Source organism: Harpia harpyja, chromosome 5 (genome assembly GCF_026419915.1).
Source record: "Harpia harpyja isolate bHarHar1 chromosome 5, bHarHar1 primary haplotype, whole genome shotgun sequence".
NCBI classification, from domain to species: Eukaryota; Metazoa; Chordata; class Aves; order Accipitriformes; family Accipitridae; genus Harpia; species Harpia harpyja.
Window position 1 is genome coordinate 2,701,152 of NC_068944.1, and position 72,089 is coordinate 2,773,240.

The following is a 72,089-nucleotide window of genomic DNA, read 5'->3' on the forward strand; positions in this document are numbered from 1 at the left end:
AAGAGATCAGGGTGATAGTCCAATTTAGGAGGAAGAAATTCACATACAAAAGACAAAGACAACCCTTTTTTTGCAAACTAATTTTTTTTTTAAAGAAGAAATTATTTGTGTCTGAAGCTACTAAGGAGACTTTTGGCTATTAAATGCAATGCTGAGGAAGGTACCTGACTGCACAGTAAACACATTGAAATAGTTCAAGAGATGTGATAAATGTAATTTTATTATGACTCTGATTTATCACAAAGATAGCATCACACCATATACAACAGTATTGATGTCCTCTCAACAGATAAGTGTTCAGCTGCCAAATTACCTGATGGGTTGTATTTGCATACACATTGTAGTAACTGACAGTATAAACCTCTGTATCTACACATCTCACACTCTTGCCCTCCATCGCAATCGGACGCTGGCTTAGTCCAGCAAGACACCCTGTTGTCTTCTCCTGCACACCTATTATCCTGCACTTTTGCTGCCACATCAGACATGCTCTTCTCCAGCTCCAGGAATAAGCTTTCACACACAAACACCACTGCACCTCCCTTCACGTTCCCAGCATCATTCATCCACCGCCAGGTAACTAAACAGTTAAATTTCGACTGTTAATTTTGTAGTTGTCCAGTCTCACAGGAACTCTCAGCAGCTCACTAGACCAAAGAGAATCTCTCTCCAGTAAGACAATTCAAAAGTAATCATTTCATGAAGCTTATTTTCCTTTTCTCAAAGTACACACTTGGATGCTTCTAGCTCTGCTTGAAACAATGCTACTATCTCCTTAGAAACCTGATGAAGAGCACTCCACCTCTGGCACTACAGCAGATACACACACGTTGGCTACCCCATGGTCTGCACAAGGAAGGCTGCTGCTTTTATTCTTTCAGGAACCTTAAATCTTCAGCATTTGCTTTCCACACATCCCAAGCACTGAAACAATATGTACACCATTAAGTAATATTCTTGACCTGTCTCTCCAGTCCATTTTGGAGAAAAAAAAAAAAAAAAGAAAAGAAAGATAAAGCAGCAATTGCTGTTTCCACTGCAAGTGCAGAAAGAATAGATCACGTATCCTAGACACTAAAATGACCACTGGTCCAGGGCTGAGTTCTGTTTGGTTTCTGTCTTATAAGGGAAAATGTGGGGGGAAACTTCCAATTGTTGAATGGAAAGACAGAAGATTTATCATGTAACTGTGTAGGAGTTTCAGCACTGAGACACTTGGTAGTGATCATGGCAGTGATGAATCAGTGGGTAGAAATGTGAGTGAGAGACAAAAATTCATGATAAATTCTTCTGTCAAGGCAGTTGTTAGAATTAATAATCATAGACAATCTTTGTTAAGCATTCATGCTCTAGATAGCTGTAAAATAAAAAAAAAACCAACCAACCAACAAACCCACCAAAAAACTATGTTCCCCTATTTTTTTTTTAAATATTTCAGCAGCCATTTTAGATTTGTATATCTCCAGAAGAAAACTAGGAAGGGAATTTCCTAGGCCTGGCATGTTTACTACATAGAATATTTAACAGAGCTTCAATGACAGAATAGTTTTTTTATTAAATTGACTTCCTAGCTGTCCCTCAATCCCTTTCTTTCTTCCAGGACACAAGATCTTGTAAATGGCAGCTTTTAATCCAATATGGTCCATGTTTTCAATTGAAATTACTACGTAATACATACACCATAATGTCACAGCTTCTTTGTGCCCTTAACAGAAGATTTGTGAATTGCATGGCCCAGCTGTATAATAAAAGAACATTTGTGTATTTTAAATGGCATTTTAACAGATTTTTGCAGCATCAGCTGCCATTTTCTCCCCTCTGCTTCTCAGTGTTCTTCCACTACCGCTCTCCAGCACAGAATCCAAATGAAGCAACAGCCTCCTCTCATTCTGAATCTCACCCTACAACATACACACTGCCTCTGATTTTCAGCAGACCACCTAGTTTTGCTTAGAAAACTACGCACAAATTTAATCTAGTTCAGTTAGTGTTTTTATTGCTTAAAAGCAACTGTATAATGCATTCAAGATAAAAAGCACCATCTTTATGAACCAATTCAGTCTTCTCATAATGTAACAGTGTGCTACTACAGACATTCTTATGAGTAAAGCTGCAAAGTAGTACTTAAATAAATAATTTCCAGAAGGCTGTACCACAAACTTAATACCGTGGGGACATTTGTTTGTTCTGACTGAGCATGAACTGTGAACCTTTGAGTTGCAATGGCACATAAGGAAAAAAAATTAAACTTTTAATCCTATAGCCCAAACTAACCGGAGTTAATAGTCTGGGAAGCATCCTGTCTCTAATTAACATGAAAATAGATATCTTACCTGATTTTTGATCCTCTAGGTGCATCTCAAATTTAATATATTTCAGTTGAACCCTTTTCCTTTACCCTTCAGACCCATGTTCTTGTGAGTTAATTTCTTTTGTATTTTCAATGCTAGACAAGAAATCACTGCAGTTAGTTTTAAATAAGGCTGCATAAAAGAAAAGATAAATGGTTCTAGACAGCCATACTGCTTTGTGAAGTACTGAACTGTGCTATGGGTTGACATATCCTTAAAGCTGCTGCTAAATCACAAAGACTCAGAAGTCAGAACAGATTATTGAAATGTTCTTAAATGGTTCTTTGACACCATTTTTACTTGAGCCATTAGGATATACTGCAGCATAAGGAGATATTCAGAAGTGGTTTTTGACATGAAATACATTACTGCTTGTCAGAGTATGCAATGGAGATCATAGTATGTATAGACTTTCCATATATTACATGATAGGTAATGGCTTCTTTGGAAGCATTTTATGATGTACTACATTAACCTATAAAGTAAAATATGGCTATGTGCATTTTTAAAGTTATTACATACTTCATTAATAAATTATTAAATACTTTGAACTATTGAGATGATGACATGCGTAGCTTTCTATCTAATTTTATAATAATAAGGTACATATTTTCTTTATTTTCCTGATTAAGTAACCCCAAAGTATCTGAAAAATATTATTGTTTATTCATTACAGTCCTCTGGTATTAGCTATTCCTGAATTTTCAGTAACCCCTTGTCATGGTTTAACCCCAGCCGGCAACTAAGCACTACGCAGCTGCTCGCTCACTCCCCCCAGGGTGGGATGGGAGAGAAAATCGGATGAGTAAAAGTGAGAAAACTTGTGGGGTGAAATAAAGTCAGTTTACTAAGTAAAGCAAAAGCCGCGCACACAAGCAAAGCACAACAAGGAATTCACTCACCACTTCCCATGGGCAGGCAGGTGTTCAGCCATCTCCAGGAAAGCAGGGCTCCATCACGGTGACTAACGGTGACTTGGGAAGGCAAACGCCATCACTCCCAATGCCCCCCCTTCCTTCTTCTTCCCCCAGCTTTTATTTGCTGAGCATGATGTCCTATGGTCTGGGATATCCCCTGGGTCAGTTGGGGTCAGCTGTCCCGGCTGTGTCCCCTCCTGACTCCTTGTGCCCCCCCAGCCTGCTCGCTGGTGGGGTGGGGGGAGAAGCAGAACAGCCCTTGGCTCGGTGTAAGCACTGCTTAGCGGTAACCAAAACATCCCTGTGTTATCAACATTTTTTTCAGCACAAATCCAAACCATAGCCCCATAGTAGCTACTATGAAGAAAATTAGTTCTACCCCAGCCAAAACCAGCACACCACTCTATATTTTACTTTGTGACCTGTGCACATCTACTTGCTGTTTTACAGTTTACTAAAGTCATTACTATTTAAGTCAGCCCTGGTCCATATCTTCACATTCAATGCCCTGACCCACTGCAACACTTCAGAAGAATCCCATTTTCCTTCCTGATTACCAGTTGCCGTGAGAACAAGCACTGTGTTCTCATTTCTTGGGGGTGGGGTGTAGATCATTTCCTAACCTGACAAGAGGAGACAGGCCACTATACATACCTGCTCCTTTCTTCCTTGGATTCCATCAAAAGCAGAAGCCTGCAGAGGTTAAAATACAAACCAGGCTTCTGCTTAGTCATTTAAGCCACATTGACAGAACTGAGACACATATATGCAATCATAGAATCTACAACCATAAAATCTACAAGTAGGAGAAAGCTTTCTCCTGCAGCCATACTCAATCCTTAGAGCCTTCAGAGAGTTTTGAAGACTAATCTGGTGATAGCTAGGTCCTTTCAAGGCACTTCTAAATAGCATTAATTGAAATCTGAGCCATTAAAATTATTAATTTTAAAAGGTGGAATTTTTTTTTCTCTTTAGCTATAGCTCTTCTAAACACAGGAAAGTTCATTTCCTTGAACTTGATGCTTGCCAAGCTTTTTTTATTAAAAGAAATTTATATACAGTTCACGTTCTTTTAATAAGTTGTTGGATGAACATACCTAGGACTTCTGTTTCTGCTAAAGTTATACTATAATTCCTTTTAAATTACATGATACATGTTCAATATCTTTTTAATAGAGACCAACTAAATATCACAGCTTCATTTCTTTAGCTTGCACTGGTATGATCTCTACTCAGTAAACATCTTTTCTTCAGGCTAAGTTAAAAATGTAAAGTAGAAATTGGCTGCAGTTGACAGATGTCATAGGATATGGAGGGAAAGAACTGAAAGAAACCAACAAGAAATAGCAATTGCTCATATACCTCCTCAAACCATCAATTGACCTAAGGCTATACAGGAATTGTCCCTGGCTGTACCCTTACAGGACTGTGAGAAAGGAGAAATACTGTTTGTGCCCATTTACTTAGAGAAAATGCAGAATTTTAGAATGATTCCACAAAACATTCCACAGCTTACCACAACAACCCCACCTGCCTTCAATATAATATAGCAACTGCTCAAGCACACAACATATAACTGTATAAACTTGTCTTACTGCCTTTTAACTTAGGCAAAAAACCCCCACAACCACACCACCACCCTGATAAAGAGCACAGCACCATAACTTAATATTATGCCACAGAAAAAGAACAACTAAATTCCCAATATCCCCTTGGAAAAACAAACAAACCAACCAACCAACCAAACAAAGAAAAAAACCCTTTTATACAATTCTGGTTTTTACTTCATGAAGGAACACAACCACTATGATTTTCTTTCTCTCACAGTGGTTCAAAAGGAGTTGAATGCAGGAGAGAGGTTACATCCTTTCTAAATTGGAATTAAAATTAATTAAATTTTTAACTTGGAATTATATTTCCTGACTACTCCCTACACTTGTGTAGGACTGTAAATTCTATCTGTTTCAAGCAGATGATGATAGTACCTCACTGACATCAATGCTGTCACTGACTGTCACCCTGCCCTGTATACAGAAGGAAGAGCAAAGTGGAAGTATAAAGTACTTTCAGCTGCTTGGCTGCAAGATCATATGCCTTGCAACACAAACCACTCACAGATATCCCTGGTTATGTCCAAATTATCTAGAGCTGATTGGCCTTCCAATGCAGAAGCTCATTAATCAAATGTTTTCTCTTAAACAGAAAGGGTAGCCACTGATATTTGCCTACTTTTTCCTTATTGAAACCATTAGCAGGATCTTTTTCCCCTACCTACAGAATAACTTCCATAAAGTTTGTGGGAATATAATATTTCAGGTTTCTCTTTCTATAGCTGAAATTGGCCACTGGATACCAACAAACATGAACATAGACCAAATGGAGGGCTGATGATACAATTATAACACACCATTGCTTTAGAAAACAAGCTAAATCTCCTTCACCTTAATCCTTTTTCCCTGGAAAACTACTGGGAAAAAAACAACTATTGCCAACTATGACTAAATATTTTTTTATTATTATTATTAAACTGCATTTCGCACAGCTATAGAAAAAAAAAACCACCAAAAAACCCCCTCCACAAATTTCCCTTTCACAAATATGCAGTATCATAACTACAGACACTATCTCTGATTATCCACCTTTATAACCTTATGTATATGGAAAAAATATGCTTCCACTTAGTATATGTAATATACCTACATAAGTTCCCAAGTTTAGAAACACATTATAATTAGTGAGAGAAGGATAGAGCTGTAACTGACAAAGTCCACTTTTTAAGTGATCATAAATATAGGTAAAAATCTTATTTTGGTATTGCCCCCATAGTGCAGTTGAGGATATTTACTTAACAGCAAATGAGAATGGAACTTATCACTTTTAATCTTAGCAGAAATTTAATTTATGAGGATGAAATGCTAATAACAACTCATTGACTTCAAACACGTGGTAGACCCAAGCAAGTCTATTTAAATCCTGTTTTGGCAGAGATTTTTTTTGATGCTAAACACCCATTAAACACCAATAGGATTAGAGCATTTTACACTTTGCAACTCCTTTGAAAATACCAACCGTTCTCACAGTACATAACGTGTGATGTACTACAGGCAGTGTAAATTTAAGATTTTATTATTTCAAATGGTGAGTTAATGGGAATCAAATGGGCAAATATACTTCAAAGGAAACTTTTAGTTTACTTCACTCCTAAGAAGAAAGGAGAAGTATCTTATACAGAGGATGAATTAATCCTGAGTACAACGTGTGAAGGAACTTCACTGAAGAACGTGGTGTTGAAAACGAATTTCCAGAGGAGAACAAGGATCGATTGAGTCACTTGCCTAAGCACTTGCTGTGCCTTCAAGTATTCCAGATACCCTCCAGGCAAATAGCACAATCCTCAGCTGTTATTCCAGAAGGACACACATCTTCTGCCAGCCCTGAGGGAACATTTCAAATCATCTGCTGTGAGTACACAGGGGAAGGAGCTGCTGCCATTGACTGGCATCTTTGACAGAAGTCAGCTGGGACAAGAGCCTGAGCCAAGAGAAGTGAGCAAAGAGGGACAGCTGGAGGCTGCGGTCACATGGGGGTGGAGGGCTGGAAAAAAGCTCTTGTTCCACCTACAGATCTGCAAATTCAGAATAAGTTCAGTGCCCTGGCCGCTGGTGAGGACACACAAAACCTGTCAGGGAATTTATCAGAGCTGACTGAGCCCAAATCTTTTGTCTACACAAAAGGGAAGACACAAGTAATAGTTACTGGAGACTCCTTCCTGTGGGTAGTGAGGCACCAGTCTGGTGGCTTGACCCAAGCTGGTATCTCAGGTTTGTTGCTTGGTGTGGTGGGTTGACCCTGGCTGGACACCAGGTGCCCACCAAAGCCACTCTATCACTGCCCTTCTCAGCTGGGCAGGGGAGAGAAAATAGAACGAAAGGCTCGTGGGTCGAGATAAGGACAGGGAGAGATAACTCACCAATTACCATCATGGGTAAAACAGACTGGACTTGGGGAAAATTAAATTAATTATTGCCAATCAAATCAGAGTGGGCTAATGAGAAATAAAAACTAAGTCTTATAAACACCTTCCCCTCACTCCTCCCTTCTTCCCTGAGCTTAACTTTACTCCTGATTTTCTCTACCTCCTCCCTGCCAGCAGTGCAGGGGTATGGGGAATGGGGGTTGGGGTCAGTTCATCACATGTTTTCTCTGCCGCTTCATCCTCCTCAGGGGCAGGACTCATCACTCTTCCCCATTCCAGCGTGGGTCCCTTCCCCGGGCTGCAGTCCTTCAGGCATAGACTGCTCCAGCGTGGGTCTCCCGCAGGGTCACAAGTCCTGCCAAAAAACCTGCTCCAGCGCTGGCTTTCCACGGGGTCACAGCCTCCTTTGGGCATCCCCCTGCTCCGGCATGGGGTCCTCTCTCCCCGGGCTGCAGGTGGAGATCTACTCCCCCATGGACCTCCCTGGGCTGCAGGGGACACAGCCTGCCTCACCGTGGTCTTCCCCACGGGCTGCTGGGGAATCTCTGCTCCGGCACCTGGAGCATCTCCTCCTCCTTCTTCACTGACCTGGGGGTCTGCAGGGCTGTTGCTCTCATATATTCTCACTCCTCTCTCTGGCTGCTGTTGTTGCACAGCAGTTTTTTCCCCTTCTTAAATCTGTTCTCCCAGAGGCACTACCACCGTCGCTGATGGGCTCAGCTTTGGCCAGCAGTGGGTCCGTCTTAGAGCCGGCTGGCATTGGCTCTATCTGACATAGGGGAAGCTTCTGGCATCTTCTCACAGAAGCCATCGCTGTAGCTCCCCCAATACCAAAACCTTGCCACGCTAACCCAATACACCTGGCCAGAGCTAAGGTCCAGGATGCTCCAGAGTCCCTGGAGACTGGGCTGTGCACAGCCTTGAGCAACCTCATCTAATTAGACCTGCTCTGAGCAGAGGGTTGGACTTCTGGAGGGTCTTTCCAACCTCCATGATTCTAAATGAATAATGATGGGCACTGGCCCTGCACCCCAAAATTGGCCAGCTTCCCCTACTGGTTATTAAAGGGATCTCAGAAGACTTGCTCAGATGCTTTTATTGTGGATACCTAGCATAAGTTTAAATGAATCCCAACCTCAATTTCTATTTTGCTACTGTTTGAAACCCATAGTGTGTTGGTTTTGGCTGGGGTAGAGTTAATTTCCTTCACAGAAGCTACTATGGGGCTATGTTTTGGATTTGTGCTGGAAACAGTGTTGATAGCACAGGGATGTTTTGGTTACCACTGAGCAGTGCTTACACCGAGCAAAGGGCTTCTCTGCTTCTCCAGCGAGCAGGCTGGGGGGACACAAGAAGTTGGGAGGGGACACAGCTGGGACAGCTGACCCCAACTGACCCAAGGGATATCCCAGACCATAGGACGTCATGGTCAGCAAATAAAAGCTGGGGGAAGAAGAAGGAAGGGGGGAGTGTTTGGAGGTGTTTGTCTTTGCAAGTAATTGTTAAGAGTGCTGGCGCATTGCTTTCCTGGAGATGGCTGGACACCTGCCTGCTGATGGGAAGTGGTGAGTGAATTCCTTGTTGTGCTTTGCTTGTGTGTGTGGCTTTTGCTTTACAGTTACATAACTAATTACTCTTAAAGCAAAACACCTTTGTGTTAAAACCCTCACTGGAATGCTTAAATTCTCATTCTGTGCACTTGTCTCTTAATACTTACTCACTTGAATAAAATCGCTGCTTCAGTTAACTTTTTTGAGTTAGAGACTTATTACTGTGCTGGAATTCTTTAGTAGTATTATGGTTACTTTCTGTAATATCCCTCACAATACCCTTTTGAGATATTTGAGATTGGTACTATTCCTCTAAGGTGCTATAAGTACAGAATAACAAAAAGAGAAACATCAGAAGAACAACATAAGACAAACAGAAGCTGGGGTGACTTTGTATTTTTCCTAAAAGCAAAATAAAAAGCTCTTGAGAATTGAACTGACATTTACAGGAACATCCTTTTTAGCAGTATTACCTCTGAGTAAAACTGTCCAACCTCCTATTACAAAAATCAGCTTTCACTTGCATACTACGGCTGCCTTTCAACCATATAGCATTATAATAACTCATGCTGGGTATCTGCCTCAGACTAAATTTGCTTAATTTTTTTTCTTAATTTCTATCAAAAAAAAATTAAGATCCTAAAATGACTGGCTTAAAGGGCGATACTGTTGATGACTATGTAAAGTAGAAGAATTCCATGCCTAATTCCTGTTTTATCACTGAAACTAGTAAGAATTTAGGTGTTTGTTCCTCACAGGAATCTAAGATCTGGTTCTACGTGATGTAAAATCTCAAGGCCTAATGAAAGTCCCTAGAGTAACCACTTACAAAAATGAAGCTAAGGAAAACAAAACCTGTTCCACTGTAGTAAAAAATTTGCTAGAGGACAAGAGACTACATCTGAGATGTGTTTCTCCAACTTGTAAGTATAAGCCTAAATCTTGTACAAAAGTTTTTTGTACAAGATGTGAAGAGCACTCTTTATTTTGGCAAAGAAATTAATGCTAAGATTTTCTTCTCAGCATTTCTTACCACCCAGCTATCCAGACTGCTCACGGTCTACCACCCCAGAGCCCACAAGTGTGCTCCAAACCAGGATCACAAGATGAAGTCAAGTTTCCTTACAAAATCCATTCACAGGTGGGGCCTGGTTGCATGTGGGCACTGCAAGGAAGTGACCCTGTCACCACACTTTCTCTACAAGCCAGCAGCAGAAAAAAGGGAAGAGAGCAGAAAAGAGACACTGATAGACAAGTGTGACAAAAAGAGTAAGACAACTGGGAAGTAGGAGTGAATTAAAGACTGAATCAGGAGACGCAATCTAAAAATCAAGAGGTTGAACTGAGATAGATGAAAGAGACAAAGGTGAGCGTGAAGAACTGGAGAAGAGGGCTCACCAGTGATGTTGAAACACAGAGCCAGGAAAGAGATGAGCTGCCTCCATGGAAACTGCAGGCAATAACCTCTAGAGATTAGCTACACAGCAAGGCCAGACCAACTGGACAAGGAGTCCAGAGTTAAGTGGAACAGGCTTTTTACAGAGAATATAAAGTACTACAAATTGTGAGACTGGGCCCATCAGTAAGTGAGAACAAGAGGATCCAGACAAGGAAAAAGCTGGGAAAAGGAACCTGAGCAGGTAGAAAGAATTAGGCTATCCAGAAAAAAGATGGTGGAGCCTTTTGCCAAGAAATCCCATTTTAAAGATGTCTAGTAGCGATGCATTCTTCTTTTACTGGGTGCCTATCTTTTATTTATGGAGGAGTATCTACTATTAAGTGTTCTGAAGAACAATATGCTCATCACTTCGGATTGGTCACTCATAATTACTGCACACTTTAATCCCCAAATGTCTCACAAATTGGTTACACAAAATATTTGTATATATTTATGTTTAGTATCTCTGAGCTTCAATTCACACTCTAAGAACTGGTTTAAAACACGGCACATCTCAGACTAACAGAACTATTAAATCACTAAGACTGGTGAAAATGTTATTGTGAGGCATAATACCCCACCCCCAATTACTGATTCTTTATTCAAAGTGGTGTTTGAATAGCAGGAAAACTGAAGAAAAAACACTGTTGAACAGCTGCTCAACTAAGTGAGCTCCTTATATCCTATGTATGGTATCAGGCAGGTGGCCTGTAGAAAAAAATACTCCATAGCCATATAATTAAAACCTTTTTAATATTGTACAATGGATTTAAAAGAGCACATTAAGGTTGCACGAGCACTTAATTTTGCGTGTTCTAAAGCTTTGAATGCAGCTTTAACAATAGTTTTTATATATTATATATGTGCAGAAGACATAAAAAAAGATGTTCCATTTCATTTCGTTTAGACCTGAGTCACTCCAGCTCTGGGCAAGGGTTCTATGCATGATGCTTCCTCTTATTCTACTTAAGCTAGAAGATTTTCATGAAATATTTGCTTTTCATCTGAGTGAAATACATTTTCAAATTCTCTAACATTCTCCAGTCAAAAAATTTGCTTTTACAGGCAAACAAAGAAACTAAGCTCCTTCTTGAAACTGTTCAGCATCTGTTATTTTCCTATTAGGATACAGACCCAAACCTTCACTACTGAGATCACCAGAAACTGTCTTTTGTTTTTCAGAATTATTTATTCTCACCTATTTGTTGTAATGCTGACATTGTCTTTTTCTTCAACTAGCTTTCTCTCTTTCTCATGCTGAATTCCACTCTCTCTGGGTATTTATGGATAGCAGCATTATTCTTCTGAACCTTCATTTGGACAGATTCAATAAGCCAGGTTCCTCTAGACCTGTCATAAAGCAGCCCCTCCATTCTAAAATCCTTATCCCTCATACCCATTGTTCAACCTTTTTCCTGTCTGAATAAACGTCTTTCAAACATAGGTCTTGAGAATTGTAACAGTAAATACAAATATTATATTCCTGCTTTGCAGTGGCACAGCTTCAATGAGAAGAAGCAGCAATGTGCTCCCCCAGGACAGCAGATTTTAACTTTTTGTGGAGGATAGCATCTTGAGTCTGCAGGTTTCTCACAGTACAAGTGCTTTAGCCTCACCACAGATCCCCTTCTGCCCAGCTCTGCCCCCTGCCAGCTTCTCCATAAAGACCTAGGCAAAAGAATAAACAGTTTTGAAAGAAGGTGGCTACTACTATGCTTCATCTAGCACTCTGTGTCCCAGGCCCCATACTATTTGTATGAGACAGATTTGTTCTAAGATCATGGGCCAGATCAGGCCCATCAATGGTCTGAGATAAAAAAAAAAGAAAAAAAAAAGAAAAAAAAGACAAACAAAAAACCCCTATGTACTAAGGAGTCAGACCTCAGGAGAACTTCCAAGAGCTCCTCCTGCTTCTGCATCTGCTCAGAAGCAGGACTCTGAGCATCCAGACGGCATTACCATCAAATAGAGAGGAGCTCAACGAGCAGAGCTTGAGCAAGCATTTCTGAAGTGCAGTTTTGGCACTTCAATTCTGCCTGCCCTGAGTGATTGAGTTCCTTGTTAGTTGGAGATGAATTCTGTATTTTTTCATGTTGCATCTCAAAGGCGTGGATATAGAATTTGGGCCCTGCAAGCAGAGCACATATGTGCTTTTCAGCTTTGGGTAATTACTTAGGCTGTTGGATAGCTATGCTTGTTTACAGAATGTTATAAACTAGGCTTTGTACTATTGTCAGGGGAATTCAGTACCTGCCAATCTACAATCTTTTCTAAGCATCTGAAGTGGGTTTGGGGTTTGTTTTGGTTTTTTTCTTTTTGGATTGGACAAATACAGATATTAATCTATTGGAAAACTAATCTGTTATGAGAAAGAGTCTAAAACTTGATTTGGTTTTTACAAACCTAGGTGCTTGACAAACCAAATGACAGTTCTGGAACCAGGAGCAAAAATACTGTTATCAGCCAGGTGGAAAAAATGTGTCAGAGACTGTCTTCCACAGGTTATTGGCTAGAAACTATCTAAACTATCTGGTCTGACCTCTCTGTTAAAGAGAAAAACACATACCAGCAGCAAAAGCATTAGATATAACCTTCAGGGCCACTATAAACATACACCTATATACAGACAGACAGAGATACACATGGTTTTCTAACATCCTGCCAAAACATTCAAAGATGAGCTTGAATCACCATATTCACCAGCTCACAACAGAGGGCAACAGATGATTTTTAAGACCTCTACTCAAATACTGTGCATGAAGGAATGTGGGCCAGATTATCTTTTATGTACCAACTGCTTTCATTCTCTTCAGCGATGCAAAAGCAGCTGCAAAATCAGTCTGATTAACTGGTTAGCCATCTTTACAGCTGCTCTGTGACACTAAGGTGCTGTAAAGCAGCTGGAATTTGCTGAAAGTGAATGGGGCTTTGTATTTCCAGGAGTCACAACCAAGTTAATCAGTGACAGGTGATGTGTTTCCTTAAAAAAGAAAGAAATTAAAAAAAAAGGAAAAACAAAATATAAATTGACAACAACAATCTAAGTAGTTGTAACAAGATCCCTCTTTTCAAAAGGTATGTTTTAAATTAAAAAAAAAAGGGGAAAAAAGGACAGTTAACAAAAAAGTTTTGTTTAATTCTGACACTTGTAGTCCTCCAAGCTAATGAAAAATATTTCCACCCATGACTATAATCAGGGCTGACAAATAAATAAAAGTAAGTAAACTTGCAGGATTCTATGCTAATTTCAAAAAGAGTGATATGCAGAAATGTGTGGACTTAGGAAAATGTAATTACACCAATCCTTCATTAGGATGATGAATTCACTGGTATAAAGGACGTGACAATCAAGCAATATTTATTCTCTTTTTGACTGTTTCAACAATTTACAGACAGTGCTTATAGAAACTGAGGGTTAAAAACCTTGCAATATTCCACCCACAGACAAATGCTACATGTTTTTCTGATGCTAGGAAATCGTTTGGTTAGTCATTCTCTTTGTATATGTATGCACATCTTCTGGTGCATGTATAAGAATATCAAATATATAATGGATTCATTAGCAAGATTTTGACCCAGACCTAACAATCACAATTTAATGCATTTGTTTTACCCTAACAACTTAGGACCCTGCTATCAGATATGGATTCCTGTGTATTAGACACTACAAAAGTAGGCAACAAAGGGAAAGGGTGGCTGTGTATCAGCTTGACAAAGTTTGACATTGGCAAGACAGAGAAGAAGCCACTAAATTGTGGAGCACTTGGGAACATTTCACTAGAGCAGAAAAATACACAATACAATGCACAGGATAAACAGCCTAGGTATTTGGTGTCAATTATTGCCATAAACTTGTATATCCTTTATCTGTTCACATATCAAGCATTGCTGTGTGGTACTCAGAAAAAAGGCTGATTCATCTGGAGCTCCCCAAGCTTGTTCATATCATCAAGATACTAGAAAAAATTTTGACTGATGAAGGACCTTCACCTTCTAGGTAGACCTCATCGAATAAACATGCTGAAAAATGATGCAAAATAGATTCCTTAAGTACCTTCAAGATGTATGGAAACACAAGAAAGACAGAATTATACAGTTTCTTCGTGTCATCTTTATCACAGTAGATAATTTTAACTAGCCTAGTAAGGTATTCTTCCGTTAGTCCCTTAAGCAAATTACTTTGTACTACGTTGCAGACAGAGATGCCAATTGGTAAGAACATCCATGTAGTACAACATCACAGATTATGATATATCAGCTGTCTGCAGCAAGAAGAAATCATTGCATAGTGATTAGAAAACAGAATAATGACCCTGTTCATGATGGCACCTCAGTCAGAAGGGATGACAACCATTAGTTGCTGTGCTGCTACAGGACATTTGGCAGTAATGACAGAAGGGAACACCAGTAAGAGATCAGCTGCATGAATGAGTGGTTGTGTCAGTGCTTGATTTATTTTTTTTAAACAGTCTTGCACGGCAGCACAGGAATGCCCAAAGAAACAAGTGTCAGGAGGAAGGGGTGGTAGATAAGAAACCCAGAAACAAAATGAAGCACAGTCTTGAAGAGATTCATCAAGCTAGATATACAAAGGTCTCAAAGATGGAAAGGTCATTGAAGTGCAGAAGACTAAAGCTGGCAAGGAAGAAGTGCACTAACAGTTTACAGGAGAGTCTCTGCCTTTTTTGAAGACAAAAGAAATCACTGCCAAACATCTGGCAGCTGATGTTAAACTTTACCCCCTCACTGGCTAATAACACATGGGTTTCTCCATTAGGGAACTGGTCACAAAAGACATAGCTGTCTTGGCAGCGTTCAAGTTTAAAGTAGACATGTCCATGAAATTAGCTCAAAAACAGAATAACCTGGAAAAAGGGACAATAGAAAGAATAAACAGATAAATTAAGTCTGCAAGGCTGAGGACTCAAGCATACTGGTTGCTCCTGGTTGCAATATTTTCTCACAGAAGTATATACTGGGGATTTAAACTGTTTCTAAGTGACCCTGGCCTGGAGATGCTGTTTGTTTCCCAAACACAGCTGGACTGAAGAGACACGACCTTTTCACCCTTGAGGCAAATAAAGCAGCTGAAATTTTTGTTTGGTTGGTTTTGGTTTTTGTTTGGTTTGTTTTTCTTTTGCATTCCACATAATAAAAAACTACAAACTGCTCCCTTTCCAGAAATACTTTGGATTTTATTACACTCAGCCTACATGGTTCTTTTGAGACTGTGACTGACTGTTTTTAAACTTCCTGTATCTGTGTAGTGTTTCTCTACTTTTTTTTCTTCTTTTTTTTTTTTCATTTTCATCTCCAAGGCACTCCCTTATTATTACCCAACAAAGTCTAGTATTTCTGTTTAAAAGCAGTTTCTGACCAGATCCATGCTGGCTGATGGTATACTTCATGTGACTCTTCTGTAAATAAGTGGGCCAGGTGAAAAGATTAACAAAGTAATTTGGCAGACATTTGTTATGATTTGACAGGTATTGTGAAGAGTGCAAACAAGTCTGCTGGCTTAGAAGTACATAATGACAATATATCACACTGAAAACCAAACAAAGACCCCCAACCTACTAAATATATTTACTGGTTGTTCTAGGAAGTCTACATGGACAGGTCAGGCTTTCACTAATTTTGTGACTGAGGATTATTCATTTTCTTATAATTACCTGAGGACTGTATGTAGAGTGAATTGGTTTTTGAGTAATTGCTCTGGGAGGAGAAAACAATCATGGTTAGAATGGAGAGATACTTCTTACATATCTTTTACACTGGTCCCGTCATTTATCTGTAGTACAGTACCTACAGTCACTTAATTCACAATCTGTACTACCTGAGCTATACATGAGGCTATGAAGACTTACTGATCAGGAAGAGCATCACTAGTATTCAGCATAACTGTTTGTTCAGAAAGGTTTAAATAAAACATAATGTTCATTTAAACAGAATGCTAAGGCACTGGCAAATCCAAAGCATGGAAATACCACTTAATTTTTAATCACTGATTGCTAAGTTTCATTTATGCCTGAGTGGCCATTGACTTAATTACAATATGATAAACTCATAAGTAGTCCTTGTTCAGAAAAGGCATTGGGACGTGCCCTCAAGAATGTGTTGCTAAACATAAGACTGCTTAGCCTATGAAGCCTCAGCAGAAAAGCCATTAATTTGTGAAAATGGGGCTCAGTTTGCAATTATTTTCTGTCTTTCTTGATAAAGGTGACTTCCTTGAGACTCCTCTATCTTCATAATGTGCCTCAATCCAGTCATTATAATAATGCATTTCCAAATTGAAAGGATGTTGAATTCTCAACTAAGCTTCTGCATTTGTAATTGAATACATTATGATCCACTGACTTAAGAGCATCTTGGTAGGATGCTGTGTAGATGAACTATGAAAAGGGAAACTCTACTAATGGATGAAGCATGCTTTAGATTTAATCATTTGTGAGTGTGTTGTAAGTTTGGGAAAAAACGGCTCATTTGGTTTTTTGTGCTCAGCTTATAATGTAATGTGTTTGTGTAGACATTTAAAACTGAAATTCTTCTGCATTCCCTTGAAAGGAGAAGAGGATGGGTCTTGTAAAGAATGTCACAATGTAATCTCTAGCTGTTTTCCTATTGAAATATATGAATTTAAAATAGTCTGAATTATATTGCTAAACATACACTTGAAGATTATTTGAAGACACTGTTTTGGCTGCAGCAAACTTGCTAATCTAGTTTTAAAGACTAGTAGAAACATATTTCTAGCTTCAGGAGGTACCTTCACACTGCTTATGCAAACCAGAGTCAGCTACAATCAGATTTTCAACCAACTCTCTTTCTGCTTAGTCTCAGAGCATTCAAAACCTACTGAGCCCAGTTCACCCTGGAACAAAACAAGGAGATGGATTTTCTATCATCTGCAACATATAAAGAAAATTTTGTGAAGCACAAGTAATGAGAAACGGCATTAGGCCATTTCAGTGGCGCATAACATGATTGCACTTGAGTAAGAGACAACATGGGTAGCACATGGCTGGCACATGTAAAACATAAAAAGGAGTCAGCTGGTCTGTAAGTGTGAGTTAAAAGCAAGACTAGGCTTTGTAACCCACCAGCAAACTGATATGATGACAGATAAAAAGTCAGGAAAGCTGAACTTCTCTTTTAGTGCCTGAAAAAATTGATTCTGTAACTTTATTGTTTGCTAGCAGTAGGCCATTATTGTCTTTTTCTCTTTTCCATTCTGCCCAAGGGAACTTGAGTGATAACTAAGTATTGAGTCAAATTCACGGCTGATGAAACTAAGGACCAGCATGACAAGGCAGAGCTTGGAAGGAAATCCTACAAAAAAAATATTTAAGTTACAAAGTCAAAGCACTCCAAACTTCATAAAAGAAGTCCATGATAAATCTTAAGTAAGTGTTCCTTTTTTCCAGTGACAGGTGACAGAAAGGAAGGACTCCTGAGGAACAACAGCATCGTCCAGGCCCCTTCCCCGGGCTGTCCCAGCAGAACTATCAGCCCCAGTCCAAGCGTGAAACCCATCCCATGAGTCACGGGGAGCAGCTGTCAAGTCACCTTTTGGACTAAGGGGAGTTGCTGCTAGGGGTAGGACATATTACGGGGTGCAGGGCAAAAGCAGTTTGGGATCGCGCACGACTTATGCGATATTTAGGGGAGGAACCGAAGACAGAACAAGGGAGGGGGCTAGGTGATTAGTGAAGAAAAAAGAGTGGGGAAATACAGAATTAAGGGGATGAAAAGGGCTGGTCGCATGTAGATGGTTGGCTGGTCAGTACACTTGGCTGGCCATACCCTTCGTGTGACCAGCACAGTCTGTCTTGTCTTCTTACTAAATTCCTTTCTAACTCTTTCCCGGTGCTGCGTGCACGTGTGTGTGCGTATGGGGTGGGAGTGCAGCAACTGAGGTCAGACCACGGTTGGGAGGGCCTCTACGGTGCTAGCGACTGGAGCGAGTGTGGGTTTATATTTAACCTATGGATATTTAACCTAGCATTTCTGGCAGCTTCTCCATTCTCTTCTTCCCCATCACATCCACGGTCTCAGAAAATCTGATTGAACAGTACACCACAGGTTCTTTTATATCACCTGTACCCGAAGGCAAGATTAATCATACCAAGGTCATTTCTGACAAACGGTGATGTAGCATGTTCTTTGAAACTTCTGATAAAAGATACTGCAATCTTTAAATAATCTATTTGAACACTTAATAATCTCTGACATTTCCCTGAACGCCTAACTTAAGTTCTCTTGTTGCAATTATTTTTGTCCTAAAGATTTGGAGAACTGATTACTGCCTTTGTCTTTAAAAATTCTTTAACTGTTTGAAGACTACCATCATATCTCCTCTGGATTCTTTTCTGCAGTTAAGATATTCCCTGTTCTTTACCATTTCCCCCACCAGCTGCATTTTCTAGACTTCTGACTACTCATCCTCTGAGATATATCCATTTGGCTGTTTCCCAAAATGTGATGACCAAAATGGGATTGAGTACTCCTTGAGTCTTACAATATCAGGTAGAGGAAAACTCTTTCTTGCAACTGACAAACAATATTCTTATTCATTCATCCTTGTATAATCTCTCTTTTTTTTTTTTTTTTGATGATAGTATGACAGTGCTGAGCATTATGCAGCTTGTGACTCATGAAAGCACTGGATGCAGCTGATTATTCCTTTCTAAGTTGAGAGTTACATTTAACACTGAATACATTTTAACCTTTCAGTGTGGAAGGCATCAGTCTGCTTCCATGAAAGAAGTGAAGCCTCTAAGGTCATGCTCCCTGTAAGTATGAGTTCACAGGTCCCTAGTAATTTCATTTACTGACCATCATGAAGCAAATTTCACAGAACGATAAAAATTGTAAAGGTGTTTATGTTCTTACAAGTGTGATGCAAGTATGTAGCCAAGTAGAAAAAAAAGAAGGTAGAAATAATATAATTGCTGAAAATATTTTAGCATGATCTCTCATGGTATTTGACATCAGTGAATCTACCCACACCAGACATGCCACCTTCCCAACCAAAATGCTCAACTGCAGAACTGCTTCAATGTTTTGAACAGCCAGACAAAATACATGAAAAAACAGATCCAGCTAGTTCTGGTACCCACTGATTTAATATTTACTTGCAAGGTTATGATTCTAATAATTTTGGTTTTCGTATGTTGTTCTTTGTTGACACTGGCATGAATTGCTGTCAAAGATATGATTTCTCCATCTGGCTGGGATGGAGTTAATTGTCTTCATAAGTTTTCTTGCTTTTGCTCTTCCTATTCTCTCCCCCGTCCCACTGAGAGCTTAGCTGCCAACCAGGGTTATCCCACAGCACTACTATATTCATGAATCTTAAATGCTGCCTGAAGAACTTTATTTTTAAGATCTCAGGAACAATGAATTGATTTTTGGTACCTGTCATAATGCAAATATTTCTGTTGCCAATCACATCTCTTTAACTTACATAAATTTGAATTTTATTCATGTGTTATCTCTTGCTACTGTGCCTTTACTTCAAAGGCTATTTAAGCTCTCCTCAACAGACCGATTTTATAAAGTTTATTCTATGTTGGAAAGTTCTGTGGGGTTCTATGCCATGTATAAGGAACACTATATAAATTTAATCCACAGATTATGCAAAATCAATGTTTGTATCATTAAGCTGAATTTGTAAATAAAGAACTTTAATAGGAATGTGAAATATATTGGGAGTTGAAAACATACAGGTGAATAAGGACATAAATATTTAGAGTTGGCTGCTGTATGTATGGTATTTTGTTAAGAAAGAAGGAATGTAAATGTTAATCTTTGCACCATTACTTCATCCCCTCCTTTAAAGAAACAAAAACCCTGAGAATCTTAAGAAAACCATTATCCAGAATGCTGGAAAATAATAAAGAAAAAGAGAATATCTTGCAAATATTGAACTGTTATTTATGAAGAAGTTTCCCCCCCCCCCCCCCCAATGGTGTATTGTTATGAGCTTACTCTTTAAAATAGAGAATCCTGTTCCAAAAGAAGTACTAATGCCTAGCGCATTCCTGATATGAGCTAATGCAAAGTAGAGGACTTCTCTTAACTGTTTCTTGGGATGAATCCTTTCCAAGGTTAAAACTGCATTACACAGAAAACCAGTAACAAAATATTGCAAGTATGATGTAGAAATATCAGCTGCTGGGAAATGAGATCTTTCTGTGTCAGGAATAATGCCCTTGGTAAGACAGAAGAGGGTAAAACAATTGCATTGAAATTATTTGTTGACTGATTTTGCCCTATGTTATTAAAAAAAAAGACCCTATGCAACACAATGTTACTGATACCAAATAGAAATAAAAGCGTGAGGCCAAAAAATATTTGGGGGTTATTTGGTTATTTAACCATTTTATTTTCCTTCCCAGTATTACCAAAATGAACACAGTGATTTTGAGAGAACAGTGAGATGCAATGATTAAGGGCTGCCTACATTATGATACTATTAGTACAAGGACCAATTCAAAAGAAACTTCTTAAAACTGCTCCATTGTACGTCAGAATATGAAAAGAATTTCTTCCTTCTCTAACTTGTGTTCACTGATACACCTTTAATATCTTCTTTTTTCCCCTAAGAAGTCCCCTATTAAAATACAGCTCTTCAGGTTTTGTGACAAAAAAGTCAACATGTGTCTCAACAATTAATTTGAAATATACCACTAGCAGTTAACTCAGAGTGCTGGTGTGTCAGCTAACATCACATTTAGTGCCATGGACAATAAGATTTTTATAGTCCTGTAGCAACACTTTTTTTTTTCCATTTAAGTACCTTTTGAATTAAACTCTCTTCCATTTTCTTCATGCTTTTCACTCACTGAAATACTTGGCAATTCTGTTTTTAAAACCTCTGTCCTTACACTATTGTAAAGCACTAGTGTTTCCCTGGTTTCCTCTGGCATATAATATAAAGAAATAACTCTGATACATGGCACTCTGTAAAAGCCCATTCACCTACTGAAAGTCTTTCCCATTTGGCAGTTAGTCCTTAAAAACTACATCATAATATGAACTTAACTATATATTAAGTGATACAGTGGGTGATTTTTAGGTACCTACATTCTTCATTCATCTAGTCTGCAGCATCAGGTGCACAGAATCCAAGGCAGGGATGCTGCTCTCAGAGACACCCAACACCTCCCTATTTATTCAGGAGTCAGAGCCTTTTCTTTAGCAATCACATTTAAAACTATTCCTTCTCACATGACAGTATCTAAAACGCACATAATCCAGTCCCAGAAAAACCGGTTGGTTTGGTCCAGTCTTCCTCATTCACGCTGAATGCCTAGTGCTTTCTGCTGGTAAGAAGACGTGTATATCCAGTGGACACACTGGTATTACATATTTAAACAGATTTAGGCCTTCTGAATCTAGTCCTTTCCACACAGTTGCGCAGCTTCAGAAAGGAAAAGTGCCCTTTGCCCAGCTTAATAACCAGGTTGTTCGGCTTTTTTCTAACAAGTAGGAAACGTAAGTTTAAAGTCTTGCTGCTGAAGCATAAAAATAAATAAGGATTTCTGTAAATACTTAAGTTTAGATGTAGAGGCATGATCTTTTTTGAACAAGTGTGATTTAACAAGTTTGGGAATCCATGCAAACATATGGGAAAGCTTACATGCTAATAAGCAGTATTTTGTACATCAGTACTATCAGTTTATACTAGTGTGTGGTGTAGTGTAGCGTAGTCTAGCAATAGAATCAAATGTTCATTCTCTAGGAAAATATTAAACTTAAGAAAGAAAAAAGGCATATATTGACAAATTCTGTATTGTTGTTTACAGGTAGCAGATGCTATTTTTTTCTGATACCTGGGGCAAATTAATCATACAGTGATGGTCTCTCACCTGTTTAGTTACAGGGGACTAACAGCTGTACTCACTGATGTAGCTAATGAAGGAAATGAGGAGGAAGAAAGATTATGGTCTCAACTTTATCTGGACCACTCACGGAAATACGCAGAAAAATATTGTTGAAATTACTTATGGTCACGGCATTTACATAACTTTGACACATTTAATTAATTATAAAAGATTTAGTTTGGATTCCAGAATTTTAGCATGTGGAGCAAAGTCAGCAGAGCCACTTACTATAGGACAAGACTAAACTATATTTTCAGGAGAGCTTTGAATGGCACCAAAATTGGAATGACACAAGTAGATAAGCATACACAGAAAATACATGCAAACAGGCATGCCCTAGTCATGTGCAAAAATGGTTTCTCAACAAAAAGAAAGTTAATACCTTCTATTTCTCTGCCAGTTCCCACTTCAAGATTTCAAATTATAATCAAGTACTTATCTTTACAACACCTGGCACAGGCCTGGTAAATAAAGTATTTTATTCCATTTTTCAGGCTACGTGAAATGAGGGGCTTGTATAGGCAGAGAGTAGAAGGCAGCAAATGCTAAATATTCACATGAGTAAAAACTATCTTGTTGAAAAACCAGAAGCAGAAGGGTTGAAGATTTTAAGAATTAGCTCCTCTATTAATTAGTACTTTTTTCTTTTTTTTTTTTTATTTCAGTTGAAGCATCTAGTATGGCACCCTCAAAACCAAACAAATAGATGAACAAATAGATGTCTAGTGTAAGAAAGCCGTTTAGGATCTGCCTATAGTCAATGGAAAAGAATACTTTCAGAGAGTAAATCATCCCATCCCAAGAGTTTGAGAGGTGATACCTCTTCCAAGGCAACTCATCCTAAGTGACACTGACCAGTGACTGTCCAGGGCACTTGAACTGAAAGATTAAACTACGTTCCTAACTTTTAGGTATTTGAAGGTGGGTAAAATATCCAGCTCTGAGGTTCTGTGGAAAAAGTTATCTATGGCAATTAGGAGAGTGACTAGCTGCTGTCAGTCAAGGTTTCTAGCTCAGGCTTTCTAATAAGCATTTCTGATACGCAATCCATCTTTGGATGCATGAGTGATCGTTTAAAGGTGCTTATTTTTTTCTGTTAACTAATGGGCGTGCCTAGACAATTAGCTTAAAGTAAATGCCACCTTTGGGTGGCTAGATGCAGGTGAAAGGAACTCAATTTCAAGTGATCTTAGGACAATAAATCCTTTAAAACTCATGGCTGTGTAATTACCAGAGGAGCTAAATTTCATAATGTTCTCATTTCATCATGTTGATTTTGAGTATCAGCACCATTCTTTGCATTATTTCTCTCTTGTTGAACATAATAGGAGGTAGATACTGGCTGAATCTGTCATTTTGTAGGCATTATTATTTTGGTTTTTCTTCCAAACATGAAGTACCTTCTGGTTACTGCTGGGTGTGTGCATGTGGATACTAGTGATACAAAACACTCCTTCTTCTAGGCCATAGCAGAAAACTTAATAATTTTGCTCATACAGGCAGTGAAATTTCAAAAGCAGAGGACCTCTGGTCACGGTAAAGACACTCCAAGAGGTGATATCTCCAGTGGAGGTATCAGTGGAGGTCAAGATGTTGCTATTACCATTGATGACCAGCAAGAGAAGACAGACCTGACAGAGTTTTAAAAAAATCTTATTACCTTGTACTGAAAAATACTGTGCTTATATTTGCCTTATTACAAAAGTATTTTATTATATGCCTGTTGGAAATATGTGCTGAAAGTAAAAATGTGCTTAAGAACACTTCAGAATAAGAATGCTTTTAAAATGAGGAATGTGGCATCTTTTCTACATGTAAGTGAAATTTGCAAAATTTGGCTGCGAAGTTTAAAGGTGAGGAGTACAGGAAAGATGCATAAGGGGGACTAAGGGCAAGACTTAAGCATCTAATAAAGCAAGAACATGAAATATATGTTGTCACATCACCTCTTCACATGCATGTTTTTCCATTTACATCAACGGGAATTGCTCATGTTTTATATAGACAGAAAAGTTTAATGTAAATAATCCCATGAAAGCAAAGCAATTAAAAGTTTTGCTTGAAATAAAACTCCAGCTTTAACACACTCCATTGTGTATAGGTTTAACAGCACAGATGGTATACTACTTTAAATCCTTCTTTTCTGGTGTCATCTACAATAGTTAATTGAATTAAGTTTGTTGTTTTGTTTTGTTTTTTAATAGAGGGGAGGGAAGAAAGAATCCATGTGTGTTTGTCTCTTTAATGAAGTAAACTGTTTTCAGGACAAGTTTCATAGATAATGTTTTTGGTAATTGAAAAAGGCAGCTGTCATGATTATACTGACACTTTGATTCAGAGACACTAGGTAGACATTTATGGCAATTATGTTGTGCGTATTATCTTGGCACATTATATTTATGCTGTTGTTTACAGTCTATTACTCCACAGCTCATTGGTTTACCAAAAAGAAATAACAAAATCTTTTCCAGTTTTGCAAAGAACTTAAACTCTAAAGGTATTAGTCATCTACAGTTACTCCCAGAAGTTGAAGCAAGGCCTGATTTTTATTTTTAAAATATCTATGTTGAGTTTCTTGTGGGTTTCATTATGATGGAATTTGATATGGATTATGTTATAGTTCCACATCTGTGAAACAATGAGAAACTCTCTTATTTGTAATCAGATCCTGCTTACTCCCTGGCCTTACTCTGATCCTGGGTCAAAGAGGTCAGAATCTTGCTATATTTTTTATGTAATAATTGATGCTTCATAAGTGTAAGAGACATCTTGAAGTATTTGAAGACAGTTTTATCATCTCACTAAATAATGAAAAATCTTATTGACCATAAATTATTGATAGAGGCAGCTTCCCATACTATTCCCTTCTTTTCAAAATGAATTTTGAAGCTTATTGCCGATATTTTGCTTCAGGGATTTTCAGGGAGGTCATTTAAGGAGTTTAATACACATATATGATGTGAGTATACTTAACTACATTCTAAAACAGAAAAAAACCCCCAAGAAAACATACGGCTGTTACAGCTGAACCTCTGTTATTTTATTTCTAGCTTTCTCCAGCAGATTTTCCAGTTCTTTTTACTTGATCCTAAAAGGTATTGATTATTTCATAGAAAAGTATAATTTTTTGATATTTTCAGGGGAATTTCTTAACACATGCAAGATTTCTGGATATTTACTATCATGAAATCTGCAAATATTTGGTGTTTCTTCAATACTAACAGAGAAATCCTTATATTTTTGTGAAGTTCCAAGCTGCATTTTTGCTAGAAAACACTTACTGTCAAACTTCTCCTGGAAAAAAAAGGAAATTAAGCCTACACATGTAGTTGACCTAGCACATAAAATTGCAAGTAAATGAAACATTTCTGGTTTCATGGGCTTCAGGAGCAGCTTTTGGCTTTTCTTTAAGATTTACTTGAAGATTTTCATATATGTGTTTTTAACCAAAGCTATGGCTTTGGGAAAAAAAAAATCACAATATTGTTAAAATACTGAAATATTGAAAGTAATTTTCTACACCTTTTTATTTTTGGAAAGCAGTAGACATAATAAAACTATATCTTCAGGTAATCTTTTAATATTGCTGATCCAGTTTTCCTTGCCTGTAAAATGGAACAAGCGTTATTTAATTATGTATTTTGCTTTCTATTCAGATGCCTCTAAGGCAATTACCTTTGGCCCTGAACCTGAAAATGCTTCTTCTTATGGGTAACCCCTAAGTTTAAGACAATCACCTTCACAGCATATTCTTAGATAATGTTAGTATTTCTCAAATATTTAGTAACATTGATCTGACTCTTCAGAGGTTTTTGAGGATTTCTGGGTATATTATTTGTGTAACACTAAACTATCCTGGCCAACCAGTGGTGCTCTGCCCATAAAGGTCATGGTTTAAGAATTCTGCATAGATAAGGCAGTAATTTTTATCATACAAAAAATTTAACAGTATACAAAATACAGCTCACTGTGTCATGGTTTAACCCCAGCCGGCAACTAAGCCCTACGCAGCCACTTGCTCACTCCCCCCAGGGTGGGATGGAGGAGAGAATAGGAAGATTAAAAGTGAGAAAATTCATGGGCTGAGATAAAGACAGTTTAATAGGTAAAGCAGAAGCTGCGTGCACAAGCAAAGCAAACCAAGGAATTCATTCCCCAATTCCCACGGGCAGGCACATGTTCAGCCATCTCCAGGAAAGCAGGGCTCCATCACGGTGACTTGGGAAGACAAACGCCATCACTCCCAATACCCCCCCCCCCCCCCCCCCTTCCTCCTTCTTCTTCCCCCAGCTTTTATTTGCTGAGCATGATGTCCTATGGTCTGGGATATCCCTTGGGTCAGTCGGGGTCAGCTGTCCCGGCTGTGTCCCCTCCCGACTCCTTGTGCCCCCCCAGCCTGCTCGCTGGTGGGGTGGGGGGAGAAGCAGAACAGCCCTTGGCTCGGTGTAAGCACTGCTCAGCGGTAACCAAAACATCCCTGTGTTATCAACACTGTTTTCAGCACAAATCCAAAACAAAGCCCCATAGTAGCTGCTATGAAGAAAATTAACTCTATCCCAGCCAAAACAGCACACACAGGAACAAAAAAAAATTACAGAGAAACAGAACCTAAATCAAAGGCTCTGTCAGTATTTGCTAATAAGCATGCTCCAAGTATCAGCAGAAACTCAGAGGAATTCCTTGTACATTTCTCAGAGGGAATTGTGGCTCTGATTCCATTACTATGAAAATATTTTTTCCTACTTAACAGTCCTCCCGCAATACTTGCATGAGTAAATTGTTAAAATCATGCTTATTTCCGTGTGGTGGTCTATTGTATTTTTAATTGAATCCAGATTTAAAAATAAATAACAAACACTATCTCTATTCTTGTTCATGCAATAAACAATTCCAACTATAGCATTCTTACCGGAACACTAATATTACGTTTGGAATATGAGGCCCTTCTTTGGTGGTTCTCTGTCTAAAACATTGGGAAAATAGACATAGTTCATTTCTATTTTGTGTAAGATTTATCTCTAATTTAAGACTGCATAACCATCTGGAGGTTAGAAATGGGTAACTTCAGTACAGTAAATAGAATTTGTATCATCCAAAGCCTCTTTCTGTTTCTGGAAATCCTTTGCTTCTTATCTCTTGGATGTTGTAAACTGCATGTGTTTTTATAGTTTCTCATAACAGCTCTCCTAAGTTTTCTTTTATATTGGAAATGTTTTCTTTTCCCTTAGGACTGGTAATGGTAGACACTTCATGAAAAATGAAATTATCATAAAAGTTCTAGCCCACTTTCCTACATCTAAGAGTGCCTGTTTGCTTCCTTATTCTAAAGGCAGAAAAATTTTTAGATCAAGACACAAACTTGTTAGTCAAACTCAGCTTTTGTGCAGTTGCTTATTAGTAGAAATGGGGTAATCTTAACAGTAAGCATCAGCTTTAATGAAGAAAAATAATATTAAAAATTCCAGCAATATTATTACTTCAATTTTTCTGAAATCAAACATCGATAGAACTTCAGTTTCTAAGCAGAATTATAATTTTTTAAAAATCTATAAACACAAAGCAACACTCCAGCTAAAAATGATTTTACAAGCAGTATTAGACCAACACTTAAGTCTTTAAAACTTACAGTGTGCTGCTTTCCTAGGGTTTTTACTGATAAAGTTTTCTTCAGGCCACTTTGTAGACACCAGAATCGAATTAGAACTCTGTGAAAAGTTTAAGCCCTTAAAAAAAAAAAAAAAAAAAAAAGTTTTGTGGTGTTCAAAGTTCACTATATGAGAGCTGAGATTTGAATAGTAAGCTAATTCCAGTAGATAGCAAATGCAGTGTGTAGAGAAGCTAGCCGTAGGGATTGTCTTTATTGTGCTATTGGCATTCAAAGTCATGTAAACAATTACCTATTTCAGCTGAATGTCATCTAACATATGGATCTAATAGCTTTATGCCCATTTTAAATCTAATCAGTCTTCAACTTGGCTGTCATTAGGTGTGAAAAAAGCAGGTTTAAAGCAAAATAAAATAATTCAGGTCTGAAAGGACATTTAAGGAAAAACGTAAGCCTTAACTTGTGATATTTGCTAGAGAAAGACAAGGTTTCCTGGCTCCATTATCAGTGCTTCTTAAGGGCCATCACACATTCCTCTAAAGACAGAGTTTAATTTCTAAACCCAGCAGGTTTATAAGGGTGCTGTTACAGCTGGAGGATTTCACTTCAACGGCAACATGCCCTGTTTTTCCTTCCCCAGCCACACTCAGTTAATATTCTGGTGCAAAGCTGCGAGCTGGATGGAGGCAAAGGAGTCTGAGAAACAGTGGCCAAGATAAAATGTACTGGGTTCACAGGCAAACTGAAGACTTCCAGACTAATACAAACATAGCCAGACAGACGAACTACAAATCTGTGTTGAACCTTGCTTTTTTCAATCAGGAACAAATAACTTTCCTTATGTGACCTTTTTTCTTTATTTAACAGTATGAATTTTAAATTTTATTCACGACTCTGATCATGATCAGAGAGGGTTCTGTAACATAGCATAGAGAATTCTAACTAGCAGTTTCTAAACCTAATGAATACTAACAACCAAGTGTTTAAAAGAGCCTGATTAATGTCCTGGGAGAAGCACGGAAGGTGTATTGGCTTTAGAAAATGAGAGGCTATATTTTTCTTAGTAAGTATTAACTTTCCCAGCTGTAATCAGTGAGTAGTCTCAGTGAAGCTGCTTAATTTTAAAGGAAGTTCTATTTGTAAAGCTGAACTGCCAAGCAGAGCTGCAGAGGGACTGAAAAGATCCCAAACTCATGTTACAGAAAATAAGTAAAAGTACATTCTGGTATGCTTGTGAAATTAAAACTTTGTCTTCGTCTTGAGTTTTTCATAATAGTTGTCTGAAAAAATTGCTCTTTCACCCATAAGTGTTCAGAGAGCCTAATTCCCTTCCATCAGAATTATGGCAGAACCTTTGCTGACTTTATGGACACCAGGATCTAGTTCAGAGCTAAAAACAATGGTCATGGGAAGAAAAGGTAGTAATGGTTGTCTTTTTCCCATTCACCTTATGGTTGGAGAACTCTTCCAGGATGAAACTTGATTCAGTTCTCTCCTCTGTCTGAAAATATTTAAGCCGATTTTTCTCACCTTCCAGAAGAATATCCCCACCCTTTCCTTACTTTCAGAAGTAATTCAGTTCAGCAAAAACAAGTTTGATGTGTGTAGGGGCAGAGGTGGAGTAAAACTGAAGAAGGAGATTTACTTCTGTGAACTGGTCCCAGATGTATGGAATTTGCCGCCTTGAAGATTTCTCTATACGGCCTATAGTTCTTACACAAACTATGCCACCAGTAATTATGGACACCCAGACTAACAAGATCCTGGCTGATCCATTTTCCTACAGGTAAACCTTTACTGACACTTTCAAAAGTACCTATAAGTTTTCAGGTGATGATTTCTCCTGGAGCTTCCATAGCTCAAGACACTTCTGCTACCAGAAAAACTCATGTAAGGAACCTATGGAAGCATGCAATTCCCTTCCTGACGACCTCCCTACACTCACAGGTGGCTCTGATCAAAGCGTGATTCCATAGCCCAGTGCCACAGGTTGCAGCAGAACTGTACTCCACAACTTGGACAAAAATTGTTTAATATAAAAAAAATAACACTTTTGTAGACTGCAGTAGTGGTCTTCCCTCTGCCAGCTATATGTCCAATGCTACTAAGGTTGGCACATTTGAATGTCTCCACTTGTACATGGCAAAACCCACATCATTTGTGCCCTGAGTGGCCTGATCACTGACTTACAGATAGAAATCGAATTTTTTTTGCCATGCATTCAAACATACATGAATCCACCTTCTCCCGCAGCTTATGACTATTTTTTTTATTTTGGGGAGACACATATTGAGAAACAGTAGAGTTTAGAAAGGAATTTTGTCAGGATCAAAACATAGTCCTGCATGTGACTGGAAAATAACTTGAATACATAGAAAGCTTTAAATGCTGGGACATCCACATGCCCTGCAATATCAGAGCAGCTAAAGGGTTACAGAAATGTAACCAAGTAAACAGCCTAATTTCACAGTTGCTTTGTGACAAGCCTCAAACCACCTGCACTTCTTAAAGCTGAAATTTTACATACGATTTTGCATCGGCTGAGCCAAGCCACACTGATGTGTGATCAGCCGAAGAGACAGCGACCAACATTTGTACCTCTTAAGAACCTATCTGATAAAAAAAATTTACAAGATTCTGACATAAGACTTTGAATCTTGTCACGTATCATTTTAAACACCCTTTTGAACACCATTTACAATTTAAAAAAATCAATTTTTTGCTTAGACCAGAGAAGAGGAAAAAAACAAGTAAATCGTATTATCAAGATTTGTATGGCCTAAACATAGCGTATATGTTTCCATTCAGCATTTTTTTATCTTGAAACAAAAAGCAGATGTTGTTTTTTTATTGGACATACCAAACTGCATGTCACCCTGTGCAGAAACAGATGCAAGTTAGATTCATAAGAAATGTCTTTAGAGATGCGTTTCCAATGGGATGTGGGATTCATCAAATTTTCCAGATATCCTGGATCTTTTCAGTGGTTAGGGCAATTCTCAAGGTTATGCTTTATCCTGATTCCTGAGGTCATTTACATACTGCTTCCACTCTGAAAGCAAATCAATGGTACCTATCTCAATCCATCCTCCTATCAACAAAAAAAATAGAGTAGTGGAAGAAGTGTGCAAAACCAAATGTTACCAAAAATGCTTATCTTTATAAGTAGAACAGAAGAATTTTTCTGGGGGTAAGCTCTGGTAAAAAATAAATGCCTCAGAAATATCTTCACTCTGCAACTAGAGCAAATAGAGTAATGATTCTTAGTAACAATGCAGGAAGGAAAATCCACAGAGGAATCTGTTGTTTCTAATTCAAGTTTCCATGGCTATTGCCTTATCTCCACTCAACTGAGCATGTAGTTAGGGTGCCACAAGGTCCAGTGGCTCCCCATGGGCCGGGGGCCGGGTGCGCTGGAGGGTCCCCAGGGTCTGTCAGGGCAGAGCGGGGCAGCCAGGGCTGGGCATCCCACCGCCCCCGGCAGGAGCTGGGCAGCCCCAGCTCTGCGCATCTGGCAGCTCCCTGGGGACAAGGATGGGCCAAGGACAGGCTGCGACACGGGCTGCTGGAGACCATCCCTGCTGCGGTGTTGCTGGGGCAGGGGCCGACAGTACTGGGGGGCTGAACTGGAGTCCTGGACCATGGGCAGGGTGGGGGACAGGGACAGTCGGTCCTGTAGTGCCCTCAGGACCCGGACAAAGCCTCAAAGCCGCAGGGCTTCCTCAGAGCAAAGACAGCATTTAAGAGAACACAATGCTTATATGAAACTGCGGGCAACTTCTTTTTTGTTTGCAAAATATTAGAAAACTTGTTTATTTTTCCTCTAAGGCTGCTTTTACTGTTTCCTTCCTCCCAAAGCGCTTTGCTCTTCAAGCCATCGCTTTTTTTTCCCTTAAACAGCTTCATTTAAAATATATATAACACTATCTGTTGTACCATGTTTCTTAAATTATTTACTATCAGTGTTCTTTATTGAAATGCAAGAAAAAGTTTATTCTCAGAGAAATGAAACAACTATTAACAGTAAATTGGACTTCATTACATTTTCATAAGTCTTGATTTAATACGATTATAAAATTAGAACTTCATTGCTATAAATGCAAATGTCTCCTTCCCAGCTTATTTTTTTATTAGTGTATTTTTACAGCCCCCAGTCTTGTCAGAAAATTGTGTGGTTAGTAAATTATTTTTACAAAACACACTGTATGTTTCTTTTATACGCAGTCAGTAAGAATATAGGATACCTGCTGGTTCAATTATTTTATATAATTATGTTTTTGACAAAATTTCTTTTGGATGGATTCAGTTATGCAACTTAATATCAAAAACTGTAGTGAATGCACTGCTTGCACATAACAAATGCACTAAAAAGCCAAATGCCTCACACTTTCAAGAGCTCAATTTGGCAGCTGTTGGAGAGACATTTAAAAAGTGGTAAACCCCCCATTATTTTTTCTCTTTCACACACCTTCGAGGATCTGACCAGAAAGTTCACAACTACCAAACAAAATAGTGTCTCCTTTTCCTTGTGTCTCACACAGACTTTAAATAAAACCAAATTGTTCCATTCGGTGGATTTATTTTCCGTTTTCTGGAATCACCAGCCCTGTCAACACATCAGTCCCGTGTCCTCTTCATCATGTCCTTTTGTCACCTTTGCTAGGAAATGACAGCAGATGCTGCATCTTTTCTAGAACTGTATGCATACAGGTTGGCCACCCAGCAGCTTCTAAATAAAATGTAGTACAAATGCATCCCAGCCATACATCAGTAGTCTCATCTTTACCCAACTATCGCTTCTCAGCAAGCCTGTATGAACACAGTTTTTCTTGGGATTTATGTAACTCAGTCAATGTATTAAATGTATCAACGTATTAAAACTTTTTTGCAAATAGGTGGAGAATGAAGCACAAAGTGAGATGAGGTCTGTGTGTTTATAGTGTGATTATATAAATTTCATTTCCTTGGAAATCCCAATTAGAAATCTTTGCATGTTTCTCCAGGTAAGCTTATCATACAAAATAAAATTGCATTCATGACCATAAAATTAAAGAAAAGCTTCAGAAACTGTGAGACAGAAAATATGAAGAGTATGTGTTTTGCAGAAATTTCCTTCCTTCTTTCTTTCTTTCTCTTTCTTTTTCCCTTTCTTTCTCTTTCTTTCTCCCTTTCCCATACTTATACATTTCTTCCTCTGTGATTAGCTAGCAAGTAAAGATCACATTTGTGAGGCCAGGACAAATGGCACTTTGGTTATATATATATACACGCATATGTTATACATTTTAAATGCAGAGTCACACATGCTTCAAATACTGGGTGTAAGTATCTCTTCAGTGAAAATTGGCATTGCTGGCAGAACATTTGTGACAATTGTTGCAAAGTCCCATTTTATCTCAGCATATGCAGAATTGGGATGAGATGTTGCAATGGGCATGAGTTGAGGGCAATCCTCTAGAATATAAAAATGTTTCATTTTATTCCTCTTGGATCTGAGCCATTCAGTCTTCCATACACTTAAATCATTCAAACAATTAACATAATTCCACCTATTTTGTTTGAATACCATATTCTGTATTTACCACAGACAGGCCTAGCTCTTAAGACTTGCTTGTCTAAACCTAGGAATTTCAATACAGGGGACATGTACAAGTTTATTATTATTTATTTATTTACTTTATCATTTCACTACCTTGCATTCTTACATAGAGGCTACATGGGAATAAAACTGTATTATACTTAGCTATGACTTTTTTTTCATAAACTGAGATGTTACACAGTTACAACTGTATCCACAGCTTTGTTATTTCTGTTACTTAAGCTGTTACACTTGAGATAGCGAAACTGTCACCTATGGAGAAGCCTTTAGGCACCTACATGGGCAAACTCTGCTTCCATCTCTGTTATTGGCTCTTGTGTCTTAGTGATACAGAAGACATTGTCTTATGTCTGCCTTTTGGTCTCATGCTAGCCTTCTGTGACAAAAGTTCCATCAGCAATTTATAATAGGTGAACTCTGGAATTGCGATAAATTGCTATAGCATCATTAACTGTTATTTGTCTGTATAGATTCATCCATTAGAGAGACAGGCCCTTTTTTCTCTCTTTTTTTCCTGAAATTCTTCTACACAAATGTACTTATTTTCCTAGATCCAATCTTCTGAAAAAGAATTCCTTGAAGAGCAATTTCTACTGAACAACATTCTTCTGCTTTTTGTTTTTCAGTCCTCCCTGGCTTGTTACATTTTTCTATCAATTTTAAAGGGAGTAGACCTTCTCCCTGCAAGACTGCTTTATCTGTTCCAAGTCCTGTTTCCTAGATCATGATCTACTGCATGAACAGGCCAGTGCACAGCAATTGAAATGGTACGACTCCATTTGACTCCCATCACTGCTACCTATTTGCTGGTATGCAATGCCATCAAGAACTTCCATAAGTTACTGAAATTGTGGCATTACCTTAAATATATATATGTACACACGTGTATATATACACATACTCTTCTATTTACGTATATAGGATTTTCTTATTTCTTTATATACGTGTAAGTATATATCATAGAATCATAGAATCATTTGGGTTGGAAGCGACCTTAAAGATCATCTCATTCCAAACCCCCTGCCATGGGCAAGGATTCCTTCTGTTAGGTCAGGTTGCTCAAAGCCTCCTTTCTTCCCTTTTTAAAAATGGGAGTTATGTTTCCTCTTTTCCAGTCAGTGGGAACTTCCCCGGACTGCCACAACTTCTCAAATATGACGGATAGTGGCTTAGCCACTTCATCTGCCAGTTCCCTCAGGACCCATGGATGCATCTCATCAGGTCCCATGGCCTTGTGTACCTTCAGGTTCCTTAGATGGTCTCGAACTTGATCTTCTCCTATAGTTGGTGGTTCTTCATTCTCCCAGTCCCTGCCTTTGGATTCTGTGAATTGGACGGTATGGCTGGAGCACTTGCTGGGGAATACTGAGGCAAAAAAGCTGTTGAATAGCTCAGCCTTCTCCATATGCTGGGTAACCAGGTCTCCAGTTTCCTCCTGGAGAGGGCCCACATTTTCCCTAGTCATCTTCTTGTTACCAACATACCTATAGAAGGTTTTTTTGTTGCCCTTGACATCCCTGGCCAGATTTAATTCTGTCAGGGCTTTAGCTTTCCTAACCTGATCCCTGGCTGCTCAGACAATTTCTCTGTATTTCTCCCAGGCTATCTGTCCTTGCTTCCACCATATGTAGTCTTCCTTTTTTTGTTTGAGTTTGTCCAGGAGCAACTTGTTCATCCACGCAGGCCTCCTGGCATTTTTGCCTGACTGCCTCTTTGTTGGGATGCATTGCTCCTGAGGTTGGAGGAAGTGATCCTTGAATATCAATCAACTTTCTTGGTCCTCTACCAGGACACGTGTATGTATGCAGAAGGTATAATCATACATGAAAGGTCCATGTATTCATAGATACATTCTGTTAATGGAAACTTGGTCCCTCTCGTTACTGAAAGTTAGAGACACAGAGCTAAGTTTTCAAAAGTGATTAGTATTATCATTGTCTTTTTTTTTTTAAACTACCTAATCAACCTGATTTTCAAATTTTATTTGAACTAATTAAGGATCTGATTCACCAGGTGTGGCAATAGAAAGAGGGATAAATATTGTGTACTCTAATATCTTCATTATTCATATGAGGGTGAGGAGTAAAATTTATGAAGTACATGTTGGGACTGGCTGTGCCCAAAGATGGTCATAAAGGAAAAGTGACATTAACACCTAACTTTCACAGATGCCTCTGAGAAATTATCCAGTTATATAACAGGAACTCTTAGTTTAGGCCTTCTACCCATTTTCGTTGCAGTGGTATCCTAGCTGGACACCTGGTACTAGTAATAGAAGAATCTTATTGGAGAACGGGATATTGAACAAGTTTGTTACATAATTTTTACATTTTCTTGGAGGTTTTTTTTTTTAAGATTAACAGTTTCTGTGACAGTTCATAGATCTTGAGAGAAATAGAATAAACCATAAGATAGTTTCCTTATTCTTCTCAAACAACATCTAATTCAGACTTGTATTGGTTTTGTGTGGCGAGGTTTTGGTAGCAGGGGGGGTTACAGGGGTGGCTTCTGTAAGAAGCTGCTGGAAGCTTCCCCTGTGTTCGAGAGAGCCCATACCAGCCGGCTCTAAGACGGACCTGCCGCCGGCCAAGGCCGAGCCCATCAGTGATAGTGGTAACGCCTCTGTGATAACATTTTTAAGAAGGAAAAAAAGTTGGGACGGCGGTATTCGGCAGCCGGAGAGAGGAGTGAGAACATGTAAGAGAAACAACCCTGCGGACACCAAGGTCAGTGAAGAAGGAGGGGAGGAGATGCTCCAGGTGCTGGAGCAGAGATTCCCCTGCAGCCCGTGGTGAAGACCATGGTGAGGCAGGCTGTCCCCCTGCAGTCCATGGAGGTCCACGGTGGAGCAGATATCCACCTGCAGCCCGTGGAGGACCCCACGCCGGAGCAGGTGGATACCCGAAGGAGGCTGTGACCCCGTGGGAACCCCGCGCTGGAGCAGGCTCCTGGCAGGACCTGCGGATCTGTGGAGAGAGGAGCCCACGGAGCAGGTTTTCTGGCAGGACTTGTGACCCCGTGGGGGGCCCACGCTGGAGCAGTCTGTGCCTGAAGGACTGCACACCGTGGAAAGGACCCACGCTGGAGCAGTTCGTGAAGAACTGCAGCCCGTGGGAAGGACCCACATTGGAGAAGTTCGTGGAGGACTGTCTCCCGTGGGTGGGACCCCACGCTGGAGCAGGGGAAGAGTGTGTGATGAGTCCTCCCCCTGAGGAGGATGAAGCGGCAGAAAATAACGTGTGATGAGCTGACTGTAAATCCCATCGCCGTCCCCCTGTGCCGCTGGGGGGTTGGTAGAGAATCCGGGAGTGAAGTTGTGCCCGGGAAGAAGGGAGGGGTGGAGGGAAGGTGTTCTGAGATTTGGTTTTATTTCTCATTACCTTACTCCGGTTGATTTGTAATAAATCAAGTTAATTTTCCCCAAACTGAGTCTGTTTTGCCCGTGACGGTAATTGGTGAGTGATCTCTCCTGTCCTTATCTCGACCCACAAGCTCTTTGTTATATTTTCTCTCCCCTGTCCAGCTGAGAAGGAGGGGGAGTGATAGAACGGCTCTGGTGGGCACCTGGCGTCCAGCCAGGGTTAACCCATCACAAGACTTCATATGTATGTCAAGAATACTGACAGTACATGTACTTGAGAGTTTCATTGGAGAAAAAAATGTGTTTTACATTATGCATCAGAAATAACACTGTATATGCAATGATTTTTCTAATTACCCCAGTGATGACGTGCCTTGACCACTGCCAATCATGCTAACATAACTCAGTTTTCCCTAGTACTTATCCCATTTTTCTGGGCTTATCTGTTCTGTCCTGAATTTCATATTTGGAGTCTGAATTCTTAAGGGGCAAGGAGTGTACTATTTTGCTTTTGCATGGCATCTGGCACGCAGAAGTCTTGGTCTCATACTAGAGCTCCTATTTGCTGTGGCAGCACAAATAATTAATATTCTTTTCTCTCTGTTATTCCTCCACTAGTCTTCCTTTTATTTAAACAAATCTGGAAGTTGCAGTTGCACTGAGGTTAGCTTGCAGGTTATGTGATAGTCAAAACTAATCTAATTATTTGTACAATTCCACCTCTAACTATGTTGACAAGATGTTACTTATTCACATCTAAAATTGACAGAAAGCAGCCACAAAGAGTTAAAAACCACAGTAGAACATAGGGAAATCATCACTGCTCTAGAAGAAAAAATAATAAAAAAAACTTGTTTAAAATTAGATATTTATTTATATATTCATCGTGACCCTAAAAATATTTTATATTTCTCATATCAATGCTAGTAAGTTACATACCTAGATTTCTTAGTTGTCCCTTATCTTTCATATATTTATCTAGTTGGTATTTTCTATGAAAAAAGACAATGCTGTATAAACACTCTATGTTTTACTTAGGTAAATATCATGTGATTATTAGATTAAACATTGGAAGTGAAATGATCACACTCTATCCAAAGCTGATATTTTACATTTGTAACTCATGACTTCTCATTAGAACCCTTTTTATCCTGTAAGAAAGCTTACCCACAGGACTATTTTGTGCTTATAAATGCTTTTAAACTACCACTGCTTGAAGCACTTTGGATACAATAGAATAATTTTGTCAAGGGTTTACCCTGTTTCAGTTTAGCAAAATAAACTTTATATGGGTTTACTTAAGTACTGCTTGCAAATGTGTGTGTCACTATGAGAGAGAGGAGAAGCCCAAAGATCAAGAGTATCAGACTAAAGTTGGAAAGTGAGATAAGAATCTGCAGCCCTGTACTTTGAGAAAGACATACCATTGAACCAATGGGGTTGTTAGTCAAATGAGAATTGCATGATTAGACTATGGTGATTGCTTAGACACAACAACTCACAGGTTCATGCTCTCAGCAAAATAAAAGATACACATGTAGTATGCATGGGGTAAGATGAAGCATCTCGAGTCTCAGCAAACCCAGTCTGTTGGGCTAGAACCAAAAGTACTGCCTTGTTATCTCTCCATATGCAGCAGCTAACCCTGGTAGCTACCTGCTCATTGCCTCCTATCCCACAACAAACAGGGAAAAACATTATCCAAAATGTAGAGGCAATCTAGATTATATAAGCAAAAGCAAGTTGATGACGCTTACATTGACCAGAGCTTGAGAGGGGTACGCATATAACCAGTTCCTATGAAACATCTGAAACAATTTTTCATGTCAGCACTAAAGTCTTCTACTTCTAGGTGGTTGCTGTGAAACTTATGCATATTTTATACCTGTTTGTAGCAATTCATATATGTGAATTATACTACTGATAACGTAAAGAAAGTCTACAGTATTCTTTGGTCATTTATGGCTTTCAGTTATGCATATCTAATACTTAAATATGTTTTTAGTAGCTACCCTTTCTGTCAAGTTAATTTTCTATTCATTAGAGTAATTAAATATTTCTATAGGTTTTTTTTCTAGGTGGTGAACTTTATTATGCAAGGTATTCAAGCATATTTAGCATACAAACAAGCGTGACCAAGAAATGACAATGTGATACTAACTTCAAGAGTTCCTGAATCTTCTTACAGCCAGAACTGAAGGATCTTAGCCTTTTCATTATTTCTGAACAATATGTACACTGCCTCTATTTCTTTAAAGGTAAGGGGGGAAAAGGCATAATAGAAGTCTGCTTATATCACCATAGGGATAGTAGAATTGAAACGTAACCTCTCGCACATTTGCAAAAAAAAAAAAAAAAAATGTTTGCCGCCTTCTTAAGGAGAAATCAGTACAGTCATTGAAGCAATTGATTTCTAGAAAATTAGTATCATATGTGAGATTAAATTTTCTATTGTTTTATCTACAAAGAAAGGTAAAAAATATCAGTTATAAAGGAAACATGACTCAAGCATTACTTTCATCTGGGAGGCAAAACAGCAAATACTGCCTGTCTTGAAATTCAGAATGACTTGTCCTGCTACGAAAGCACATAGCATCAATCACTATTGGTCATAATTACAGCTTTTATTTTATGTCAGTTATGACACCTCAGTTTCTTGTAATAAAAAATGAGAAAGATGGAAAATGCTCTGGAATAGAAGCAAGCATGTTCTAAATAGTCTGAAAGTAAAGTATAAAGACATTTCATTTCTTAATGAAGTGATATTAAAAACTACATTACATTTTCCCACAATTAATTTGGTAAGAAAAACTTACCTATTTTCCCTCTGAAAGTAGGAATTTACCTTTTGCTGCATAAAACACTACAGAGAGAAAATGAATTGAACTGTTGCTCCTAATCCTACGATTTCAAAGCTGACCATAGGTCAAACACAGCTCAAGTAACATACTACAAAAGCTCTACAAGAAGAGTGTATTTTAATATATTTCTTCCTAAGGGACAAAGAGTGGGAGCACTTCTCTCCTGAGTCTTTTAAATTGCTTCAGGAAAGGGTGGTCATTTCTCTTCTATTAAGGAATTTTCTCCAAAATATGGTCAGAATTATACTGAGTATCTCTTAGATAACTGCTTAATAGCTTGCTGAAATGTAAATAAAGAAGCCTGTGACAGTGCAACAAATTGACACTTGTTCCACAAAGAAATAAAGAAGTATTGGAACTGGAAGTTAAGTTATTAGAAAGAAAATTCAATTTCACATTTTATTTGGACCTTTCTATAACATGCTGGAACCAATGCATATAAGAAGGCTGCAAACACTGAAAAGATGTAGAAGTCAAGGTGATACTGAGAAGCATAGTGAATCTTCACACATCTGTTCATGTGCTGGAAGTCATGAGGAGCACGTAAACCCCAATGAAGCTCACAGGTGATTGCTTCTAAATACCATGGAAATTTGTATTGAGATTTGAGCTGTTCAGCATATTTAACATATGTGAAAAGTAGGACAAAGATGACTACTGAGCAGCTGAAGTTTGCTAAGGTTTTGACTACCTTGAAAAAAAAATCTAAAACTATCTGCAAAGATTTTCAGCAGGCTTCCACAATACTCAATAGCTGGGCAATAAAATGGACCAAAAATCCCTGGTACAAACAGGAGCTGAGAGTCTCTGAACACCTGCAGATATATGAACAAAAATGCAGGAGAGGCTGGAATGGGTCAAATCTTTTAGTAAGAAGTCTATTTAGTCTTTAGGGAAAAAAAAATATAGTAAAATTCAGGATTTCAGACTAATACATTGAAGTAGGAACAAACCCAGATAACATCATCATGAAGGAATGCATTAGAAAGAAAGGAAAACACTCAAAAGTGTTCTTTAAGTATTGCCAAAAAGTGACATGAAGGAAAAAGGGGGAAAGACATGTCTTTTGAAATTTCGTATTGGGTATGCTGAACACATACAGGGGATACTTGAAGCTAGAAATCCTGCTAACCTCTTGAAACTGAGCTTGACCATCTGCTTAAAAATGACTTTTAAGTGAGTTAAAAGGTCAGACCTGATCTTATTTCATGGAAACCTGCATTGATAATGAGAAAACAAAGCATGTTACTAGATAAGAGGAATAAAGACTAACACTACCCTCTGTTTCTGTTTCTGAAGTTTACTTTGTTCAGCATTGTAACACCTACATGTAACTTTAAACACCTACATTTATTTGTATTTGGTGTCCTTCTTTAATAACATTTTCTGCTTGCACATACCAACTCTAAAGCTTCTCTCATACACCTCAACTGCTTTTTCAGGTGTAGGCTGCTGGACAGGTGGGAGAGAGAAAGCAAGCAGCCCTTAAATGCTAGGGCACAAAGGCCTGACATGAATCATACATTTCAAGTTCAATCAAGTTTTACATGACAACTATCAACTATTTGAAAAATCTCTTAGTCTAAAGAATCTGAAGGCAAGATAAAGCTACAGAATTAATCTTTAGTTAAATTTGATTTTAAGTAATGCTTAAAGAAGAACCTACCCCTAGTAAAATAGAGCTGCTGTGCAGCAACATCAAATGATTAATGAAATATACAGTAAGAGCCTTCCTTAGAAATAGCAGTCCAGTTGGCTAAAGCATGAGAGATTTTGTGTTGTTACTGTGCTACTACAGAATGATAATGCAGTGAGGAGACACAGAGGCAAATCCTAGAAGCTCCACACGGTTTATTTAAGCAGTTTGCTTTTCCAGGTCTGTATAACCATGAAAGTTTTCAGATCTTAAGACAACAAAAAAGAGTGACCAAAGGCCTTCTTGTGTGTAGTACAGAAGCTATTGATACAGTTCTAGCAGAGGAGAAAAAAACCCCATCATTATGCTCTATCTGATGTATTAGGGTTAAAACATTAATGGAAACCCCAGGGCTGTTTTACTTCAGATGATATTATAATATATGACAAACTGAGCACAGCAACAAGAACTGTCATAGAACATAAAAATATGGCTTGATATTTTAGGTCCACTCTCTACCAAGTTAATAACTGAGCATTTCAGTGTGTTCTTTACTCCTGTTTGCTCCTGCATGGAGAAGCAGCTGTTGCTAGCACAATGGATCAGAAAAAAATTAACGAATGCTCCGGACTGCCACCCAGTGTAGTGTTCTGTGGAGTTCCGCAAGAAGTGCAGGAAAAGATGAAAAGAGACAACCAAAGGCAACTGAAACTGCCAAAAGAATATTGCAAGCTGGTCAAGACTGCGTTACTGAGCCAGACCACATTTCCACACTGGGAAATAAGCAGAGGTGAAAGATCAGGCCAATGGTAAGAGAGAACTGGACTTAGCTTCCCTGCACAAAGATAACCCTCAGAAGGCCATACAGGTATCCACAGGTTCCATCAGAGTGAATCTCCCACTTCAGAATCTCATATATTAACTAACCCAGTGTGTTTATGAAATTCCAAAAAGCCAAGTGCCATTAGAAACTGCAACAGAGCTGCTGAGCTCAGCTCGGACATCACTGCAACACGGCAGAGGCAGGCGCGTGTACTCCTGGAGCATCAGGCTACTGATGAATTTGTCTTGGCATGTGGCCTGGAGTATGGTGAAGAAACCAGTGCCATGCTAACAATACAAAAAAGGCTAACAACATTGCCTAATACTGATGGAAATATAAGTGAAAACATGAATTAAAAGAGAATTTAGAAAATTTAGAAAAAGGGATTGGCTTTGGAGAAACAAAAGAGAATGCAGAGAGAGGAAAGCAAATTGCAATGGACATTTACAATGGTTTAGATATACTTTGGATGCAAGTATTACTCTGTAAGCATGTGCAAATATGATCTGGACACCAGGTTTTAGTATTTACAAATACTAAAACAACTGCAAGTATGTTGTTCCTTGTAACTGAATTCTGAGGTCACTTATGAAAGCCCTTTTGCTGAATTAGATGCAGGTTGTGGAACAGCACATTTGCTATAAATTGTTTCCTTAGAGGACCAGTTAACAAGTATTTATCCTATTATAACTATTTTGCCTGTAGAACTTGAGAAAAACAGAAGACAACTGATATCACTTCAGTACTAATACATACAACCTCTTGCTTGCATGCAGCTGCACCAATACAAAGATACTGTATTTTAATGTCACATTCCCTCTCCAAGTATAGAAACAGTTAAAGCAATGTAAGAGCAACTGTAGGGATTTTCAAAGTTATTCTATAAACAGCTAACCCCATTCTTATTGAAAAGCTCCCACTGTTTTCAGAGAATGCCATGCTAGATCAACTCTCAGTACTTTTTAGAAGAAAGAATTTAAAACAGTCTTCTGTGGTGTACTGTCTTACTGAACACAGTTTTACTGAGAAGAAACACTTTTACACTACCACAGCTTAACAAAAGTCAGCCATCTAAGATGTGTATTTCAGTCTCCAGCACTGAGGAAAATTGAAGCTTAGAGTTTCTTGACTGCTTCTGAACTAGTCATTTATGTTTTGAAACTAAACTGCTAAACTCTGAGAATTTGCTTTGTCTAATTCCAGTAGCAAAATCTCCTTTCAGCAAAAGCTCCCAAACTGTAGCAGGAATGATCTTTCTTCAGTGCATGTAACCTTTCCCCATTACTACCACTGCTGCTTTCAAAATCATTTATTCCTTCAACAAGAACATCAAAAATCAATACACACCCATCTATTTTTAAAATATACAGCAAAAGCAGGGACCGGTTATATAAATTCCAGTATATTAAATATCACTTACAAAGTTTTTAACTATTGAAATTTTCCTATCACTTACAACCTTTGCACTACTGAGAAGAGAAAAGGGAAAGAAATCAAATTATATAACAGGGTATTGGGTATTTCTCAGCTTTCTAGAGAATCTGGGGCTGCTTTGTTTTATAATGTTTACTATACCAAAAATCTCATTGCTGTAAACATATTTTACACAAGAAAACAGAACTTTAGGATCAAACCACATCATTTCCCAAAAGCAAATTCAGCAGAACAGTACAAAGCACAAACTATCTTGATAGGCTGCCAACATTCAAACTGCAAAAATATCAAGTTTCACAAAATTTCCCCCTTCTCCCTCCGAAACAGCTATGGAACATTCTACAGATTTAAAACTGAGTTACAACGCAACTGAGGGAGGAAAAAAAATGCATAAGATATTACTTCTATGGGAAGAGTTAGACAGTAAAAAGAAAAAAAAAAAAAAGTTAAAGGTACTATTATGAAGTGGAACCAAACAATGATGAGGATAATGGTCCATCTCAAGGGTAGAGAGGCCTTACAGAGAGACCTGGATAGACTGAAGAGCTGGGCAATCACCAACTGTATGAAATTAAACAAGAGCAAGTGCTGGATTCTGTACCTGGGATGGGGTAATCCTGGTTATATGCACAAACTGAGGAGGGGCAAGAGGCTGGAGAGCAGCCCCACAGAAAGAGAACTGGGGGTTTGGGTTGATGGCAAGTTGAATAGGAGTCAACAGTGTGCCCTAGCAGCCAAAAGGGTCAACCATGTCCTGGGGTGCATGAAGCACAGCATAGCTAACTGGTCAAGGGAGGTGGTTGTCCTACTCTACACTGCACTGGTGTGGCCCCATCTCGAATACCGTGTGCAGTTTTGCACGCCTCAATATAAGAAGGACATCAGACTATTAGAGTGTGTCCAGAGGAGGGCGACCAAGATGGTGAAAGGCCTTGAGGGCAAGACTTACGAGGAGCGGCTGAGGTCCTTTGGTTTGTTCAGCTAGAGAAGGCTGTGGGGTGACCTCATCACAGTCTACACCTTCCTCAAGGAGGGCAGTGGACGGGGAGGTGCTCATCTCCTCTCTCTGGTGACCAGCGATAGGACACAAGGAAATGGAATGAAGCTGCATCAGGGGAAGTTCAGATTGGACATTAGGAAAAGGTTCTTCACTGAGAGGGTCATCGGTCACCGGAACAGGCTTCCCAAGGAAGTGGTCACAGCACCAAGCCTGTCAGAGTTCAAGGAGTGTCTGGACAATGCTCTCAGTTAGTCATATGGTTCAGTTTCTGGCAGTCCTGCAAGGAGCAGGGAGTTGGACTCAATGATCCTTATGGGACCCTTCCACATTGAGATATTCTATGATTCTATGATTGTAAAGGACAGATAATTGTACCATTCTTACAGCTTTGTGTCATGAAAGAGGTTAGATTGTGTGACTGCAATCAATTTTCATGGCATACAAACTGTATGGATGACTATGCAACTACATGAAGTCTTGCTGAAGCAGCTGGGATATCCTGTTCACATAAACACAAGTGAGAAAAAAGGATTGTTCTTTACAACTAGCCCTTACAAGAGTTTCAGTCAAGCTAAGCAGCACTTGTGATGGGGCAAGTAAACCCCACCACATTTTGAATATCTAGCAAGATAATCTCATTTTGGAAAATATACTTAAGAAAATTAAATTCAAAGTAGGAAACGAAGCTTGTTAGAAGTAAACAAACATGGTTTTAATTTATAGTGTGGAAAGAAAGGACATTTTTAAATGTAATTGGTTTGTTAGGAAATTTGCATTGCCTCTACGAGAGTAAGCCAAAGATGATTTGGCAGCAGCTTCTAGATGGAGACATGCAACAAATCAGGAAGTAGAGTCACTACCTGACTCTACAGGAGTAACAGTGTTGGAATGAACTGACAGAACCATTATTGCCATTGCTCTTTTCCAAACATGTACTGTAGTTTATCATAAGGTACAGTCACATTTCTGAATGGATCACACTGTGACATAACAAATTCCCCAGCAGAAACCCAGCTACAGGAGAATAATTTTCTTAATGCTTGCTTACCCCATCCATTCCAAGCATCATTTCAATAAAATTGAACTGTGTCGCTCCATCTCCTGTTAGACACTCAGTTCACAATTCATACTAAGGTATTTAACTTGTGTGTTTGTAGGCGCACAGCATCATAGTAAGCAAGAAGGCATATGAACAGAGAAGCCCTAAAAGCGTTAAAAGGTAATGGTATTTTTTGTTATTGTCTGGGAGGCTGGAAGTGGCTGGTGACCCAGTGCTATTAATTGCATCAAAGACAATAAGAAAACCCAGGGGTTTTAATTATTACTTCTTTGGCCTGAGAGTTTGGCGAGCTTTTTAAAATTCTCTTATGCCATATATACTTTACCCAAACTCTATATATCTGTCTAACCCCCTCCTTTTGCATGATAAATGCCAGAAGTTAAAGATCATACTGCTCAGTTCACTTCTTAAATATTTATTTACTTTAGAACAGAGTTCTTATCTATTATACTGTTATATACAATATGTTACTAGTATAGTGTTCAGTCATCACTAACCTTCCCCCAACACATGCTATTTATGATATTTCTATATAATCATACTTATTTTTATGATTCTGAAATATATATATACACACACTAGAAGAGTAAAAATATTATTTCACCTCTCATGATTCCTGTCAATATACTATGTTTTTAAAATAGAGATGACAGTCAAAACACATTTGCAAAAATGAACGTATTTCTAGCTTTGTAACACATTGCAGATTTTGGCCAGCTATTTTCCACTCAGCATGAGAAACTTTGCACCATATGTCCAGCTCTCATTTAGAATGGATATTTATCTTATTTGGAATAACAGCCATGAGAATTATCTGGTCCCCAGTTATCTGGTAAAACACCAGCTATCTTTGGGTGTTGGTTTTTTTCTTTTCCTTCCGAACTAGCACTTTGACTCTGCTTCAGTTAGAAGACCTCCAGTTTCAGACTTGGGCTTACCCATTAAATTATGAAGTGCCAACTTTGCACATGTCCTACTAAGTTCTAAATATACCTTTCCTTTATATTAATATACGTAACACATTTTAATCAGTGCTTCTGTTGATAATACTGCCTAAAGAATCAATAAATTCTGACACTGCAGAAAATCAAGAGCCCTTTTTTAAAGCTGAAAATTAGGTCTTCTACACAGAACCACTATAGATAAACTTGCAAAGATCAGATTGAATCCAAATCCTATTACACAATGGCAGTAGCAAGAATACCAATCAGAGCAGCTGCTGGAAAAGGAATATTTGTACTGCCCACGTTTTCGCAGATTATCTAAAGCAAATTCCCTCATGCTGTTGTCACTGAGCTGTTACAGTGAGAACCAGCAGATGGTTAATCAGTCCCAAAATGCCCTTCAGGAGCTACAACAGCTGTGTATGGTCAGCACGAGTAAACTCATCCAGAGTAAATGTGAACTGGGAACTGTGCAGCATGGAAACAATGGTTTCCTTTCCTTGTTACAATGAAATGAGTCTGCAAACATTTCTTAAGCTTTGAACTTTCCAGAATAAATTCAGTAAGATATCTATAGCAGTTTTGTGTAAACAGTCTACATATAACAAATCCCAAACTGATTTATTAGTGGGGACAGTGTTAATTAAATTGAATTATTCCAGGCTGAGCAAAATGTACCATCCACAAATTACAGATAACAGCCCTGCAGTTGTTAATCTGAGGAAATATCTTAAAGTTTAAAACAATTTATTCACCAGCACTCCCGTGTACCCCCAAACACTTCTACACATATTTGGGTTCAAAAAGGGGAAAAAAAAAAAAAGCCATTATTAGACAATCCACATCCCATTGTACAGAAAACTGTTTGGGGCTATTTTTGCATACACTGATGCTTAAAGCACACAGAGTTCAGTCTTTCATACTCTGACTAGGACAACAGAATGCATCAGAAGAAGTCATATATGCTTGAAAAGCAAAATAATAATTTACAGCAAAATATTAAAAAAGTGTTTTAAAATTCTTGTTTCAGTCAATTTAAGGAATTAATTCTTATTTTGACTTTTAGGTGCTCTTTTATGAATTGGTGTAAGACCATGTTTTCATACATAAGTATTTTAAATGGACATGGTATCAGCAAAGTATTTTGAGTTTCCTTCCCCTGAAAATTTCTGTTAAACTTTCCAATTTAAACTTTGACTGAGGTGGGAAAGAAAAAACTTGCAGAATTTCCAGCCAATCTTAATAGTGAGCTCCACAAAAGGGTTACAAAAGCTATGAAAATTAGGCGTTATCAAATTTTTCGAATTTAGGAATCACAGCAAGCAAAAAAACCTCCCCTGTCCTGAGTAATAATAAAATAATAAATTAAATACCAGCAACTACGTAGCTTTTCACATTTTAGAAATGCTGTACAAACACGAAAAAAAATTCACTATGTAAGACAGTGCTTCACTCAGTTTCCCTTCACAATTAGTCTTAATCAAGTGAAAACAGTTTTCTCAGACACTACTTTGAGATTATCATAGGTAAAATCTGTTCTTTGAAAACAAATAGCACTTGAATTTCTTCATTTGCAAACAGTTGTTACGTCACATAGTAAGTTTTCAGAATTGCATTTATCAAATGCATACAGAGTGACAACTGAGCAAAAGCTAAAAGATCTGTTCTGCTTCTGATCCTCTGTCACATATAGGATTATTTCCCTACAGTGCTACTTTACAGAAGAATTCTTTTCTTTAATCCACTATTTGTATATCATATACAATGTATTTCCATATTTTCTCTTGAGATTATTTTGGAGTCTATGATGTGCTCTCAATTTTCTCTCATTGCTCTTAGTTATGTCTTTGGGGGGAAAAAACCCCGTTGCATTATATAATTCCTTCTCACACATAGTGTTTATGTTTCTCAGATGCTTCTAGTCCTGATCTTCTCTGTTAGTCATCCCTCAGCCAATCCCTCATTCATATTTAGCTACTTCAGTGTTTCCTCTTAAGTCAGTTTTCCCAGCACCTTGATCATTTTTATGCTATGTGAGAACAGTTATCTTTGGCTTTTCTGGGGCTTCTCTGCCTGGAGGAGGTAGAGAATGGCTCATTCTTTTTATGTCCTTACAAGTGTATGTCCACAGTATAACAATCCATGGATATATTTTTCAAGCAAGAGTAGTCATGTACTTTTAGTGTTATATAACAAGGTATAAAGTTGCAATATTGAGCATTATTTTATTCTTGGATAGTTTATTTAAGAAATAATAAAAAATAACTTAGTACCCTATTAAGAGTAACACTATATCTCAAGGGTTTATTCCTCAGCCTGATGTAATATACATGGAGACCAAGAGAATTAACAGTACTCTATGTCTGATATCACATGCAGTTATTTCAATTATTGCCTATTGTAAAGTGGCAAGTTTCATACAATACTTAATGGATTCTCTTTCAACTACTTTCTGAAATCAGAAGGTGTATCTCATTTGGAACTATTGACACAGATACCAAAAACAAAAAAGCAAAAAAAACCCCCAAACTCTGGAAAGAATGTAAAAACCAATAACAACCACCCCACAAAAAAACCACACCCACAAAGGAAAATAGGAAATATCTTGATTTTGAAGTGTTTATAGTATAAACACCTGTTGTTGATTGGTTTATTTTTTGATAGAACAGAAGGCTGGTCTTCATCCTCAGAGTTCCAAAAATGAATTGAACAAAAGGAAGAGAATAAAGATAGTATTGTTATCAGTTAGTATGTATAATATGATTGAAACAACCAGGGAACTGCTAAAGTCCTGTGTACAGCCCCCATCAGCTAATATTTAAAATAGGGAAACAATAACTAGACATGATTTAAGGTTTAGGAACTAAATACTAGACAATGGGGCTTTATGTTTATGTCAGAAAAGGTAATGGATTGTGGTCTGGCCAATAAATCTTGAAGAACTGCTTGGAACTGCCAAGATTAGGGAAGAAATCGGTAAAAGGTAATTACTACAGGGGGAGATCACGACCACCGACTCATTGACCACCTGCTCAAACAATACCACCTACTCAAAAGAAGACAACAAAGGAAGAAGAGAGAGTCTGCGCACTAATTTATATGAGAGGTGAAAAAGAAAGAACAATCATTAAGGGAAATAATAATGAATATGTATTAAATATATAAATGTGGGAATTTTTGAGACAAAGGTGTGCTGTATTGAGACAGGCACCCATTCATGTGCATCAATTAAATTAATTTGAAAATACCTCGACTCTGTGTGTTATTGGTTTGCACACTGGGTAAATGAATCCGCTTTTAGGACAACAGTATGAGAAAAACTGGATGCATATACTAAAGCTGTATTAAGAATACTAGATGTATTTATGATCTTACAGGGTTCTCTTTGCAAAGAATGTATGGAGATAAATTTCAAAGTTTGCCAAATACCATTTTTTCTGCTGTTAGTAAACACTATGATTCACTGTTTATTATTGCGAGAGCTCTCAGAAGAGAGACTACTGACAAAACAGAGAAATAAAGAATATCCTGCCATCAATAAGGCTGGTCAGAAGTGGGTAATTTTAAAAGGGGAATGTGGGGTGGAAGACACTCACTCAGGTTTTCTGATAACGAAATATTTGCCTTTGGCTTAACAGCACTGAAGTGTGCCACCTCATGGAAACTGTAGGGTGTGTTCTGTTCTCCCATGTGAAAAAAAAAAACACAGGACAGAATTCTTGCATTTCAGCCTTAAGTTTTGTTCAAGAAAAGCCTATCCTAGACGAAGTAAAGTCTTTTCTTACAAAAACAGATAAACAGCACATAAACCCCCCAAACATTCAGTGGGAAGCCCAAAACTATTCTCAATAATGGTCTCAAAGAAAATATGTATAGACATGCGATCAAGATGGGCCGCAAATGCTTAATTAAAAAAAGCTTAGTAAGTAAACAAGAACCCATAGAATCACACTGCTTAAAATTACAAAGATGATGCATGAGGTGCTAGAGTCTGAGATCTGCTGGCAAAAAAAAGGAATCAAATCCAAGCCCCTTCCATTTTTCTTCCAGATTTCTCATTTTCCCATTTGCCAAGCCTTCCGAAAGCCAGTTACATATGACAAAACACAAAACAGACTTTTCTAGCTGGAAAGCACTGCTTTACATAAAAACAAAGATCTTTTTCTTGAAGGAAGCCATACCCAACTGCTGATTTAACCACAAACGTATGTTGCTAGACAGAAGAAACTGTACTAAAACCTCATTCTTCAGCGTGTTAGGTTTGTTTTTGTTGTTTGGATTCACACTTTCACTTGGGAAGATAGAACATATGGAAATGCAATTGTACCAAAGCATTGGAAAAGCTATTACAGCAAAACACTGGAAAACCAATACTTCCAAGCTTTGAGGCAGAACAGAGCTGGAAACCAATTTTGCAACCTAGTTCTGTCTTGAAAAATAAACAACCATGGTTTTCTTTATCTATGCTGGAAAGACAAAGACAGACAACATTTTAGTCTGGAGTCCTGAATACCAAAAAACCTCTTCAGTTACTTATTTTATTTATACTTCTGCTTTTATTGAACAAGAACTAACAATCCTCATCACGACCACATCCAACAGGCTCACAACAATGTATGCTCTTGATGTGGAAAATAATTCTTCCAAGAAAGTTCTATGAACCACCAGTAGGAAGCATGTTTGTTTAATCAAAACCACATCTTTCAGAATTACTAAGATTTTGGAGGAGTGGGGGACAACACTGCTCAATGCTGGACAAAGGAGATTGACAGCTGCTGCAGTACATGAATCTCCACAAGTTTCATTCTTCAACATCATTGCCTCTTTTACCCTTATTTCTCATTGCACAACACTGTTTCAACCACAGCTTTACTAAGATCTACTCTTTCCCATTTACTCTAGAACAAAGCAGGAAGCCCAGGCAGAAACTCTTGACAACTTTTAGTTATGTCATCTTCCCTAACAAAATGCTACAATCAAACTCCATCCTCTATTTTGAATTTTCAACACATGCTTGAGAGTTATCCTTACAAAGATACATCAGTGATTCCTTCCAGTTTTACCATTAAAACTCACCTTTGTATTAAGTCTACAGGAAAACTGAATTCCAATGCCCACTCCCACAAACTAAGATAAGCAGCCCATCCATCTGATGACTGCTTATCACCTCATTTTTCACTTTGTCATTCTTTCAGGGTTCATCTGTTTCTTTTGTTTTATAGCTATATTGTAATCTGTTTGATTTTGGTGATGTTTTCTTTCTTGTTTCCTTGAACTGAATTGACAAAAAAGGTCCTGACTGGCAGTCAATATTTCTGATAAAAGAAGCACTGAAAGGGTAAATCAAAGGCCTCTGTTTTCCTTTCTCTTTAACAGCAGAACAAACACACATCCAAGAAAAGTAGAAGGTTGGTAATTCAAATACTAAATGAATAAAAGGTGGGGGGTGTTGTTTGTTTTAAAAAGACAGCATAGGGAAGAAGTAGATATTTGATTACTTCCTGCATTATCAAGTTAGTCTCAGCCTATATTTAGGGCGGAACTGCAGGTATTACTTATTTTGGGATCTTTACTAAGCAAAAATTTGGGAGAAGAATATTTCATTCACTTTATGATTATTTCATTAAGTTGTTATAAAGCTTGTCTCAGATAATTGATTTTAGTTGAAAACATAAAGTATTTTATTTCAAGAGATGAAAAGTATCATCTTGCTACAATATTTTTCCTTGATTCATTTTATCAAACCTATTTGCTGGAGAACAATTATCTTATCAAGTTCCCGTTGTTGGTCCCAAAAACATTTTTCAGCAAAATTTGTTTAGTTCTATTTGAATATAAGTAATAGCCAGATTTGGGGTAACTGGGGGCAGAAGCATTTATAAAAGGATAATGAATATCTTTCAAGTCTCAGGCCCTTCTCTATCAGGTAATTAGAATAAGACCAAATGCTTATTTTATCTCCCAATATACCCTTAATACCCTCAAATCTCAAGGTTCGAGACAGGATATTGAACCAGACAGACCTTAAGTCTGAGCCAGCATTTCTATGTATATTGTGATTAATGAGCCCTGTAATTATTCATGACATTAGGAGACTGATATGAAGTTGATATTATACCATAAAGAAATACTGAACATGAATTATCATGCAATTTATTTTTTTTTTAAAAAGCTTTATTCCAGATGATATAGTGGTCTACTACTGCAGTAAATTATATTATTTACTGCTTGGTACCTAGAAGCAGACATCAGCAACATATAAATGTTTACCAATGTACCGTGCAAGTATTTTCCTATATTTTTTCCTAAGTCCAGGAAATTCTGTACTTATGGCTAATGCCATGCCTTTGTACTTGCTAGTTGACAGCAGGTGTAGTTGCTTCTTGTTTTGAAGTCAAAAGATTAATAGCGGTCAGATCCTTAGCTGTGAAGCACATCAGAAGAGCTTATTTTAGTGTCTCTCCAGCGCTTTTCCCTACAGAGAACATGGCCTTGAAGATGGAAGCATGAACAAGGAAAGGAGCAAAAAGAAAAGCTCCTGGTTCATTAAGAACCTTTCTCAGATCTCTCACACATCTAAGGACAAACAGCTTTCTAGCTTCTGCTAGAAAAAAAGGTTGGTTCTTTTCTCAACAAAAAATGTACAAATGTTATTAAAATTGCTCATGCCTATTGTTTTTCCAGTTCAGATTTTTTCTACTTTACAGTAAACAGAATGCATCTTCAAATATCGCTTATGATTTTATCTGTTGAACTTAAAAGCTCATGCCTTTTTTTCCTGTTACCATACACTATTATCTCTAACCTTCAGCCTTCTTTTATTTTATTCTACATGGAATTGAAAGGCAAATGAAAATTTGAATGCAATTTCTCTATTAATGCAATCACTACCATAGCCTAACTTAGTTTACATGACATAAACAACACACATTAGTTACCTACTCTTCTGGAGTACGTCTGCCATCTTCCTACAGGTTTCTAAGAAAATTCAGCTGATACAAAGCTCATGGAGTCTCAAAGGATGGAAGCCCATTCCTTGTAATGTCCAGTTATTTTAAACCTGGGTAACAAGCAGCTGGATAATACAGGGGTAAAGATTTGCAATAAAGCCACAATACATAAAACATACCCAGTGTACCAGGGCTATTAATCAGTAAGTGGTAGCAGCCCAGAAAAGTACGAGAGAAAATTAAACTGCTATAAATGAATGATAATGGATGTCTGACAATGTCATGTTCCATTAAGTGATTTACCCAGCACACTCTCACTAGCCCTACAACCTCTGGCATCAATTTCCATAGCAACAAATGGCAATGTTACCAGCCAGAGCACATCCAGCAACAGAGAGAATGAGCTCTAATAGTGGAGTTCAAGAAAGGAAAAAAGTCCATTATAGCAATATAAGTGTATAATGTACAAGAAAGAATCGCATGCTGGACATGCCTGCTTTGTGAAAAAGATATTTTCTTCATGCCTAATGGCTCATGTTTTGCCAGTTCCTGTTTATGGCTTGGAAGAGGTAGACAGTGAAAAAAGATCACACAATTTATTAGCCCAGGATGTAGGCAAGCAGCAGAGTGCTTTTCCTTCCTTTTGGAGAAAGTTTATTATGGAGGAAGATATATTGTGTTACATTGCTATTTCTGACCTTGGTACCAAGAAGTCATTCTGTTTTGCACCAGGGAGCCCCCACAACAAAATTCCTGGATCGCCCACAGCATCTCCTGGAAACTCCACCTGTGACACTGTCATTTCCTACCCTCTGCCAACTTCCACAATCACATCATAGGTAGTCTAGCACTAACTCCACTCAAGGTGAGGAATGTCATACCTAAATATATCACGCATTTTTCAAACACACACAAAAAAGTCCTTTCAACAATAACAGGAATATTCTTTGCAAGATGCTATACAGCACAAAGCCTCTGACATTTCCTTCATGACCTTACTTCAGTGATCATAACTGTGGCATCCAGAGATTAACAGGTTTCAAGAAAAACTCTTTGCAGATGGGCAGAGCTACTGTGGCCAATGCATACTGAACAGCCACAGCAGGCTAACAACAGATTCCCCAAGCTAACACTGAGTTCACTTCAGAACCAGAAAAGAATTGTAAATTTTGCAAGAGAAATGTTTTTAGCAGATATTTACCATGTTGATTTAACTTGGCCTGTTTGGGGGTTTAAAACTGGAGAGGAGAGCAAAGCTGCAAGTTGAAGAAAACTCAGTTATGGAGGTGCAATGCACAGGGCATAAATCCACAATACTTTTCCCAAACAGAGCAAGGGATGTTTTGAGCATTAGGGTTTACTGAAGTCACTGAGGAAGATCAAGTCTTCAAAAACCACATGAGATAAAAATAGGTATTCCTGGAGAGTGAGATACTTCTTACTGTCTTTTTGTTTCACAGGTGTGGAAGACTTTCTTCCTCTACTGAGTTACACTCAGGCAATGTAATTTATATGCGTGGCAGGGGAAGTGCATAGGAATACAGGTATCTCTTACTGGATGGCCCACAATCTCCAGGTGACTTCCATTAACATACTTAATTTAGAAGTTAAGCTAAATTTGCTTTCAGAGAGTCTGATTCACAAGCATACAAGTTACTTTTGGAAAACGTTCCTAAAAGTCAAGGTTCTTAAGTTACTTTAATAGTTTTGCTCCCACCATTTCAAAAACACACTTGTTAATTCTGAATCTTATCTCCAGGTCCCCAGAGGACATACTAACTGTCTCAAGTGTGGGACCAAAATGTGGTTTTGAATATTAGCAAGTGTCGTGGAATGGATTGGCTTTAACCAGGTTATACTTGAGTTTCTCTAAGCAATATTTAATTTGCCTGGGTGTTGTAACAATTATTTCATTACTACTGGTATGACACCTGGAAATATTTTGATTAAAAAGTACCATCTAATCACAATGTCTTTTACGGAACATTTAATTTGAATAAGATGGTCAGGGTATGCATGTTTTTTAGCTTTGTTTTCTTTTTGAAAGACTTGAGAGAATTTATTAGGCATATTACTGTCCATTATTTTGCTAATGGCATATAGAATCATTTTGGTAGAACCATGTTGTTTTTCATTCCTAAAATATGTCATCAGGCTTTTCCATTAGGGACTGTATACAGTTATTCTCTTTTTTAGAAAAGATTCATCAATTTTAGGTTTCCCATTTTATATTGATAGACAAACTTGCCTTGCCACCTTCAATTTTCCCTGTATGTTATACAAAATGCTATCACTTCAAACAAAAATGTCCAAAAATTTTCCAAAAAATGTACCAAAAATTCTGAAGCTTTCAGTGTAACTGTTACTTTGCTCACTGTATGACTCCTATTGCTGCACAGAAATGCACACTCCAGTTGAGGAACTGCAGTGCATAGTACTAAGGATATACTCCTGGCGTTACTGATTGACAGTCTTGTGTTTGAAGAGCAAACTGAGTTACCTGAAAAGTTCTTTCACCTTTAACAGGCGTATATAATCAACAACATCACATGATATCTTCAACTTATCAAGAAGTTGAAATAGTTGCTCCCCTCCCACCTTTCCCCCCCCCCCCAAAAAAACCCACATCACACATTTGTCTGGCCTGCAATTAATACAATGCACATTAAAATCTTCTTTAAAAAAAAAAAAGTAAAAGCTGGTATAATATATTTTTCCCATTTTGTGGTCCAAGATTTTGATATTCACAGAATTGACTACAGTTAAAACAGTTTCTTCTTCCCAACAGGGCACATAATTTAAACATGTAATATATGGAAAACTTGAACCTGTAAGTATTTGAGTTATGACACAGGTTTTTATCTGCAAGATTTCCCATTAGGTTTGATGGGATGTGTGGTTCTGATTTATAAGTATAGACATTACTGTCCAGTGTAACTCATAATATTTTGTTAATTACAAGGCCTGTTCAAAGACATTAAAGTGCAGAAACACCAATTCTATTTTGATGACCATGCACTCGTTCCATTTGTGAGCATTAAAACTTTAAGGAAATAATATTGTTGTTAAACACAGTTATGTAATTCCAAACATCTAAACCATTAAAAAAGTATGTACTATTTTACAATTACTAACCATTATTATTTTAAAAATTCCAAATTTTCATTACTCTGTATGAAATCTTTTCCCTTTATCTATAAGGCTGAGGCTAATGTGTTTTTTCTAAAGGCAAAGAGGTATTTTTAAAAAACTAATGATCATTCTGAAGGAGAAGCAATAAAAAAGCCCCTGTCCTGAGCACAGCTGCATGAGGGAATTTCCCAATAGAGTATTTAGGTATTTGTGTTCTGATGCAAGTGATGAAAAATGTTTAATGAACAAAACCTTGGGACAACTCCAAACAGGAGCTGAATAAACTAATGATAGAGAGGAAGGGGATTAAACAGAAGAAAATAAGGAGAAAAGTAGTCTAAGACTCATGTAGATACAAACCTGCAGATAAATTGGAAACAGATTTTGACTACTGTTTCACTTGGACAACAGACATTGGTTGTGGGACAGTAGCTTTTTGACATTATCATATGGCAGAAATAACAAGAAGGTGACTGAGAAGCTACCAAAAATACCGTGACCTGCAATTCTTATACTTTTGTATTAGGGAATACATTTTTAATTTCCTTACCTCGCCTCTAGGAGCTTCAGCCCTGCTCTTCTCTACAGGCACTTGTGGTACATAAAGGTTACCTGTTTTCAGAATTACTTCCTCAAGTTCACCACTGACTGAGGGACGTATCCTTTATTAAAACTAGGGAACTTTTCCTACTGATAGGAAACAGCTTAAGAAATCTGAATGAAATTTTAATTGTTTAGATAACCGAGGTTCTCCGCTTTAGCCTAGAAGTGAAAGTTTCTTTCAGGAACTGCTGTTTCCTCCTCCCCTCCCCAAAAAATCCTGTTTTCAAATCTTTCCACCATCACTATGCAAGCTGTAAAGCAGGTACCATATGAAGTATACAGAATATCTTTGTGTCGCAAATGGCACTGTGAGTGTACAATTGCTCTATTGTGCCTAGCCAAGGTCAAGCAGTCTTTCACAGGTATCACTGTAGGGGGATATTCTTCAGCTGCCTAGAATTTCTTACATTTTATCATTCTTATTAATGCTTTCCTTGCTCCTAGTTGATGATGAACATGAGGAAACCAATTTTAGGCTCAAAAAACATTTACCCAAACTCATCCACATGTGAAATCTTGTTGCATCACAGCAACAGCCTTCAAAACAAGTATACATTGCCCTCATATAGATGACAGTACTTGGTGCTTTTCCTGCACAAATGTCATGCTCTAGTTTCAGATAATCCGCCATTAGGAAGCAGTCAGCACTAACTGAAGAAAGTAATGCTTTGAGTTTTCACAGGAGGAAGAAATATCTACAATTTCAGGTATTGCTAATATTGATATAACATATTTAGCCATTTATATTCCTATTTTTTTCCATGGCTTTCCACTTTGAGAGCTAAATTTGACCTGTAGTATTGTTATACTTAGACATAAATAACAGCATGAGAATTATTAATGAATTGGGCATGAGGTTTGGCACATTAGCTGTATTGCCATATTTCACATTCTGTTACTTTTGGCCTTCTCTGTTCTGTGATGTGCAAATCACATCCACTCAAGCCTGCAGCAAAAGTTGCCTAAAAATCGCTACTATTTGCAGTAGAAGTAGAAGCTAGTGATCATCTTTTCTCATATCTAGGACAGAAAAGTATTTTTCCAGACAGATCTGAAAAGCAGATGAGACTTTACTTCTGAAGTGTGACTACCACAATCTACCATACTGTGGGGTGGGGGGAAGGGAAATTAAAAGAACCGTGGAGAATACATCATCTTAAATACATTGCAACAAATAAACATACTCTCAAGCATGTGTATTTTGTGTCACAGCATTTTTAAGCCTCACAGCTATGAAACTATCTTGTGAAAGCAAAAGATGAAGCAGTCCATTGCATGTTTTTTCACCCAAAAGAGGAGTTCGTTGATATGATCTAAGCCACAAAATGGTCAGCTTTTAAATGGCTCTTGAGGAACAGTTACAAATCCAGAGACTCACCAGCAGAAAGAACACTTAAATCCATAAAGAATTCTCACCTGCTGAGGAGACCAGTTGCAAGCAGAATGCCACTCCGCTTTTTGTCACTTTTTTCCCTTTAGCAAACAGAAGATATTGAAAAAAACGTAGCTGCATCAAGGGGATTTCTGTAGAGATGTGAATTGACTGTTCAAAAGAAACAAACAAAAAAAGCTTGTTATATGTTTTAGCATTTAGGGAATCTGTGACTTTTTAAACTTCCCACTGTGATGCTATAAACATGCTGTCTCTAACGCTGCCAAAGCTTATTGAAACCCCTGGTAGGTAATGCCACAGTACTCCACGCACCATGAAATTCAATTACATTTAAGAAAATTAGGGTTGAGTTTAATTACTTGTGTGCACTTTGGATGAGCACATGTTCTATTTAAGGATGTGGCTTGCAGAGGTCCTGACTTTCAGATCGAATGAATTCACTCACACATTGTGCATTTCCTTTTGAAATTAATTTAACTGCTGAAGATTCCTTGCATTTCTGAAAAAAAAAAAAAGAAAAAAAAAAGAAAAATCACAATGTTCCAGTGCAGAAAAAGAAACAATTACTCTTCTGTACAGAACACGCAAGAAAGAATTCCATAAGACGGATTGTTTTGGGTTTGTGTGGTGGGGTTCTGGTAGCGGGGGAGGGGCTGCAGGGCTGGCTCCTGTGAGGAGCTTCTAGAAGCTTCCACAGCTCCAAGCCGGACCCGCTGCTGGCCCAGGCTGAGCCCGTCAGTGAGAGTGGTAACACCTGTGGGAGAGCAGGTTTGAGAAGGGGAACCTGCAGTGAGTGAGGGGAGTGGGGTGTGAGAGGAACCCCTCTGCAGGTGTGGAGGTCAGGGAAGGAGGAGGGGATGCCCCCGCAGCCCGTGGTGAGATGGCAGGCTGTCCCCCCCAGCCCACGGAGGGGAGTGGGGGAGCAGATGCCCACCTGCAGCCCAGGGAGAGAGGAGCCCACGGCGGAGCAGCCCCCGAAGACGGCCGGGACTGTGTGGTAAAGCCTGCGCTGAGGCAGTCTGTGACTGAAGGACTGCAGCCTGTGGAAAGGACCCAGGCCGGGGAAGTTTGTGAGGAACTGCAGCCCGCAGGAGGGACCCCACGGCGGAGCAGGGCCGAGTGCGGAGTCCTCCTCGTCCCCCTGAGGAGGACGGAGCGGCAGAGACCAGGTATGGCGGGCGGACCCCAGCCCCCGTCCCCTGTTCCCCTGCGCCGCCGGCGGGAGGAGGTGGAGAGAACCGGGAGCGGAGTTGAGGCGGGAAGGAGGGAGGGCGGGGGGGAAGGTGTTCCCAGGCTTGGGTTTACTGCCCGTTATCCTGTTTTGTTTTGGTCGGTAGTGAGTGAAATCGATTGTGTTCCTTCCCCAAGCTGAGCCTGTCTCTTGCCCGCGACCATGAGTGGGGAGTGATCCCTCCCTGTCCTTGTCTCGACCCACGGGCGTTTCTTTATATTTTCTTCTCTTCATCCCACCAGGGCCGGGCAGTGAGCGAGTGGCTGCGTGGTGCTTTGTTACCAGCTGGGCTCAAACCACAACACTGATATATTTCTGTTTTGTTTATGCAAAATCCTGGAGAAGGTATAGTTTTCTTCCCTTTTTCTATTTTGTATAAGATAACCAAACCAATTTTACAAACCAAACCGGAAAAACATGACAATAATTGTTACTTGGTTTATATATATGCAGTTTTTTTCTTTAAATCAATCTATTCTACTCTCTTCTCCCAGAGGAAAGAGCACAACACCACTAAATAGGTAAGTCCTCCTGCCCAGTCGCAGTTCAGACAGCACATCCCCAGTTAAATGTCTTGTAATGCTTGTTGCTAGCTGATGAAATCCAGAGTTTTCACATCGAATGCATACTATAAAATTCTTCTATCCCTTCAAATGCAGTATTATGATGACTATTCATTATCTATTAATACTGAAAGAGAATAATGAGGAGCTACACCTTTTTTAGTAATACTCATCCCCCAGCTTCTTCTGGGTGTCTTCCCTAGGACGCACTATTTGTTAAAACTCGTATTTTCCTAACATTTCATCTTTTCCTCTGAAATATTAATGTAGGTTAAGGATCAAGTCTTTTTTCAGATGCCTCCTAATAACAAGGGAATTAAGACTGACTACTGATGTGCTGCAATGTCTCACAAAACCAGCCATATGTAGAGTTTTGTTGGACCTGTCAGTTATTCCTTAAAGGCCCACAGGAGTGAAAAGACAAGTTTCACCAATAGCTCTGAATCATGAGCCCTTTTCTCTTTAAAGGAAGCTGCAGATATGAAAACATAATATCTCAGTATATAGTTATTGCAGGGTCAGCTTTAAAAGCGACTGTCTTTTTAAATTCAAAGTTAGGCTGAAAAAATGCACAAGCATGAAGAACTGTGGTGACAAATGGTTTTCTTGCTAAAATTAACAAGAACAAATAATTTAACTGAATGCTGCAGAAGTAACATAATTAAAGTTAGAGGAAAAATATTCTTCTTTATGCATTAGGCCAAAGCAGGCTCTACTACTACTGTAGTAAGAGATAATGAAAAAGAAGAGGGGAGACAGGGAGGAAGGAGAGAGAAGGTAGGAGGGAACAACAAAGTAATAACACATCTTAATTGCACAATATGGATCCTTTCTGCCTCTTGGGAAGTGAGGCATTACACCTTGTGTTTTTAAATCAAGTTTACCAATTGTAAGACAGTCTCTGTACGGTTCTCATTGCTTTCATTTACGAAGCAAACAGTAGAAAAACAGAGAAATGAAAAAAAAAAAGAAATTGACAGCCAGTGATTTTTTTCATCTAGCACCTGGTATTTTTTTGGCTTAAACTGATCACAGTAATGAAAATTCACAGAGAATGCTGTGTTTATTTTAAACACACTCTTATCTCAATAGCACAGTTTGGGGGGGGGAGGGGAGGAAGAGCAATGGGAAAAAAAATAACAGAAAAAAAGAAGGCAGGAAAAGAAAGACTAAAGAGGACATTTTAACACTTCCTTTGTCATCGAAGGAATAATGCTTCTATTGTCTAACTATACACTGGTGATAAATGATACCATTCCAAGTCTTCACAATACCAAACGAAATACTACACTAGAGATGAGCTTCACAATCCTAATAAACCACCTTTTAGACATTCCTTTTCCAGCTTAGTGACCCCCAAGGTAATGTAACTCTAATTTAATACCATCTGGGAAGACAATAGCACCACTGAAATGGAAGAGACAGCTCATCTTGACTCTGATCTCCCACACTTCTCACTAGAGGGGAAGGTGGCCATGTAGGAAACACTATCCCTGTGAAGAACAGGCATAGATATGACCACAGAGTTAAATCTTATGGGGAGAGCTGTTATTGTTGATATTGCAGTAACAGTTTGCAATAAAAAAAGGTGTTAGTCATTCAAATAAGGGGGACAGCTTTCAAACGCCTTTATTTCCAAGTCATCTGGCTTCATTCAATCTTCCTTGATATTTGCAGTTGCAAGGAAAAGAACTGATCAACAGGCCTAAAACTGCATTTATTTACTTACATAAACTCCTAGTAGACCCTTTGTGATGAGAACGTTGTTTCCAAGCAAACTTGACAAGACACAGCCTACTTCAGTTCCTGATAATAACCTAACCTAGGACATTAATTCTGTAGCACAGCATTTTCTATGTCATTTCACCAGGAGCCTAATAAAACAATGTGAGATATCTGGCTGGCTACAGAAGTACTACAGGTTCTCTGAGGAAAGATACTCCACCTGCAACTATTCCCCAGCAGCTGCCTGCTCTCCCACACCTGCCAGTCCATCTTCCCTTCTGTGAGTGTGACAACCAGGGAAAGGAGAACAATTTACCTTGTTTCTTTCCACAGGAGCTGCTCATGCAGCCTTAACTCTTCCAAAAAGTCATATTCCCCATCTCTCACTTTCCCAAATCAGCAGCATCTGTTTGTTGTAAAAACACTGCTCCTTCTCACCAGAGGAGTCCAAATAAATAAGTCTTCCACCCACTCACCCCTTTTCCTGCTTGCCTGAGGTCTCTTGTCACACTTTCTGTAGATTGAATGATGCAGTCAAGCAGGGTCTTTAACATTTTCATAATCAAAGTTTTGGGGAAGTTTACCCCACCCTGAAAAGACATGGATCAATTTGTTGGGCTATTTGATTTTCTTCTATTTCATTGTTTTAAAGACCAGCATTAGGACTGGAGTTACAAAAGGTACTTAAACATGTGCTAATCTAAAAAGGATTAGTCATTTGCCTTCACATCAGAGTTGGTTTGGATTTTTTTCCTCTTTCTTTTTAATATTTTATTTTTCACAGAAAGCTATGCTTTAACTCTTGACTTTTCAATGCAACAACTTGATTCCAGAACATGAAGTTATTTTCTCAGCAGGAATGTAAATATTTTTCATTAAGTTGTTTAGTGAAATCATGAGGAAGGAAAACATGGAGACTTTAAAATAAACACATGAGTACGTCAAAGCACTCTGAATTCCCACCAATCATTTTACAAAATTTTTTTGCACACGTTGGAAAAGTTTGAAACTGTTGATTTGTGAATTCTCTATTAAACCTTTGATAATTTAAAGTACAGAAAGTGAAATATATGTCATAGAATCACAGAATGGTTTCGATTGGAAGACACCTTAATGATCATCTATTTCCACCCCCCCCTGCTGTGGGCAAGGATTTGTTCTGTTAGGCCAGGTTGCTCAAAGGCCCATCCAACCTGGCCCTGAAGACTTCCAGCGATGGGGAATCCACAGCCTCTCTCAGCAACCTGTGCCAGTGCCTCACCACCCTCACAGTGAAGACCTTCTTCCTTATATCTAATCTATATCTACCCTCTTTCAGTTTAAAGCCATTACCCCTTGCCCTACCACTGCATGCCCTTGTAAAAAGTCCCTCTCTGGCTTTCTTGTAGGCCCCCTTCAGGTACTGGAAGGCTGCTGTAAGGTCTCTCCTCTTCTCCAGGCTGAACAACCCCAGCTCCCTCAGCCTGTCTTCATAGGAGAGGTGCCCCAGCCTCCTGATCATATTTCTGGTCCTCCTCTGGACTTGCTCCAACAGGTCCATGTCCTTATGTTGGTGGCCTCAGACCTGAACACAGTACTCAAGGTGGGGTCTCACGTGGGCAGAGTAAAGGGGGAGAATCACGTCCCTCGACCTAGTGGTCACACTTGTTTTGATGCAGCCCAGGATATGCTTTCTGTGCTGCAAATGCACATTGCTGGATCATGCTGAGCTTCTTGTCAACCAATACCCCCAAGTCCTTCTCCGCAGGGCTGCTCTCAATCCACTCATCGCCCAGCCTGTATTTGTGCTTGAGATTGCCCTGACCCATGTGCAGGACCTTGCACTTGGCCTCATTGAACTTCATGAGGTACGCACAGTTCCACCTCTCAAGCCTGCCAGGGTCCCTCTGGATAGCATCCCTTCCCTCCAGTGTGTCAACAGCACCACACAGCTTAATGTCATCGGCAAAGTTGCTGAGGGTGCACTCAGTTCCACTATCCATGTCACCAACAAAGATATTAAACAGCACAGGTCCCAGTACCGACTCCTGAGGAACACCACTTGTCAGTGCTCTCCACTTGGACATCAAGCCATTGACATCGAGTGATGTCCCAGAGATGTCCCCTCATGTGGCTGAGTTACATAGCACACCTAATTGGATGAATCAACAACTGCGGGGAAGCATGCTGAATCTCTTCAGTGTACTTACTCTGGGCTAAACCAGCACATTACTATTAAAACACAAAATATGTCTCAGAACTGACTTTCCTTGAACGAGCTGTGGCCCAAACTGAGCAGCTTGTGCTTTTCCAAGCCCTTTCCAGCCCTCATTTCCATACAGCATCTCTGCTTGCAGTAAGTATGATGTGCATCAGTAAGCTGAAGGGGCCTTACGAATTGTGGTCCTTTTGTGGTCAGTCTGTTTAATGATGCCACCTTATCTGTTCTATCTCCTATTGCCTCTTTCTTTCTGTAAAAGAGATGTTAGTAGCTTGTTGCACTTCATCTTAATGAATGTGAATTATTACAGATTTTTGGAGAACTGCAAAACTATCTAGCAAATTCCTGTAATGATGACACACAACTAATTCATCCTAGGCCCTGTAAAATCCTCTCAACTGGACTTTGTATCTTAGAATATGTTACTGTGACTCAACTGAAAAGTACATAGATAGCATTTCATTATATTGAGCAATACTAAAAGCTTTTAAAAGCTCTTTCATAGCAGTGAAAGAGTCTTAATAGAAGCCCATGAAAAGCTTATTTCAGAAGATAGATTTTGAAAGATCTAGTAAGACCCCACCTGCAGTACTGTGTTCGGCTCTGGAGTCCTCAGCACAGGAAACACATGGACCTGTTGGAGCGGGTCCAGAGGAGGGCCACAAAAATGATCAGAGGAATAGAACACCTCTCCTATGATGAAAGGCCGAGAGTTGGGGTTGTTCAGCCTGGAGAAAAGAAGGCTCTGGGGAGACCTTATTGCGGCCTTTCAGTACTTAAAGGGGGCTTATAAGAAAGGTGGAGACAGACTTTTTAGTAGGGCCTGTTGCAATAGGACAAGGAGTGATGGTTTTAAACTAAAAGAGGGCATATTTAGACTAGATAAAAGGAAGACCTTTTTTTTATGATGAGGGTGGTGAAACACTGAAACAGGTTGCCCAGAGAGGTGGTAGATGCCCCATTCCTGGAAACATTCAAGGTTGGGTTGGATGGGGCTTTGAGCAACCTGATCTACTTGAAGATGTCCTTGCTCATTGCAGGGGGGGTTGGACTAGATGATCTTTAAAGGTCCGTTCCAACCCAAACTATTCTATTCTAAATGCTCTATGCTGTTTGCGGCCTATACTTCCAGCACTTTCTAAATAAAATTCTTATAACATGCAAATCTAATTTACAGTTTCTTACTTCAAATTTTCCATAAGCATGTTTTATATTTTATATCCTTGCAGAAATTTTACCTTTAGAAAAGTTTAGATAAGTTTAAGACACATTTACTGATACTAAAATTAGAGAGTAAAATTTGTATTTGTCACTGGAGATAAGCTGTGTATATGCCCCTGAAGTCAGACTGAAATGTATTTAATGCCTTGGATGCACAGAAAAAAATGTAAAATTAAACTTAGCTTCAGTTGAGGAGAGCTTTTTGAATTCATTGGATCAGCGACAGTCCAAATGGCAATGACAGACTATATTGGGAATTATTTGGAAAGGAGTAAAACAGAAACAGAATATAATTCTGATGGATAAATACGTGGTGAGCCTACATCACTGATTCACTATGTAGTTTTCATCCCTCCTGGTAATTAGAAAAGAACAAATTAACCAAATCAAGAAAGAAAAAGAGAGGATATTTAGCTATATGAAACAACATCCATTAATATGCAATAAACTGAGATTTTTAGGTTGGACAAGAAAAGACGACAGATATGATAGAGGTCTACAAAATTATGAGCTGTATGCAGGAGGTAAAGAGGGAACAACTATCATAGAGAGATATAATATTTGTCCTTCCTTCCAGCACAAGTACTTGTGAGAAACCAGTAAAATTATCAGGCAAAAGATTTAAATTGAAGCAAAAGAGAAGTACGTTTAATAACACACTAATGGCAGAACTCACTGCATGAGCAGACTTTGGAAGCTGAAAGTATAAATGGAATTAAAAGGGATGAGACAACTGGATGGAAAACAGGTCCATTCATGTCTATTAAACTTTCTGGTCTGCATGTAATCTCTGGCTCAGGAAGTCCCTAAATCACTGACTGCCAAAAACTGGGAATATATAACCAGAGAAAGGATTATTCTACACATGGCTGGTGTCTTCTATTCTTTCCCTAAGCAGCTGCTACTGGCTTCCACCAGGAATGGGTTGCTGAGCTAGCTGAACTTTTGGTCTCATCCAGTATGGCAGGTCTTTTATATCTGAGTCTCATAGCCCTAAATGGTGACATATGAATTAATTCTGCTCATTTAACCTGCTCTTGAACTTAAATGAGAGCATTAAAATAGCTTGTGTTCCCACATAAAATTCCAGTTCTCACAGAACTTGAGCCTAGTGTTCAAGCTTTGACTTTCCAGGAATACGAGGGCAATGCTCAAAGTCAGTGTCCATATGGAAGTACATGTTACCAACATTTAAATACTGAATTATGAAAACCATTTGGAAAAAAACAAGCAAATAAACAAAAAGCTGGTGTCACTTGGTTGTTCACAAGTTTTTGGTATAAATGGCCCTTCAGCATCCAATCTGAGATCTGGGCCCAGCTGTGAAAGAAGCTGCTTGCGGATAGCACAAAATTGCCTCAGTTGAATCCAAGTTCTGCAAACTTTGTTGTTTTTTTTTTTTTTCTTCCTACAAGAACATACTATTTTAAAATATCTGCTCTATACACTTCATAGCATCTACTTTTAAGAGATTATTCTGCAATGTGCTGTTAAAACAAAAAAAGGAAAGGGAAACAGAATGTTCCTATTAAAATGGTGCCAGCCCATCTGGTCAAATTTAACATGTGCTCAGCCATGAGGTGAGTTACAGATTTGAGGTGTTTGATCTCAGCTTGAAGGTATGGCTCTGTAGTCTTGGCTATAGCCATTTACTTCTTGCTATATTGGTTTAAATTGAGCTATAATCTGGGGCAATTGTAACTTGTATCTGCCAACTTTAAAGTCTTATAAATTTCCACTTCTGATTTAACACTGGTTTATTTAAACCTTAAAGTTGGTCAGTAACATTCAGACAAATTATTCCCTCATCAGAATATATATATATATTCACCAAGATTAAAATTCCTTTACAACTTGTGATGGTTGGGTATTATAAATTTCGGATAGACTGCCTGGGTGTCAACATTATCAATGCTCTCTCAGCATTAATTGCCAACCTGCGGGTGGGCTGAGAGGCATTCAGGACATCTACAGTTAGCAGTAGTCTTAAAGGCTGAAGCTCTGCAGCTTACAAGAGGACTCCTTAACACTTAAGCAGCAGGGCTAGGGTAGATGAAGTTTCCATGAGTGTTAAGGCTCCCTTTATAGGCCAAGTGATAAGCTGCAGCAAAGCCAGGGACCTTTTCTGCATTACTGTTTTCCAGTTTTCCCTCTATCTTTGAAATTTTTTTCCCAAAGGTATTTGTGACTCTTCAGTTTTACCTTCAGGTATCTCTGCTGCACTTGTCTTGACCATTAACAAACAGATTGAACTTCGTTGCTTTGTCATGAGTGATTGTCTTACACTTTCTACCTAATGTTTAACTTTCTGCAAGGGTTTTCCCCCAAAGCACTACTGAAGTTTGCTGAGTCTATCCAAAGCACTGTGCAGCTGCACTCTAGCAGGGAAGAAGAGCTGCTGTTACATGTTGGGGGTTGAGATGCTGGAACTCATGCAAATAGTTGGCAAAGACCAGCATTTCTGAAGGATACTGTTTAATGAGGGTAATGATGTGTTCCTTACACTGGGCTTTTCCTATGCATTTGTGAACAGTGGGCTCTCAAAACAAGACACACATTCAGCATCAACTTAAAGCTCCTGCAGTTAGGTACCCAAGTGATTAAAAAGGAATTAAAAATAAGCAAAATATACACATATGGAGGCTGACAAGTGCTAAGATGTATCAAAATAACAACCTCTCATGAATATAGTAGGAAAGTAATTACATTTTGTTTTCAAGAACATTTGTGCTGATGAAAATCCTTCTATACATTGGATAACTAAATTTGTTGGCTTTTTAAAATATGCATTTATGGCACCTGTTTTCAATGTTCTTTGGCCATTACTTTTTTTCTTACAGGGAAGTAGAAGGGGCTGACAACTTTCAAATGCACTGAAGTTTAGAATTAAATTGCTAAAAATGAATAAATGACATGGTTGCATAAAAAATATCAGGACAAGCTGTTGGTCTTTGTCACATAACACAGGCAATCAGTTCTCAAGCTGCTGAAATAAATGAAAATTTCAGCCAGCTGTCAGGCTATTAAACTGATTTTGACAGAATCGGGGATCAGGATAGCCACATAAGCAGGAGAAGGCCAATGCTTGCCTAATCCCTGATGGCTGTAAACTTTATCTGCAGTTTGAGTCAGGCTAGGAGTCAGAAGGCATTTGCCTGGTCTCTGTAGACTGACAGCAGGAAGAGACAGAGACTGCTTGGTGTGGTGTAACACTGAGTGTTGCTAAACATAGCACAAAAATTAAATATTTTTGTACTTCTTAAAGTGGGAGACTGAAGATGATACTGCAGGAGATCATGAGCTAAGAGTGTGATGGGAAATTAAAAAGAGGGCTTTTAAAATCCTAGGAATTGTCATTCTTTAGCCCCATTGCTGAATATCATTCTTTGTCAAGTTTAAAAGCATCATCTGTCGTACTCTGTTGGTATTCAAGTGACCTTTGAGCTGGAAGTGTTCAAGTCATCAGCACATATGTTTGGGTCATACAGAATTAGGTCTTTACTGGGCAGGGTTCTTTAATATTTAGATTTGTCCTAAGAAAAAGGATCGGGGAAGACCATAGCAAGAAAGTTACTGAATCCATTACGTTTAATCTGCCTCGGAAAGATTAGCAACCAGAAGTCTTGGTGTCCTGATGTCTGCAGAATGGTACCTTTTATTTAAGAAATGCGACACTTGAAAAAAACACACAATCCCCTTTGTTAGTATTTGTCCAATCTCAAGCAAAATACATTCAGCATTCAAATTCCCATTAGATTATGGTACAGCTTTACAAATCCTCCTTTTCCCAATGTTTCCTGTTTTGTCCATAGCCCCCAGTCTGGGGGCATCACATTACACAGTATATCATGAATGTATTATCCACCAGTTCAAACCTGAGCATTTTTTCTTACCTCTTTTGTGCTAGAGTACTTTTGAAAAACTTTGTAAATTAATGGTGCTATAATAGTAAAAGGCAGAATGTGGCAGCTACCAGCAGCTTAGGGAGTCAACCTCTGTCTTTTTTTAAAGCATGTTGCTACTTCATACAGTTACAAACATGTATGTTACAATGGAAGTACCACATGATAAAATAGTTTTCTGAATCTGTAGAAAGTACCAATATGATTAAAGAAGGGATGTGCAGTTCATTGTGATTTCAATGTTTGCTGAATCTGTAAGTCAATGTCAAAATTTAAAATGTTAGCATAGTTTTCTAAGCAGAAAGAAGAGGTAGAGTAATCAGTTAATATCACAAGATCAGGACATATTGGCTTTGGTTTTATGATGATTGCCCAGATTTTACAGATCTTTAAATTCTAAAGGGCAAATCACAACATATTTTTGAGTTTGTGATAAGCAGAACTTGCCTGGTAGAGCTTGTTTTGATAAAATCTTTGCTTTAAAATATTTGGAACTGTTTAGATATAAGACATCAATCCAATATAGGATAGAAATTAAATAGGATGCCCACCAAGTAACTTAACAATTCAGAAATTTACTTGTTCACAGATTTTACAATAGGATCTGTTGATTTTGAGGTCATTAGATTTATGGTGCTCTGGAAAAAAAAGAGGGAACTCTACAGCTTTCATGAGAAGTAATGTGAAAATCTCTTTGCATTTAAGTGTCCAAGTCACTAGTGCTGTGGCACTTGGAGCACCAGTGCAAGTGATCCTATAAACAGCTGTACTTGCAGCAAGCGCCTGAGCTATCTCTCCCTAGCTCCAGAATCTCTGGCTGAACTCCCTGACATTAAATAGTTCTTCAGTGACATGAATACAGTGAGATGGAAAGTGCTTGAGTGGAGGATGAAATGCCTCCAGGAACACAGAGAGTAAGCACGCTCCTTATTAACTCAGCTCTTGCTGCGGTTGAAAATCTTCATCTTTACCTCCAGGTAAAAAGAGACAAAGTATTTTATTTGTCCAAACAAGTTTAATTACATACTGGTTTTGCAACACTGTGCCCAAAAAGAGTTCAGCAAAGGCAAACAATGCTTCCAAGCGAGTTTTACCTTCTTCAAGTCCCCCTGGCCCTGCTCTTTGATATCTCAAACCTACCACAGTGGTTTATAGTGTAGCAGGGAATGAAGTTAATATGTGTGTGACTGTGCTCAATTTCAAGGTTGCTTCTCCAGGGTATCAACATACATAAATGTGCAAAAAAATGGATAAGACATTTATTTACTTTGTCAAAGAAATAATTTTGAATCACTGAGCTTCCAGTGTCACCCCTATGCCAGATGTTTGGACTTCAGCTATAAAAAAACCCAACAACTGATCTACTAATTCTTGACATTGTACTTCCCTGCCTCACAGAGGAATTGCAAGGGTCAATTGCTTAATTAACTAGGAGTCTCTCAAACACAATAATCATCGTTAGCCAGGTAGGACCTAATTATGAAAGCCCTCCTCAGGAAAAACTCTTGCTAACAAAATATGTGACTATTCCCCATGCAATCATTATAGAATTTAGCTTTGACACTATATCTACCACGGCGTACTTATAAGTACTATGTGCTGTGCAGCTTGGTATAAGTACTATGTACTAGGCAGCACATATTATGTGCTGTTTTCTGACAAACCATTTTCTGATTTGTGGAAACTGGAGGGAGCATTGATAATGACAGTGGATATTTGTATCAATCAATCTGAAGAAGCAAGCAGCAAATGTCTAGCTCTTATTTTTCTTGCTCTTAAAGATCTTCATGGTATCGGATTACTTCCACAGTCTCTTTGGATTTTACAGAAAGAGTTAATGTGGTCATTTGCAGTGAAAATTATTCATGTTCAACTAATGCTTCTTATAGGTCTCTTATCTACCATCCAGACAAGAATCTAAGGGATGTTCATGTGACTGAATTATATCAGAACATACAGAATATTGATGAGGGTAGGCAGAAGTCAAGCTAACACACGTATCCATCATGCACATAGAGTACACAAGTTGCATGTGTACTCTGGTCCAACACAACAGAGTCCAGCTGCCCCAAACAGACTGCTGCATGCCTGGGAAGTCATGAATGAACAACAGTGGGTCTTGCTAATGGTAGTTTATTGTTTCTTTAATGCTGTGCATCACTCTGGTAGCTCTGGACCTGGTTTCTGAGTCTCACAGTGAGCAGGAATCTCAATGAAAGACAAGCTTTTTGTTAAATTCTTCTGGTTTTTACTCTCTTACCCTCTTGAACTCTCTTTGACCCAGATGTTTGGAAGCCTGGCTTCTTCTGCCATTTTAGGATTAAGCTAATTTGAGGGATTATTTTTCTGTCTCCCTCTATTCTCTCCCTGAATGCATTATGTTGGGAACATAGTGTCCCAGAACACATAGAGGAATATCTCCAGACCCAAAGTATGAGGTAAAATACACATAAAATGTCCTGTACTGGTCTTCTTGCAACTTTTGATCTGAACTTTATGCAGATAATGTTCTGCTTGTATCTTTTCAGCATGTCCTAAATTATATCAGGGTAATGCTGAATCAATCAGGCATAAATGTTACCCTCATAGAGATTCCCAGTCACCTCAGCTCATGATGTAATTTTTTTATACTGCATTTGGTTTAGTCTCCCCAGGGTAGAAGGGCCTTTTTGCTTTAAGAGCAATGATCCTGTAGACAAACCCAATAGATTTTACAGGAACAC